This window comes from Conger conger, chromosome 3 (genome assembly GCF_963514075.1).
Source record: "Conger conger chromosome 3, fConCon1.1, whole genome shotgun sequence".
Classification (NCBI taxonomy): domain Eukaryota; kingdom Metazoa; phylum Chordata; class Actinopteri; order Anguilliformes; family Congridae; genus Conger; species Conger conger.
The window spans coordinates 57,289,433-57,361,521 of record NC_083762.1 but is presented as its reverse complement, the minus strand read 5'-3'; the positions used below and the strand labels follow the sequence as shown (position 1 = coordinate 57,361,521).

The following is a 72,089-nucleotide window of genomic DNA, read 5'->3' as shown; positions in this document are numbered from 1 at the left end:
AATTCCTTATAGATGAAATACTATTCATTAACACAAATTAAACTCTGACACTGGCAGTCCCAGCATTGCCACTAAAATGCTCCATCACATTGTAGTGTGAATATTTTAAACATCAATAAGCCTTATATAAATATTGAGCAGGTCAATGGTCCCTCCCATAACATCTCTGTAAAAGAGATGGCTGTTTACAAGTGCACTGTTGAGAGACCATGCAAAGATGGGCCACCACCACTTCTTAGACCTGATTGAGATATGGTATCTTGAAACTTGTTGGTCGTGAAGGTCTACACCACCCATGGACTCATTGTATTTGGTGATGCATTTTGGTTGTTGGACTTTATCAAAGGCATGCCGCTCCTTGTTCCATCTCTTGACAGTGACCTCACTGTATTTCTCCTCCACGTTTGTTGCCACTGTGACAATGTTATTGTCTTTCCACCGGACCAGCAGCTTCTCTCCTTGGGTCAGAACCTCAGCAGTTCCGCGAGGTAACTTCATGAAGTCCATCTGTGGCATGAAAGGGACATCAAACAGGCGATTCTGCCTCATTGTTCCAGAGCTCCCATATCGTATTTTTGTCATCTCATCAAGGAGTGCAAGTGATGTGAAGAGGTTGTCACCTGAGCTTGCTCTGAAAGACCAAGAACAACGCTGGGTCCCTGATCCAGCCCTGTTTCAGGGAGGAGAGTGTGGGATCCACCATATGGTTCCTTGTGATACATGTAACCACTGCATGAAGCGAGGCTCCATAGCTTGTAACCAAACCGGATTGGTTTACCTCTTATAAATTGCTTACATCCATGTCGGCCATAGTATGGGACCATGCTCTCATCCACTGACAGCCATTCCTGAAATGGCATGACTTTGTATGACTGATTCAGTTCAGAGAAGATGGGTCTAACCTTGAAAAATGGGTCATCAGTGATCTTTGTGTTGTCAACCACATGAATTGAGGCCATTATTTTGTCAAAACGATTTCTCTGCATTGCACCTGAAATGCTTTCATTGTGCACATCATTGTCACTTGACCAGTACATGTGTCTTCTTGGAACAGAGTTGTACCCACTTGTGATAAGGATCCCATAAAAGGTAAGGAGCTCATCCATACTCAGATTCAGTTGCTTGCCCTTGGTCTGGGTTGAGTAGAGATTGGGTGGGTGGGTACATTAGTAGGAAAACATCCATTGGGTTGGGGCAGCTTTGTTTTACACATTCTGCAGCATTCGGGCTGTATACTATGTGTTCTGGAATAACAGCAGTGGTTGGCCTCTTTGAACGTTTGAACACTCTATCTTTATTTTTGCCCACCTTCAGCTTTTCCCTTGGCTCTTCTGGCTGGCCCTTCTGGCGGCTAGAGGCTCTTGGGTCTTCTGGCTGGCCCCTCTGGTAGCTAGAGGCTCTTGGCTCTTCTGGATGGCCCCTCTGGTAGCTAGAGGCTCTTGGCTCTTCTGGCTGGCCCCGCTGATGGCTAGAGGCTCTTGGCTCTTCTGGCTGGCCCCGCTGGTGGCTAGAAGCTTGTAGTTCTTCATTGTTATGGAGGAGGGTAGGGGAGCAATGGTGGTGGGTGGGGGAGGGGGGAGGGTGAGGGGTAGGGGGTGTGGTGAAGGGGAGGTCATCTTCATTGGCAATGTTATTCCACTCATGATCTGTGTGCATAACTTCAGCATGCGCATTCAACAGCCTGGCTGGCAAATGGCCTGCATCCCCCCCATAGTCCCCATCTGACCCATCACTATCGCAATCACTGAGGACTGCATCTTTCTCAATCCAACAAATCCAGGATTTCAGACATAGTTAAACTAAGAGAAAGAACACAGTAGAAAGTTGGGTAGTACAATAACTCAATAACTACTGTATGTATATGTATAATTATGTGTATACCAAGAGACACTGTGTTATCCCACCGGTCACTATTGTTGCCGTTGACATTTGTACTCATTCTGTGACCACACTGAACAAAATTGAGCAAATTAAAATACACATATCAATACTAGACACCTCAATCATGATGTCTACCAAAAATCTTATCCCTATCTTGATGTTAACATACTTTACTAACCTTTTCTTTGAGAGGTTTGATGCTGCCATCCTCTTATCATGGTGTAAACAGGAAGTAAACAGCTCTGGTCATGTGACAAATTACAGTGAACATGTGACACTGCACACATTTCATTGTGACCCTTTATTCTTTCAATATTTGTTGGAACTGCATTGATACATCATTCAGTGATATTTTTAGAGTCTTATGACTGACAAAGTTTTTTTCGGTCACACTATTGTGACCGGTGGGATTAAATGGGTTAATCCTCTCTGTTAGCTTTGGCTGCCTCGTCTTCTGCTATCTGTCTCTCACACTCACGCAATTCTTCCTCTGTAAATTCTGAATCAAAACTGTCAGGTTGTATTTCTTCGTCAAAATTAAAAAGCTTGTCCCCAAACTTGGCAAAGTCAGAGCTGTCCGTCATATAGCCCCGGCTAGCCAAGTTAGGCTCCGTGATATTTTTAAGATAACTTTACCATATTTTCATGGGAGTGTTATATGATCGCCTGGACGAGTGGCCATAAACCAGTCTCTGCATTCAAGGGTAAAGTTTGAGCATCCATTACCATCTGGGAAACTGGCTGGATATTCAAGTTTTGCCCCATATTTGGAAACAGCTACACTGACGTTGATTCAAAAAATGCTGACCCACATAATTTAAGAATTTAATCCAAATAAGATCAGTTGAAATAAGTGTGACAGTGCTCCTTTAAGCTTTGATTTAGTTTAATTACTGTTTGGTAATTTTTTAACAAAATTAAATTCCTAATTCCTAATCTTAATGTATGGAGTAAGCTTTTCCATATAAAGGAACACATCTTCTGCATCAACGGACAAGATATTTGGAATGGGAATGCTATGACACAATAGAATGCCAACTGCCCTATCTTGCTTTGGATGGCTCAGGTGGGAGTTATTTATTTGGAAAAGCGTGTCTGTGGTTATCCAATTTTTCTTATAGAATGTTTGCATTCCAAAATGCATCAGTAAAATCATGAATGACATCTCTCCACCACTCCCTGAATGTTTTCTTTATATTTCTTAGGCTCATAATGGCTTCCTTGACTTCAATTGATTGAACTCTGGGCCTCATGTTTACAAATGCCAATAACAGATTCCAATGGCAATCAAAAGCCTATAATCAAGACTACATACTGAAAGCCCATAACATGCAATAAAAAGTGATGCAATTCCTGCACTGATCACCCAATATGGATGTAAATTGTCTGCAGTTTAACTGCAATTTCAAATCCAATGTGCTGAAGTACAGAGCCAAAAGAACATACATTGTACCACTGTCCAAATGCTTATGGACTGCACTGTATGCTTTTTGTACTTTGTATTCAGCCTGCATGAAGCTAAGACATTTTCAAAACTACATTAAAACATATCAGTATGAAAACAGAAGAGGGTATCACAGTATAAGTTAATTAATTTTGCTCATGTCACACATAGCTCTTTCCTTGTGGTTACTGCTGAGTTACCACTTATTTTCATTAACCATTTGAATATATATACATTCACACGCACTTTATAAGGAACATTATTGCTTTATTACACCTACTTATTCATGTGAATATCTCATCAGCCAATCGTGTGGCAGCAGTGCAATGCATAAAATCATGCAGCTACTCGTCAGGAGCTTCAGTTAATGTTCAGGTTAAGATACATGACTGGGACCCGCGGGGTCGGTGGTTCAATCCCCAGTGTAGCCACAATAAGATCTGCACAGCCGTTGGGCCTTTGAGCAAGGCCCTTAACCCTGCATTGCTGAAGCGGAGGATTGTCTCCTGATTAGTGTAATCAACTGTACGTCACTCTGGATAAAAGTGTCTCCGAAATACCATTAATGATTGTTGGTGGCAGACAGGGTGATTTCAATATCTCAAATATTAGTCTCTAGAGAGTATATATATATATATATATATATATATATATATATATATATATATATATATATATATATGTTGCAAGGTGGCATTTAAATAGGAAGAACAAGAAATCCACTGTTCTGTAAGGAAAGTAAAGATTCACATTCTTTTAAAAATACAATAAATGTCTGTGGGGAAAAAGTTATTGGGTTGTGTATCAGTGTAATATGGGACATAATGGCTCAAACAGTGTTTTTTTCCACAACATTCCTTTGCATTAGTGTGATGTGGTAACCATGGAAACAGGTTTCCTTTAGATACTCTGCGAAAACAAATCCAAAAACAAATGCTCTATTTACCTTGAACTTTAATATGGCAAAAAGCATTATTTTAAAAATCTCGAATAACAAATGGTTTCTTTACAGTGGCAGCCGAACACTCCATAATAGTGGTTAATGTAAGCTTGCGGCATGTCATTTGGTTGGACTATGAGACTGTTTTAATATCTACAATTAGAATGAGTCATATCATTGGTCACGGAAGGTCATCTCCTGAGCGTGCTTCGCGGCAGTGCTACCTATCACCTCACAGTCCAGCTCATTGTTAATAGGACAGTAGCTGTGAGACAAACATTACCCTTTTTTTAAGAAGGGCTTTTGTCTCAGCTTGAGCACATAATGACTCAAAATTCCAGCTACATAACAGCCAAAAAGATATGCACTTGCAAAGACACTGTATCTGCTTTCAACAGGGGTTTTATTTCAAATGCTTATGACAGGGAACCACCACCACCATATATTTAATAAAAAAAGGCTTTTGTGTTGGTTTCATAACGGCTTTGCATTTTATTGAAATATGCAAAAGATGCAACAAGCCTATGGAAGTTAATCAAAGGTGAGTCGCTGCAGTAATGCATCTAAGATGGTGGGTGAATTCCATTCACACATGGTGCTTTTTTATTAACCAGAAAACTACAGTGCAGCCACTGGTTCCTGAAGCCACACTCATATATTGGCATTATCTTCTTGAGTGGGATTCACTGTATTATGCAGAGGCTGGGAAAGTCTGTTCTTTTTTCTTTCTTTATTTGACAAGCAGGCTCAACCAACATCGTAAAATACTGTAATGCTGCTGAGAAATTTGTGTCATATGACCCCCGGAAGCTGACTAACTATGCCAGGGTAGTGATGGATACTGTAACCATGCATGGTGGTAAGCATAGCAACAGAATTAAAAAATTGTATTTATTCAGCTTTTGTTCAGACACTGAAGGAAATATCACGGAAATGAAAATCTCTTTTCCAAGAGAGACCTGGCAAATCAGTGGAATAAGATTACACTGTCAAAAAACATCCGTGCAATGCAATCACTTTGAAAACAGAAACATCACAAAGGATTACTCAATGCCAACAGTTCAGATTTAAAATAACATTTGACCAAACAAAACTTGACACATATAATACAATTACGATAATTTATTGTTAACCCCTTAAGTAGTGCCCCTTTTCTTGACACAAACTTGAAAATAACATTCCCAAAATAAAATGGTGACTATCTTATACTAATGAGACACCTGAAGAGATGGACACATAGCAAGAATTGTTAGTTTCCAGCAGCAGTTTATTAAGGTCACAGGAGCAGGGAAGGGAGAGAGAGCAAGAGCGCCTATTGTGGGAAAGAGCACACATTTAACAGCCTGGACTAATGTGTCATGTAGTCCAGGTGTGTGCCTACTTAACCAGTATATGTGGTCCTCGGAATAAAATATTTTGAGAATGTATTTAGATGCTCACTGATGGGGTCATGTCACTGAAAAGACCCTTATTGTGGAGTCAACAGTGTTTTCACTGTCTTCCTCAGAAATATTCTGACTATTTAGATGTAGACATCACAATATATATATATATATATATATATATATATATATATATATATATATATATATATATATATTGTAAAACAGCAACCCTTTTTGGCATAAAATCTTGAGAACTGTTTTTGCTGCAGCAGAGACAAAATGCTCCGGTTTCATTACGCAGGCAGAAAAATTGTGTGTTTTTTATGCAAGCCTAACAAATTATACAACGTAATGCCTTAGCTAAGGTGCTAGTCATCACTTCAATAACATGCCCGTAGTCGGTTCTTTGATGAGTTCAAGTTTATTATACACGGATGCGGGTAACGCATTTTCTCTACCTACAATACCAATACTGCTCAGAGACAGTCGTACTTGGGCTCTTTGTGTTCAAGAGAGCTTATACAAAACATAGATAATAGCAAGTATATAGTATGGAGAAACGGACAACAATGATAATTCCTTTGGAGAAATTCTGACTGAACAATGGACATTCTATCGGCGTTTCTCTGAGTTCACATTTTTAGAATGAGAATTATGCATTTAGTTCGCTGGATCCTTGTCGTGAAAAGGACACTGACATTACCTTATTTTTTGTATTACGTTTCCAAACACTTGTTTTACCATCTACATGTTTCAAAATAAGGAACTGTAGTCAGTAAAGCAATGGCATCTTAAAATAGATTATACAGAACTGTTTTAACGCTTTCAAACGTTATATCCTATTATCTTACTGATTGAAAATTGCACCCTGAAAAAATGTATGCAAAAAACCCCTCTCTTAAGGGGTAAAATAAATAATTTCATTTAAGAGCTCTTTAACAGAACAGCTTGGATACAGAAGCAAAGCAGATTTAAGGCTCATGCATATTTGCCATTCATTTTGTCCCATGAGTGATCATGGTCTATAATAATTATCATGTAAGACCAGTCATGAACAAATAAGGTGGTATTCTAAAAATCGGGATAGTACATTTGCTGAATTTCTGCAGCTGCAAATCACAATGGTAACGTGGGAGATTCTGGAAATAAATTAAACCAGATATGCTTGGCTAATAGATGAGAGACTGATAATTAAGTCTCATCAAGCGGCACAGTAGCCACAGTTCAAATCCTCCCTTAAAAATTTGCATAACATACTCTCTGGAACAGTTTTATCTGAATGTAAAATGTCATAGCATTTGACAGGGTCATTTCAATTAACCATGGACTCTGGAAGTGTCAAAATAATTCACTGCAGTATCGATTGATGCTGTCAAATACATACTCATCATTACTGCCCCTCATTACAATTTATAATTACTTTTATGTCTATATGAAATGGAGGCGCACACACAAATGCACACACACATATACACATGAAATACATATTTAGTCTTTCAACCAGTGTTAAATACTTTATTTTTACTGCTGGTTGGATGTTTTGGTTCCAGAATTATTGGCACCCTTCATATATAAGCTCAAAAAGTGCTGTATACTTAAAATTAATACAGTCAGTGATATTTAGTCCAACATGCGTAAAGTAGTGCGCTTTATTAATAATTCAATGGAATCAATCAAAACCTTACATTTTTTAAATTAAAAATATATTTCCCTCAAAAAATAAATTATTGGCACCCCTGGTTTAATAGATTGTGCAAACACCCCTGGCAAAATGACAAGCATTCTGGCATGTAGAAATTTTCTGAATCATTGATATCCTTGGGAGACAGAGATAGCCATTACAGAATTTAGTTGTTGTTTTTACTTGACCATTTCTGTGATGTATGTTTAGAGATGAATGCTTTGTTCTGCTGGACAATCTACCTACAGCCAAGACTCAGCTTCCTAGCAGAGAAAACCAGATTTTCTGGCAAGATTTCCTTGTGCTTTGTTTAATTCATTGTGCCATTGAATAGTGCCCCTGGACCACTGGCAGTAAAACATTAATGACCCACCGCCATATTTGATATTAGGTATGAGGTGCTTCTCCTTGAATGCATTTCATTTTTCCGCCAAACATATCGATGATGTGTATGGCCAAAAATGTGTTTTGCACCATGCCAATAAGGTCTGGCAAACTCAAAATGCTTGGTTTTGTTTATTGAGCTCAGTAAGGGCTGTCTTGTGCCACACTTCCAAAGAGTTTGCTGATATGGAGGTGTCATTTCATGTTTTAGATTTGGTTGTGTATTATATGCAGCCTTTTTACACCATTTTTACTAAGGGTGCCAATAATTCTGGAGCCCACTGTACAATATTTCTGTTCATGTAGAAAATGGGCTGCTAACTGTACTATTCTTATACAATAGCATGTCTGTTAAGATCATTCTTCTACAAATTAAATACTGTTAATTTTGGTCACAGTCTAAATAAATTATGCATTGGGTGCAGAATCTCCAGATTATGAAATACACTGCTGTGAAAAAGTATATATTCCTGATTTCCTCTATTACTGCATACTGAGATATATAGAAATGCTGTGGCAGGACCTGAAAGAAGCAGTTTACGCTTGAAAACCAAACAATTTTTCTGAATTAAATCAGTTCTGCAACCAAGAGTTGGCTAACATTCCTCCACAGCGAAGTGAAAGACTGACATCAAAGTATAGGAAGCCTTTGGTTACAATTATTGCAGCTCTTGATGGTGTAGCTATTTATTTAATTTAAGTTTAAGGGGGACATTTTTTTATCACACCCGTAATATGGTAGTTTAAATACATAAAAATGTCTTTACTTAGGTTCCATTTGTCGAATATGACATTTTGTCAAAGGATGTGAAAGCAAATATGCAATAATAGAGGAAATAAGGAAGGGGGCGAATACCTTTTTTGTCAGCACTAAACAAAACATTTCTTTCTATCTGGTTATGCTTGCTGACAGAGAAGTTCATGGTGGTCAAACACAAACACTGGACAGCAGATAGTGGGGAAGACATAAGGACTGTGGACTATGTTCCATACAATCCACCTCCTTTACCCTCTGCAAGCACACACAACCATGCACACACACACACAAGCATGCACACATGCACGTACGCACACAAGCACACACACAGACATGCACAGAGTGGTACAGCAAGACAAATGCGAATGTATATACCTAATGGAAATATATTTTCTGAAAAGAAAATGGAAAGCCAAATAGAAACTGACTTGCGACATCAAAGCTGAAAAATGCATGTAAGACAACACTTTTGCACAAACTAGCATGGCGATAAGAATTACAGATAGCTCTGTATATCATATCTGGTGGCAATACGTATCTGAACCAACAGAATGTAAACGGCTTGCCGGAGTAAAGCTGAAAAGATTGGTAGCACTCTCTGGGGAGAATGAGTGCTTGTTTGCACTTTCATAAATTGACAGATGATGTCGTAAGCAATGTAATAGGTTTACAAACACAATTAGTTATTCAAAATTTGGACTAAATAAAAAGGTAAAGATATGAATGCTAAAATTCTGTCTGCATTACTAACAAGGCACCATTTCATTGGTTTGTGTTCATTCATGTTCACCCTTGAAAGAGATAAACACATATACAATTTTACTGAAGTTTTACAAAAACCTGAATTCACAGGAAGCACTACAAATCTGTTAGTAGTTAACTGTATTAGTCGTTGAGTTATGAAACAGATCCATAGCCCATGAATGTAAGCTTTCAGTTTGTGTAAACAAAAAAGTACGTACAAGGTTTTTTTCACAACACCAGTGATTTTTGCAGGTATTGTCATACTTAATGAATACCTCATAAATATTCATCAACCCAAGCATACATAAGATGGGTTTCATGCTTGTATTGTTTGCTTGCTTAGGAAGTCATGTCTTGGGGGTAGCTGATAAATAACATTAATTGTAAAGACTCTGCTTTCATCTCTGGTAATACATTGAAACTACTCCAAAAGTTTAATAGCATGCTGCAGGCTGGGTAGCTTGCCGACAAATATACAGAATGTATGTAAATATACAACTGTGTAGCCCCTCTGGTGGAGCACACTCCATTAGAAAGTAACTGAATTTAAAATGAATAATGTAAAACCATGCTCTTTAGCAAGAAAGCATTAACCTGTAAAGATAAACAAAGATTTACATCCGCATCCTGTAGTCTGTGTATCCAGACTCGGGGGCTGAACTGCACTGCTGAGATATCTATCAGATAAATGGCATTCTGACGTATGATTTGTGTTTTCACGAATGCCTGGAAATCTTGGGTAACACAGACGTGCTAAAATATGAACCCGCACAGACATACAGTAGGCCGACTGTACATACGTCAGAGACGGAGGGGCTTAGCAGCACAAGCGACTGCTCTTTTGTTTATACTACTATCTTAACAAAAACATAGACTGATACACGTCTCTGGGTTTGTATCCTGCTGGCAGCAGTAGCGTGAAAGCCTAGTCTCGATAAGACCCTATTATTTCCTACCTCCCAAGCTGTTAAAGGACAGCTCGCCCTGTCACAAAGTGTAGCTTCTCGAGTTTCTGTTTTGACCGTAATTGAGGTGGACGTGAGCGAGGGGAGTTCTGTTACCAGCCTGGGCGCAGGAAGGAAAGGGGATGAAGACAACCGTTTCCTTGTCAGTTTTCATAAAGTCTGGATGTCCAACAAATGCCAATGCAGGCGGTTGGCATTTGCTGGCTGGTCTCGTTATATTAAGGTAGAATTATGCAGATATTTTCTTTCCCTGACCAATAAATCAACAAATTGATGTTATATGATTTTATACTATTTATCCTGACTGAAGAATCAGAGGAATAGGCTTACCTGAAATAAACTGAATAGGCTTATGTAATTGTATTGCTCTTGTTGACAACAGTAACAATGAATCCCAGATGTTAAGCAGACTCAGTATGAGATTAAGTGGAGCATCTGTGAGATTTTTCAGATCATATTTTCAGGGACAGGTGCATCATACGGTATCGCGTACACAGCAGATGAAGGGTTTTATCGATTAGTTATGAATATGTTCTTCCAATAATCAAAGAATGTGAAATTGGTCCCGTTACAGATTGAGAATTTTTCAATATTCTGCATGCCATAACAGGGAAAACTAAAGTATATATCGGTATATTCAGGGGAGAAAAATAAATACAACATAAGCTAAATGCTTAATGGTCTTGTGCTGTTTGGAGGTAAAGATGATGGAAGGGTTTTTTACAGTCGTTCACAATTGTACGACCATGCCCCATCTCAGGAAAAAATAATTCCATATAAGAATCCATAAAGAACAAAAAGGGTTCTTCTATAGACACAATTTAAATGACCATTTTTTTTGGAGAATGCATGTTGTGGTCCTCCACCATTTCTGAAGTGTACACACAAGCAGGCACTCATTTTCACTCATGCCGAGCTACCCTGTTGCTGTTCTGTGGGACTGCCCAACCAATGCCTCTGGTACAGATCCCTGGTGCCTGACTGATCAGGGAACCAATGAGGTGGGAGATAAAAGTGCAACTCCTCTTTCTTTGATGACATGGTAGCCAAGTATGCACTACTACCCTACAGGACTCCTGGACATATTCAGCCCTGGAGGCATAGTCTGAGCATGCTCCAACTGCTGTCCCACAACCACACAGAATACCTCCACTGGATTCCCCACTCAGGAGACTGCAGCTCTTTAAATATTCCAATATCCTTTCGATGTGTTTATTTATGATTGTTTAAATATTAATTGCTGTAGATGGTAGAAATTGCATTGGTATGTCATCATTTTCCCTCTTATGGGATTTTCCTCTCCATATTTACATTTTTATGTGTTTGGGTTATTCGTGCAATAATGGAGCAATTGTAAAAATAAATAAGAAAAAAATGCTGGAGACCCATTCAAAGAATATGCCACATGTATGATAAGGAATTTAACCAGCTAAGGAATAGTCCTCCTATTGTGGACATTCTGAACAGCCTGTAGCCTAGTGGTTAAGGCCGGTGGTTCGATCCTTGGCCCCTAATCCCACATTGCTCCTGGGGGGATTATCTCCTGCTTACTCTAATCAACTGTAAATTGCTTTGGATAAAAGCATCAGCCAAATTACATTTTATGTAATGTTACATATATAACATATCACTATAAATGTGGGATTTAACATTAGTCATGCCTGAATATCTACCAATGGGGAGAAAAAAAAACTTTACAGTTGAAGGTCTCAGCTATAGACAGTTCGCTGAAACACGTTGCTTAGATACCAATGCACTTTCTCGAACTCGGATGGAAAAGAATTTTCTGAAGATACTCAGTGATTGACAGGAGTAAGATGGATGAAATGTGTGATTAATATTGAGAAAAGTGATGGGGAGTGTAAAGATTCCCAAAGATAAAATTCAAAAGCATAAATTAGAACAAGTTTGACTGAGATGAACCATGACGACACAATTTTTACTTACGGTGTAGACATATTTACACAATATTTTCCTGTGAAATAAATAGCAAAGATAATGGAATACAGAGGCATGTAGGCTACATTTAAATGCTAAATTGTTGGAACCTTAACAGTAAAAGTATAGACTGACAGCTTTAATTTGAGGGCATATACTGTATATCCAAATCGGATGATCAGAGAATTACAGAACAACAAATTTGTCCCAATTCTTTTGGATATAACTGCAGGTTACTTGAGTAAAACAAGCATTACAATGGCACAACACAGAGTTCCTGCAAGGCAAAAATAATTAGAATAAAAAAAATCACCACCATTAGACCCAATTTATTCCTGAAGTCCATTTAAATAATCACACACCCCTTTATATTGATATTTATGTTTAATCTTGGATCATTTTAGGCATCTTTATTTATTTTAAATATACCCACCCGCTCTCGTTGCAGCCTCAAACAGAAAAATTAAAGATTCACCAATCAGTTCAATAAATATATTTAGTTCATGAAATAATGCATGCTGTCCAAATGAAGTCTGCACCGTGGCGTGGAGGAATTGAAAGATAACCGGACAGAAAGAGAGATGGAAAAATAAGGGGAGAGTATTTTCTCAGGAGACAACTAGTATGTGACTTAGTGTTTGATTTTTAAATGAATTTTATTTCCATTGTTAATGAAGTAGAGATTTTTGTCCATTTTTTCAAACACTGTATATGTGACTAGGAGCTAAAATGAAACGCTATCATTTAACAGAGCGTAGAATCACTATAAAACAGAACTTGTGTTATCTATGAATGTCTAGAACATAACTTTTGATTACCAAAATAATTTCTTCAAATTTCTTCATTATCTTGAAGAATTGTGTTATTTATTTATTTATTTATATGTTTATTCATTTTATGATAGATTACTCTGACTGATAGATTTTTCACCAATGCATACTGTATCTTAAAAACGTTTCACCAAAATTAGCATGCATCCTCATATCCTTGCATCCTCATATCTTATCATTGCTGAAGTACAGTATTTTTCTTCTTCAGCTAATTATCTAAATCCTGGTAGCTGTACTGTACTGTTTTCCTTTATTTTTCAGGCTTCAAGACTGGATGATTGCTATCATTTAAAGTGTTTAGGGACCAAACCATTACCTAATCACATTCACATAATACCAATAATTGCCAACATGGTACCTAAACTAATCTAATCTCAGGATATTATTTTATTTACTTTGTCAAACAAAAGTTGGGTGGAAAGTCTACCAAATGACATAAGAAAAAATAAATCACAGACCAGAGACCAGAGACCAGAGAACCATGGTTCCCTCTGGATTGTCATGCTAACCTTTTAGCACAAGAAGAGAGTTGCATATGCTGATGAAATTACCTACATGGGCTCTGTTTATACAGGGAAATCTGATTCCCTGGCCCCCTTGGACAGATGTTTTTGGAATAAAATATTAGGGCCTGTTAATATGCATCAATACACTGAGCTCTCGAATAGTTCATGTTTGCATAATGAACGAGAAAATTAAATGTGAGCCTGCTATTTTCCTTTAGATGGAAGGGGCTTCTCGTTTAAAACAGAATTTATAATGGCTTAACCCAATTTGAGTTTTATACATCTGCTGCTTCTTAGTGAGACGAAAGGTCTAAAAATTGTACAGACATTATGAATTGAAATCATTGTTTTAGCCAGCTTAATGCTAGTTGTTGAGCTTTGGAAAGGAAATCATTTCAGTAGATTTAAAATCACATTGTGCAACCTTTTTGTTATAAGGTCTGCGTTCTGAGTGGTTTTGAAACATTGAGCTTCAAAGATTCCAAAGTCAATGGGCTCCAAGCAGATATGACCTTTTAAATGTAGCATTTTTTAATACTTTTAACCTGTATTTTTATGTAAAACTTCACACATATATTTAGTGCCCTAAGAACCTATTCATGTTACTACAAGAATATCAGTTAGAAGCTTATAATTCTAAGGTCTCATTTTTATAAGTGATTAAGGGTAGCGTATTTTCTCTGAAGATTCAGAAGCGTCCGTTCACACGAGGCTCATTTGACCGCGGGACAGGTTGTTGTCGTCCGCATTATAATTGCGCGCATGCTACGTGCTGCGATTGTGTGCGCGGCCACAGCGTCTAGCGGCCTAGGCCGGATTACCGGCACCGCGGTTCCATTACGGCCTTTTAATTCTGCGGATTCTGTGGGAGCGCTGGAGGGTGGGGTCCGGCTGGGTCCCCGCTGGGTGGTTGGCGGCGGGCTCGGTCCTCATTAGTTTGATGTGATACTTGTGAGAAGGCTGGGGGTCCCACGGTTCCCACTGATCTGGGGGGATAAAGGCTCTCCGCCAAGCCCGGGAGGGAGAGTGAAGTGAGGACAGCGGACAGGACAGGTGCTCTGCCATCGACGGCCTCATCTCAGCCTACGCCGCCCTTAACACACACACACACACTCGCACACACACGGCCCGATCCTAATTAGGTTGAGGAGCTTTGTTCAGTTGCTCTCTGTAATTTATGTGGGCTTTTTTTGGGGGGGGGGGGTGATTTTGCCTGTGAGAGTCAGGAATAAAGGTTGTCTTGCTTTAGGATAGTCTATGGGAAAGGTCTTTGCCAGAAGGCTAATCCCATGTTTGACATCCACTTGTTCTTGGACCGCTTGAAGGACAGTCCACCGCATACAGTATGCTCTGACTTTCTGACTTTTGTACAGTACAATATGTTCTCAAATGTGGTTTGAATTTTGTACGTCATGCTTTGGACTTGTGTGCTTGTGTGCTTTTGTTGTGTGTGTGTGTATGTTTGCGTGTTTTTGCGTCTGTGTGTGTGTGTGTATTATAATTGCACCCATGCTCAAGTGACCATCACGCACGGAGAGAGTACTGCAGTCATATTCTTCCTACTTATTCTTCTGGGTTTGACTTTACATCGGAATGCATTCCAATTTATCTTGGAGAAACATCAACATGTCCCTATAAATTGGGAAGTGGTTCCGTTTTAATGGCCTGCTGCCTTTCATCAAATGCACTTGAAATTGCAAGCTGCAATCAGACTGACTGGGAACTGCTCCAGGTCTATTATACTTTTCTTGACATTTGCTTTATTCATGCACATAAAAAGAACATTGAGGTGGTTAAAAATTAACCGAGGCACACATCAAATCATTCGCACATCGATTTATTGAGCCGTTTCAGAGCGTTTTTGTAAAGCAGTTTCATGGAACTGAAAAATTGAAGGTTAAGGCTTGATGGCTGTTTAGCTGTGCTGAAATGTATTCATTATTGCCGAGAAACAAAAATTAGTATGTGTTAAGCATGAAAATAAGTGTTTTTTTAATTCTCAATTTATTGCTCAACTTGAAAGTACAATAGGAGTTTTATGATGTTGTGCTGGTTTAGCTACTTTAGCTGTCGTACTGCTTTTAATTTACTGACTGAGAATGTCTTTCTTGAATGCTCTGCATTACCCCAGAGACGTGTGTAATTTGTAATCTAATGTATTGGATAAAATGTTATAAAAGACAGGAGATAATTCTTCCTGTTCACATTTTCAATGGTTAAAAATGACTTTTTCAGGTGATCACCTGCTTGATCACCTGCTATCTCTTTGTCAATTATTCACGTAAACAAGAACAATACAGCCAGCGCAATGCACAAAAATTAGCCATAATGAACGTTTAAGACGCTTCTTTTTGACAATCGCACAACTACGCTGGAAATAATACCAGCCACATCTCATATAATCCTATTCAGCCAGATGGTTCAGTGTTGCTGACCACCCTTGTAAATCCTTGACAAACACCGACGCAAAATAAATGCACGGTCCATTGTCACTAAAGGCCACAATTACATTTTTATACAAACAACTGTTTACCCTGCAGCTATTTGGTTATTAGTAGGAAGAATAGCCAGTGCTTAGGCTTATCTGATCGTCACAGAAGTAACATTTTCCATTTCTGTTGCCAAGAACAATATACCAGCTGAATTTAAAATCTTGGTGCATGTCCATTCACAACTAGATGAAAAGGCTAAATTGAGTTGTTCATGCTTAATCGACAGCGATATAAATGAGCATTGAAATTTTTTTTGCTGATTTGCTGATATGCTTAACATATGGAAGAGTGAGCATCTTATTAAAGTCTTCCATTTTCATGAGAATAAGAAGAAGTACTACAAGAAAAAAAATTATAATCAGTGTTAATAACTGTTATGCTAATTTGTCCATTTGCTTGAAGGAATAATTATTATTCATCAAAAAGCCATTTGAATTAATTCTTCCCTCAGATTCAATTTATTGCATACCTTTTGAGTAGAATTGCATTAATATATGGATGACCTGAGAAATAGCCGATTATGGATGAGGAAAAATTTTCTTAAAGAAGTTTGATTGCTCAATTAAGATGCTGAGGGCAAATTTTGAACATTTGAAACTAAGAAACATGATCAACTTCTACAGCATTTATGTGTATGTATACAAACACACACACACACACACACACACATGCACGTGCACACTCACACACATACACACACACACACACACACACATAGGTAGTGTCTGATTTCACCTTTTCTCCTAATTTTCAGAGCTTTGGGTTTTGTCTAGAGGGAGGGAGGGGCTCTGACACCACAGTGGACAAACAGAGAGAGAGAGAGAGACAGAGAGAGAGAGAGAGAGAGACAGAGAGACATAGAGACAGAGAGAGAGAGAGAGAGAGAGAGAGAGAGAGAGAGAGTGAGAGAGAGAGATCATTATTAACATGAATGAGCCGGGCCTAAGAAGCTGGTATAAATATCTGCACGCCACCACAAGTGGCAGACAGGTGGGCTCACTAGCGAGTCCACACGGCCCACCCAGAGCTCAGTCCAGGTGACCCCCCGCCCCCACCCCACCCCCACTTCCACACTTCCACCGAGGGAATGACGTGTCAGACCTTCTCCAGCACTGACTCTTTCACCACCCTGGCGGGCGACTCCTCCACCCTTCCCCTGCTGATGCACCACCCAGGGGCCGGGGACTGCCTGCCCGTCTCCTCCCACGCCGCCAACATGGTGTCCGCAGGTAAGCCTAACTCCCCCGCGCCTCCTACGGTACGTTCGTACGCTCGGTTAGTCGTCAGATTCTCCCGTCGAGAGCCAGCTACAAAAGCGCCCGGCGAAGAGGTTATTCACGAAGCAGAAAATATGCCTCATTATCAGTGTCACAACCGAGTAGGCGTCATTATATAAAGCAGTGAATGTATGAGATATAATGTCATTCAAAACATTGTACTTTTATTTATTATACTTGCATTTATATCCAGATGCCCTGTAAATGTGGATATAAATTTTGTATTGCGTTAAAATTATTCAGGAATTCATTTTATATCACCTTTTGTTCTTTTAATTTGTATGTGTATTTTTGTTGTATGTGTGTTTTTTTTTTTTTTTTGTTCTTGGTTTAGATTGAATGACTGCTACTGTGTGTGCATGTTGGAGATTTATTTTAAAAAAGGTTTTTCAAAGGTTTTTGCCATGTTTTAACCTAAATAGCGGTGTTGGATTAACATTGCTACTGCTCCTATCTCATTTGAAATGTGATTCCAGTAAAGAGAAACAAGCCCTTTACAACCTGACTGTTCAGGCAGAATCAAAATGCCACTCAACTTGCTATGCCAGGCACCCTGCTGTAATTTCATGCATTTATTTATTTGTTTATTTATCTGGCACTTTGGTAAGATGCATTTGGCTATGGGTCTATTTAGAGCACAGAATTTGGCAGTCTTGTTGTAGGAAATGTGCCTGTTGAGGCCTACCTCCTAGCCACAGTCTCATACCAGCTAATTTTGAAATTTTGTATTAAAAATGTCTAATAAATAAATCTTGTGGTATGCAGACATGAAACTTTACTCACTTCACTCACCCTACTGTAACATGCATTTCTCAAAATAGCATTAACCGGTTCAATTGATTATATAGAAACATTTGCATATTCATATATACCAATAATTATTCCAGGTGAATCATTATTATTCCAATAATGACAGGTGACATTGATTGCATCAGCTTACTGTATTCAGTCATCCTTCAGATGTGATAAATGTACACTTACAAGTCTAATGACAAGTGAAATTGCAGTGCTCTGCAAATTAGTAATATGCAAATGAGTAAATAACATTAGCCATTGGTTCCCTTGATATCCAATTTGTGCATATGCCATGGACAAAACCCTGCCTATACGCTGTGAGATTATGTGCCAATAATAAATGCAGACCTTACATTTTCAGTTTCCCCCAATCATAAAATATTCTAAAATAATAACCTATGCACATTATCAAGTTGGTACGCATTAAATACATTTTGCCATACATGTTACATAGAAGTTTGAATTTTCAACGATAATGACATACAGTACAGTAAATAAACAATTTGTTCAAATTTGCAGATACAATGGCAAGTTGTCTTCATAGAAAATCATCTGTCTCTTCACTGGCCCTGTGTTATTTCTAATGGAAAAATACAAACTCAGCTAGTACTTATGTACTTTGTACAAAAGTAGTACTTCTCTAAGATGTCCAATACTGCCACATGAAATCATTGTGAGGCATCTACAGACATTGCAGTGCAATTTATAAGTGATCTGATCGTGTCTAGTGAGTGTCTTGAGATATGTTTGTGCAGCAATGACTTCCACTCAGACAGTTACAGTGGAAGGCCTGTCATCAATTTGACATTTTGATGTAAAAATTGGTAGCTTCTGAAGATTCCAGAAATGTTCATGCTAATGCTATTTCATGCTCCATGGACAAACTACTGCTTTGAAAGAACACACCCGTGTGTGTCCATTGACTGAGAAATGTAGCTGTTTTTTAATTATTATTATTGTTATTATTATTTATCATGGTCAATTTTCATTGAAAGGCTTAAGCAATACTACATTGTTTGTATCAATCCATTGTGAGGACTAGAAAAATAGTTTGCACAATCAATCATGTTTAGAGCTTCTCTGCCCTGTAGCTCATAGCGCGGTATATAAAAAAAACAGAAGAAACCCCAGGCAGATAGTTTCTTGATCTGTGAAGAAAAGAGCAGGAGGCCCTAAAACAAAATCAATGCAGAAGCTTCTATGGAACTGAAAAATAGATACAGAGAATTTAACAAAAATGTGCTTGCCATGACCTCTGTTCCGAAATGTAGCACTTCTGGTCCAGAAAGGAAAGTTACAATATACACTCACTGAACATTTTACATCTAGTTATTCATGCAATTATCTAATCAGCCAATCGTCTGGCAGCAGGGCAATGCATAAAATCATCCAAATACAGTCAGGAGCTTCAGTTAACGTTCAGAAGCCTTAATAAGTCTAATAAATACCTAATAAAGTGCTCACTGAGTGTATTTCTCTTTTTCTAAAATCTCAGGAGTCTGTTTTGGTATTGGGCCATTCCTGTCTGGATTCAGCTCGACTGAGAAATATACTACTTTCTTCCCAATAATAATACTTTTTTATATCATTTACATTACGCATTAGCATAGCAGATGGTGGTGTGATGGTTGGTGGGGGGATAAGAAGAAGAGCTCTGTGTTACAAGGCTGGTGCATGATGGGACTGTGTGGGAGATCTCAGAGTATGTGGGTGTGTGTGTGTTAGTCTGCGTACGTGCGTGTGTGCACACATTATGAGACTGTGTGGGAGATGTGTATTTGTCTGTGTGCGATGGTACATATGCAGTGTATGTTGAGAATGTGTGGGAAATATGTGTGTGTGCATGTGTGTATGTGTATGTGTGTATGCATACATGTATGTGTGCGCGTGTGTGCATACACACACATTATGAGACTGCGTGGGAGATGTTTTATTTGTGTGTGTTGAGGGAAACCTATGCGTGTGCTCATGTTTGCAAGAGTGTGTGTGTGTGAGTGAGTGTGTGTGCTTGTAAGTGTGTAGAGTGCAAGCGTGTCTGTATGTGTATGTGTGTATGTGTGTGTGTATGTATGTTTGTGCGTGTGTGTGTCTGCATGTGTGTATGTGCGCACATGTATGTGTGTGTGTCTGTATGCATGTTTGAGTGTGTGTTTGTGCATGTGCACATGTTTGTGTGTGTCTGTATGCATGTTTGTGCGTGTGTTTGTGCGTGTATGTCTGCACTTGCATGTGTGTATGTATGTATGTTTGTGTGTGTATGTATGTTTGTGTGTATATGTGTGTGTATGTATGTTTGTGCGTGTGTATGTCTGCATGTGTATGTGTGTATGAATGTATGTTTGTGTGTGTGTATATATGTGTATGTGTGTGTATGTATGTTTGTGTGTGTGTATATGTCTGCATGTGTATGTGTGTATGTATGTATGTATGTATGTTTGTGTGTGTCTGTGCATGCATGCACACACATTATGAGTCTGTGTGGGAGATGTGTATGTGTGAGTTTGTATGTATGTTTGTGTGTGTGTATGTGTGTGTATGTATGTTTGTGCGTGTGTATGTCTGCATGTGTATGTGTGTATGAATGTATGTTTGTGTGTGTGTGTGTGTGTGTGTGTGTGTGTGTATGTATGTGTGTGTGTGTCTGTGCATGCATGTGCACACATTATGAGTCTGTGTGGGAGATGTGTATGTGTGAGTTTGTATGTATGTTTGTGTGTGTGTATGTGTGTGTATGTATGTTTGTGCGTGTGTATGTCTGCATGTGTATGTGTGTATGAATGTATGTTTGTGTGTGTGTGTGTGTGTGTGTGTGTGTGTCTGTGCATGCATGCACACACATTATGAGTCTGTGTGGGAGATGTGTATGTGTGAGTTTGTATGTATGTTTGTGTGTGTGTATGTGTGTGTATGTATGTTTGTGCGTGTGTATGTCTGCATGTGTATGTGTGTATGAATGTATGTTTGTGTGTGTGTGTGTGTGTGTGTGTGTGTATGTATGTGTGTGTGTGTCTGTGCATGCATGTGCACACATTATGAGTCTGTGTGGGAGATGTGTATATGTGTGTGTATGTTTGTGTGTGTGTGTATGTGTGTGTGTATGTATGTATGTTTGTGTGTCTGTGCATGCATGTGCACACATTATGAGTCTGTGTGGGAGATGTGTATGTGTGTGTGAGGTGGTGGTGCATCACTATATCATGTTGTCTGCTCTTGCAGTGCCCTCAGGCCTGTCCCTGGTACAGTCATCCAAGCGCTCCCACATGCACCTGTCCACCTCTGCCCTCAGCAATGCCTCAGCCAGCCTGCACTACCCCGTGCCTCCCTGTCACTATGGCAACCAGCAGACTACCTACGGCATGATGGCAGGTGAGCCGAGCTGAACGGGGCTGTAGCTACATGAACTGCTGAGTCAGTAACATACGTCCCCTATATATTTATTTCATCCATACAGCAACACTTGTGTATATATGAGTCTAACAGGGACTATATGTACCCTATTTTATTTTTTTATCTGTTTAAAAATGAAATAATTCTGACACTTTTATCCAAAGCAACACACTGACTAAGGAGGGGACATTCCCCCCCCCCCCGGAGCAACGTGAGGTTAAGGGCCTTGCTCAAGGGCGCAACAGCTGTCCAGACCCTAACTTGGCTATGCCAGGGATTGAACCACTAACTTTTGGGGTCCCAGTCATGTACCTTAGCCACTAGGCTACAGGTTGCATTTTCTTTTAGTTGAAAGTCTTGTGTTATAGTATGATTGTATACTGCATATTTTGCTATGCTAGTAGGGCAGTTTTCTTTTGCAGTAATGACCTGGGGATTCAAAGTCAGTAGGGAATGTATGTGTCAGTCAGATGTAAGGGGAAGGATAACTTCTGTTGGAGGTCAGATGCAAAGAGTATGTTTTTGTGGAGATTTAACCAAAATATCAGGTTAGTAATAATCTTTTGAAAACTTGTCCCTCCTTAACACTTTCAGGAAGGTAGCCGATGGCAGGGTTGGGCTCAAAACCCCTTCATTTCAGGAAATCAATTGAAATTCAGTTTACAAACTGAAAAATGACCATAATTGTCTGAGTATTTTAAAATTAATTCATTGAATTTAAATAAATAATAAATAATAAATGAAATGACCCCAAATGTGGTCCGTGACAATGATGGAGTTTTGTTTTCTCCCAAAGCTCAGGAAATGCTCTCCGCCAGCATATCCCAGACTCGCATCCTACAGACCTGCAGTGTCCCACACCCAAATATGGTCAACGGAGCAAACTCCCTCCAAGGTAGGCACTTAAACAAAGACATAACATGACTCTAAGCTCCCTGTTTTACATCCTGCATTGGTTATATTGCATCTGCAACAATTCAGCAAGACCTAAACTGCAGTCATTTAATTTCATCAATAAGCCAAGGAAGGCAAAATGAAAATGGAACACACTGCAATATATTCCGGGTTTGATTTTGGATTGCAGAGCTCTGCCCAAGAGCGTACACCCAAATTTTGCCACTTAGACAGATGTAAGTGCTTAAGTCAATTGGGGATTTGACAATACACAAAATGTCTGATTTATTAAACTGACTATCGGGTTACTGGAATGGAGGCTCCAGAAATGTTTGAGCACAGAAGGATCCAGATATTTACCACGTCCATAAGCCTAGACATATGGACCATCGGGTAAGCAAAGTTGTTTAATATTTTTTTGCTGCATTCATGTAACATGAAAAAATAACCTTAACCTAACCAATTATAAAGTGTTTAGTGAGTGCAAAAAAAAAAAGAATCCAATAAGGCTACCTCACTCAGACTTTGCAGTGGAGGCATTGCAGCGTTAACCCCATGCTCTGTGTGCCTCTATAGCTGAATGGGGTAAACGGAGAGTATTATATCAGTCTGAAATGAGTGAGTCACTGCGGCCCTCAGTTGTTTCTGTATTCACACTCGGCATAGACGACTGCTGATGTGTGAAAAGGCGAAGCACGGCAGACGATGTAGGAGTTTAAAGGTTATTTTATTTATTTAGCTATCGCTTTACACATACTGTATAAAGGTAAATTCACTTGCTTCCTTTCCAGCCGAAGTCTGTCTCTTTCAGACAGACTTCCCACACGTATTAGCGACTCCTACATCGCAGAGTTGATAAATGCAGATTCCAGTTTGCAGGGCATTTGCTTTTAATCAGTAATGGCAATGGAGGCTAAAAAAGCCAATTTAGTTTAGTGACAAATTAAGCGCAATCCTAGTATTTAAGAAGAATTTCTGAGATTTTTTTGAGAATTTGAGAAGTTTTCAATACAAGTGTAATGCCTTGAGTCCTAAAGAGTGGGCTGAAATTTCTCCACAGCAAAGTGAAACACTGATATGAACTTACAAGAAGTAGTATTGCAATTATTACTTCCTGCAGGTATTTGATATGCAATAATTGAGGAAGGGAGCAAATACATTTTCACAGCACTGTCTAAACATCCAAATATATTTGCATATTATAAGTACTGTAATTAACAGAAATTAACTATATTTTGGTTATGATTTCATTTCTAGTTATATATTGGGGCTCCTTCAAATTTACTGAACATATCCCATGAAAAAATATAATAACAGGGTGCTGTTTTGTGAAGAATATTATTTGAGTTGTATTTTATGCTTGATTGTATTGGATGTGTTTTGGTAATTTCCTCAAATTACCATCTAGAAAAACGTTTTAAACCGTTCCTTGCATATGTGGATTAGGTGAATGATCTGCGGTATCCACTTTTTGTTGTAATGCTGCCCTCTAATGTTAGGTAGAGGGAAAGCGCATGAGTATAAATAACATTCCCGAGGTCGTATGAACATTAGCACCTCTTGTATTACAACTTCGCATCGGCGGATAGTACAGTTTCTCCTGCAGAGGGGGGAAATCAGTGAATTCACAGCCAGTAATTTGTGTGAAATAACTGCCCTATCATAACTGCCAATCAGAGGCTTGGCCACTAAAATTTTGTGAGCTGAAAATTAGAAGGTTCTGTCTGCGTTCTCAGAGTTTTGAGACATTGAGCTTCAAAGATGCCAAAGTGAATAGGCTCAGAGCAGATACAACTTTTACATTTTGCATTTTTTCATACATTTTTGGATAAAACGAGATGTATTTAGTGCCCCATAAACAATATATTTATGACACAAACTCTTTTTTAAAATGTCCCATATGAACCATATAATTATCAGCTCACAATTTACAATGCAGTGTAAACAATTAAACATTGTTAATTAGGCTTGAAATTCAAACAGATATGCTTTTAAGATTATTGTAATTCAGCATTTCAGCCCTCTTAAAATGATTGTCCTGTGGCTGAGAAAAATTATTATTGCTGTAAACTCTTTATGAACACCCACTATGGGTTATAAAACAAAGGTTGCTATAGCTGTTATGGTAATTCCATTACACTATGGATCTAATGAATAGAAAATGTAGCTATTTAGGAAAATACAAACAGTAATTGCAGTGATCACTCTTTTGCCAGGAATGGGTAAATAAGAAAGCCTGAACTCAATACTGGAATAAGCTAAATATGATATTATGCCATCAAGATAATATAGCCCCTGCATTGCAGCCTGAACGGTGCACTCGTTTTTGGCTGCCTGCCTTGTTATTTTTTCAACTCTGAGTTCCGTGTCTCCATTTGCTGTCATGGAAACTCAGTTGAACCTAATTGCTCTGAGCCCCTCTCTTGTTTGGGAGAGTGCTCCTGCACTCTGAACTCTCTACATGCTAACATCAAGAAAATATAAAGGACACAAAATTGACATCGGTACATTCTGCAACATAGAGCATATTATTTGTATTGTGACCATGTGCCGCTGTAGTTTGAAGCTCTTTCTAAAGCAACTGTGTCACTAAAACTCTCGCTCTCTCTCTCTCTCCCTCCCTCCCTCTCCCTCTCCCTTTCCTTTCCTTTCCTTTCGATTTGTGGAAGTTGATGGGTTCCTGTGCCTTGTGCTGTCTTGTTGTAGTGTAGCAATAAAGGTGTGTTAAAACTCTCCCTCTTTCTCTCCCTCTCTTGCAGGTGGGCTGGGGCCGTGCCTGTACAAGTTTCCGGAACACAGCCTGGGGGCCAGTTCCTGCGCCCTGGGCCACAGCTTCCCCCCGCTGCCCCCGGCTGTTCTGACAGAGGAGCACACTGTGGGGGACTTCAAACAGGAGCTGCGCAGGAAGAGCCGCCCCCCCGAGGACCCCCCGGACATGGACTCGCCCCAGATCCGCGAGCTGGAGAAGTTCGCCAACGACTTCAAACTGCGCAGGATCAAATTGGGTGGGTTTCCCCTCTGGGTGACTCCTAGGGTTGTAAAAAACGAACGGCCAGCACTCACAGGATAGATAATTTTATGTGTTTTTAATAGCGGTGCTGTTGTGTACACTGCCATTCCATGATTAAAGGTAATACTTTCTCGCATCCCCATACGGGACAAACATTTAATGGTAAAGGGAGAATTACATGCAAGACCAAATTTATTGTTTATTTGCTGAAATGTCCTTGCGGATTGTGTTGCATTACAAAGTAATTTTTTAGAACACAAAAGCAACATTAGGTGTAAGGATGTAAAATCTCCAGTGGTCAGACATTTTAATATGATGGGACATGACATTTGCACTATAAGGTTCCAAGATCTTAAGGTAGTCAAGAGCCCCGAAAGGGGGAGGTTATAGTGAAAAATTACTCTTCTGGATATGCAACCAAGTATAAAAAAATGACAATTTCATCTATGATTATGTTAATTTATCCAATCATTTTTGAGCCCCAATTTCAACCAAAAATGATATGGCCTCTACGGCATGCTCATTCTTGTATATTTGGGGGCAGCCTACAACATAGCGACTAAGTTGCTTGACTGGGTTGGAGAAGGTTGGTGGTTCAAATGCCAGTGTAACCACAATAAGATCTGTGAAGCTGTGGGCCCTTGAGCAAGGCTCTTAACCCCACACTGCTCAAGGGGGGATTTGCCCCGGCTTAGTCAAATTAACTGTAAGTCACTCTGGATAAAAGTGTAAGCTAAATAGCCCATGTAAATTGACATTTTTTTTTGTACTTAGAATGACACACATTAAACTCAAAAGCCAAAACAAAACTGTCACATTTCTGTGTTAGTCCCTAACATTTGGATATTTATTTGAAGTTTCTTGGGTAATAACGGCATGACTGAGTATGATTAATATAGCGCTGTGATTGACAGGATACACTCAGACCAATGTGGGTGAGGCCCTGGCAGCAGTGCACGGGTCCGAGTTCAGTCAGACGACCATCTGCCGCTTTGAGAACCTGCAGCTCAGCTTCAAGAACGCGTGCAAGCTCAAGTCCATCCTGGCCAAGTGGCTGGAGGAAGCCGAACAGGCCGGGGGTGAGTGACAGAGAGGGAGGGAGGGGATGAGAGATAGAGAGGGTACTCATGAAAATAGCTTATTTTTCTTTCTTCCTTTCCATGCGCACTTGCTCCTAGCTCCACCCACCTATTCTGGGTGAGTCAAGGAAAGGAGGCGAGAAAAGGACAAGAAGATGTGGGAATTGAGAAAATGTGAATTTGGAAAATGGAATGTTCTTGCTCCTTCAAACATGGGTTTGAAGGCATGTCAGTTACAGATGTGGAAGATGCGTGGCAGATGGGGAAAGGTGGCTCCATAGTTCGATCATTTATATGCCACGGATACAAAAATAACTTCTGCAAAGAATGTGCTCATTTTTCCCTGCTCAAGAAATCTTTGGAAGACGCATAGCTCACCAAGGAACATTTAACGAATTGGAATGGTGCTTTCTGTGTCAGCAAAGAACATGGAGCACAGGAAGGATTGGAATGAGCCCCTAGTTTATTGGGTCTGACTCAAGTGTTTATCTTTTGGGGAAAACAAATACAACAAATGCTACAGCCCTTCAGGACTGGGGTTCATTGGGTTACACACTCATTTTAACACAGATATAAAGACACTTTCAACACTAATGTGTCACAACTACTGCTCAAAAACTAGAAAGGGGAATTTGCAGTGTTAATTCACAGAGACTGATAAAGGGTGCTTACACAACAGCTGTTAAAAATCCAATTCGCACAGAGTAAATACCTTGCAACAAATGCCAAGAAATGGGGGAACTTGAAATGTTTCTAAGCATTAGTGGTGAACAAATAGAATAGGTCAGTGGAAGTTGAATCAATATTTCCAAGAATGGAAGTATGTCTAACCAAACCAAACCAATGGTTTGTTATTTTAGTTTGAATTGGAAGCTTGGACGGATCAAGGAAAGGGTAAAAACTTGTGTCCTTGCACTCCACAGCCTTGTTTAATGAAAGAATCGGCATCAATGAGAGGAAGAGGAAGAGAAGAACAACCATCAGGTAAGTGCTCTCTGCCTCTGTACCAAACCTGACCTCAAAATCCAGCTGCATAACCTCACAAAAGAGAAAGACAGTTGAAAGGACAAGAGAAAGAGGAAAAGGTTCATAGAGATAATTAGCTAGCTAGGGAGAGGGTGAGCTGAATAAACATATTGACAGCTACACCGCTAGTTCTGTCAAATTAGATGACAAAGCTCTTTGGATTTACCATGTTGGGCAATTGAGACGGGTGCGTGGGGGGTTTGGACCCAAAATGCAGGACTCAGAAACAATGCCCCGTCAGGGCTTTATTCAGGGAATATCCAGAGAGCGTTGTCAAAAAACAAGCAATGTTCATACACAAAAATATCCAGCCAGAAAACCAAAGTGCAGTAACGAGGGAGAAGGCAGTCTCGTCATCGGTACACCATGCGGGAAGTCCGGTAGCCAGGAAAGCTGTCAGCGGGGCAGAAGTACAGGCGGATGGTAGGCAGGCTCAATGATGGCGCAAGAGTCAAGACCGAAGTCTGCTCCGCAGGGCAAAAGCACAAAAACAGCAGGCAAAGTCATGGTACAGGCAGGCGATGGTCAACAAAACAGAAGTCAATAAACAATGGTCAAAAAAAACCCCAGGCTTGGATCGTAACGGGTAGAAAATGGCTTGGTTTAAGCGCTCAAACAAATGCACTGACAAACAGGAGGCGAACAATTCCACACAGACATGACATGAAACTGAGCTTTTATGCAGGTGTAGACAGGTGTAGACAATTGGCTTGAGAGCAGCAAGAGAATGGAAATCAGGTGTGGAGGATTGACAAGTTAACGAGGTAATTAGTAATTGGTAGTAATAAACCTATCCTGCCCTAGCATTAGTAAATTAGTAAATGACATGCACAAGAAACGTAAGGCAACATGAACACATGATTAGTATGTTAGTATTACCCAATCCTGATCTAGCATTAGTAGATTTAGTAAATAGACAAGGGAAATTGAAACAATTAGGGTGTGAGTGACAGAAAGGGAGAGAGAGAAAGCAGGAATGCAAGGTTTGCAGAAAGACACAAAAAAGTGTATGCTAAATCAATGAACAGTACAACATAACATGGAACATAAATTGTGACATAACATTTGCAAAACAATGACAATAAACTATATAACATGACATGGCAAGACTGAGAAATAAATGGTAACAAGAACTAAACATGAAACATAACATGACATGACAATGAAACATAACAAGAAATAAAACATAAAAACATGGCGAGGCTAGACTAACATAATATGTGACATGACAATAACGTAACTAAGACAATGACTAAACATAAAACGACATGACAAACATGAAACGTGACAGCAGTATTGCTTTGCTGCCACAATATATATCTTCAGTTCTGTGTGCCAGATTAGCTGTGCTGACTCTGTTTACATGACTCGTACAACAAGTCTGGACTACTCGTTGTTCCTACCTAACCCTCATGACCAGTTGGGCTAATTAATTAACTTAGAGCAGAAGCCGAAGTCCCTAAACACACAAACCCTCATCGTGCACCTCTGCAGTAATGTGTAATCTAAAGTCCCCTCTGCTCCTCAGCCTGGGAGCTAAGGAGGCCCTGGAGAGGAACTTCATGGAGAAGAGCAAGCCATCATCGCAGGAGATTGTGCGCATGGCGGAGGGGCTGCACCTGGAGAAGGAGGTGGTGCGGGTGTGGTTCTGTAACCGCAGGCAGAGGGAAAAGAGGGTAAAAACCAGCCTGCACCACAGCTCCTTTCACCACCTGGCCAAGGACAGCGCCACCTGCAGGTAGACCTCCACGAGAGTGTATAGTCATCTTTTTAAATTAAACGTCCTTTTCATGAAGAAATTGCATTTCACGTCTTCTGGAGGACTGTTATATGTATGTTTCTGGGTGTCATCCCAATACCAGGGCTTAATTATTTAATTAGCTCTATCATTTATGTGAACTTACATTTTTGTGTTAAGGTCACGGATGAGAACTGACTGGTCTTGTGTAAAATGTTTTTCTTCTCTCTTATTGATATACACTCACTGAGCACTTTATTAGGAACACCTGTAGACCTACTTATTTATGCGATTATCTCATCAGCCAATCGTGTGGCAGTGCAATGCATAAAATCATGCAGATATGGGTTAGGAGCTTCAGTTAATATTCACATCAACCATCAGAATGTGGAAAAAATGTGATCTAATTTTGACTGTGGCATGATTGGTTGGTTCCAGACGGGCTGGTTTGAGTATTTGTGTAACTGCTAATCTCCTGGGATTTTCATGCTCAACAGTTTCACTCAGAAAGGTGCAAAAACAAAAAAAACATCCAGTGAGCGGCAGTTCTACGGACAGAAACGCCTTGTTAATGAGAGAGGTGCGAGAAGAAGGTCGAAGCTGACAGGAAGGTGACAGTAACGCAAATAACCATGCACTACAACAGTAGTATGCAGAAGAGCATCTCTAAACACACAACACAACAAACCTCTAAGTGGATAGGTTACAGCAAAAAAAATAATCCTAATAAATACCTAATATAGTGCTCACTGAGTGTATGCAGTTAATTGAGGCAAGGAAATTGCCATGGTAATTTGTGGTTTCTGGAAGTCCAGAAACACACGGTGCCTGACTTAACATGAACAGTACTGTATCTCATATGAAATCATTATTTAATCTGACTGCAGTCATAGGAAGTGAATAGAATACATTTATTTTTCATGGCATGCATATCTGTTTATGATATGTTCTGAAGGTGATAAATTGGACCTCAACAGACATTAAACATATTGAGAACAAGTAACTGCTTGTTGCAATTTAGAGGTTGTAATTATGAAAGAAAACCAGCATATACTGTACAGAGGGACACCAGGACCAAACCTCTAACATTGACCACATGGATCGCTCATGATCAATGATGTCCCTTGTCTCTCAGAACACAACATAACGGCACCAGGAACCTGACTTGTTCAACATATTCAGATAAAATGCATGGGTAAATTATGTAATTGTCCTGGATTCAAATACTTTTCTATGCTTTACACTGCTTGTCTGGTGTATTGGAACCAATGAAACACTCTCAAGTAGCACAAAACCGGCCTTAATCGCACATGGCAAGATCAATCCAGCACAGAAAAATATTTGAATCCGAACAATTACATGATTGACTCAGCCTTAACAGATTACAAGGGAAGACCTACTGCAGGAATTTAGCACGCATTCCTCCCTGGATTTCCATCGATTCTGTAAGTGTGTATCTGGTTGTGTTCAAATTTATAGTAATATATTTTACAGGAAAGTTGTTTTTGTAATGGACAGTGTAAAGTATTTTTGACGTTTTCCAAAGTTTTTTTCTTTTTCGAAAATTGTACTATTTTCTCTTTAAATCAGTTTCCAAGTGCCTTTAAAATGTACTTTCATCGATTTTTCTATCTTGTGCACTGTAATTCCATTAGGACCATGCCAATGTAAAATGCATTAGATTAAATTATTTCTCAGGGTCACTGCCAAAGAAAGAATGAATGAAACAACAAAGGTTCCTCTATAATACCTAAGACTAGTAATACCTAAGAATGAATTGCCCTTGCTTGTTGTTTAAAGGCAGAAGTGTACTTGTTCATGTGTAAAGAGAAGTATTAATGTGTATGTTTTTAAATGCATTTTGTAGCATGTCTGTTTTCCTTAATTGTGTGTATTAAGTGTAGTGTTTGGACTGCAATGAATAAAGGCAAGGGGGTGTCAAAATACACTTAATGACTCAAGGTGTACACTCAAAATGAACAAGCCAAGCTCATTATGCTAAGCACATGGTCCAATTGTAACCTTGTGAAGATGGCAAATGTGTACAATCAAGCAATGCTCTGGGGTCTGAGGTCACGTAAGGGTCATCACACGGGACATTGTTATAGCGGCTTGCTAAAGAAATCAGGGATTAAAAAGTTATAAGTATATGGAGATATCACTCAGTGAGTCAAATGTCAATCATTAACCCTGATTAGGGTCTCACTAGATCACCCTATGTACAAAAATCCATATGCAGGCCATTTTGTGGAGTTTTGCCCTCTGAATGTATCATCACTGCATTGTCATGTACACACAGCCTGCAGTTTAAGGGTTTTGTGTCCAAGATCCAGAGGCTCTTGGCAAAATCCAGAGGTTCTTGAGGCAATTGAAAATATTCTACCTCTTTCCTGGAACACTGTGCTCTTTCTTTTTTAAAAATACATACATTTTTGTTGTTCAGAGCTGGAGGGAAAAAAATGCATTAGAAATTGCTTTGAAGAATAAGGATATTGCTGATTCCATAAAAATGTACTTTCTGTCTTCAGAGTTGTTCCAGAGAATGCCTGATGGCATATCCCATGTCTTAGTGCATATTGAGATAAGGGATGGAAAGTACTAAAAATGACAAAACTGTCATACGAAAACCTGAAGATAAAAAAGGCAGCAGGTCCCAATGACATATTGGAGAGTGCCCAAAGCACTAGGGATTGCCTATAAAACACAGACTGCATTATGTACTAAAATAAAATGGAGAATACCAGATGACTGGAAGCATAGTAATATAGCAGCAATATATTAAAATAAGTGTGACTGTGCTGATCAATGAAACTACAGGCCTGTCACTTTAACTTGTATCTGATGGAAGATACTGCAATCTACCACTACAGTACAGTCATTTTAATAATTGCTTGAAAAAAAAACTATATGTTAAACCGGTGGTTTACAAACTCGGTCCTGGGGGCCCCCTGTGTATGCTGGTTTTTGTTCCAACCACAATTTTCAACAAGCTGCTACTTTTTTCCTCAGTTAGGTACTTCATGTTTTGAGGTATTATTTGCTCTCTTAAACCACATTATGTTTGAAATTGCTATGCATGCGATGAGGAATAAAAGGCAGACGTTCATATTCTGCTTATTGAGCTAAACATTCATAAAATGAGTAGGCATATATTTCTTAACTGATCAAATTAAAGACTGAGATGAATCAAAAGGTTCCTAATTAGGTTGATGAATACAGGTGTTTAAGTTCTTTCATTATTTTTCCCATCAACATATTAACACAAGACAGGCTTGACTCATTAGCATTTTCTTTGTAGTTAAATGATCTACCACATGGTTAGTAACCTGTTGATTCACCTCCATCATTTGTTCAGTTACTCTCTTTATGTAATTATTTGCAATATAGCACAAGGTGAAAAGGGACTTGTATTCTCCATTGCATGCATAGCCATTTCTGACATGGCTTAAGATGGTAAATAATCTCTCTAAACATGACAGCTACCTAATTTAGAAAAAAGAACAGCTTGTTAAAATTCTGGGATTGTGATTGTGCTAGGAACCAAAAACCAGCATACCCAGGGGACCCCAGGACCGAGTTTGGTAATTACTGTCTTCTCTGATAGCCAATATGGCTTTTGCAGGGGAGGGCTATGCCTAGCAATTTATTTGAAATATTTTGATTCCAATAAGACTTATGGTATTGTATATTTGGATTAGCAAAAGGTATTTGATAAACCATATTACAGACTCAACGTGAAATTTAAGTCCTGGGTAAGGGTCAGTGAGTTAGTGAGTTGGAAAGTGGTTCTATGTACAACACAAACAGTAATGGTAGGAGGGATCTTGGGAGTGCCACAGACTGGTGTTTTCTTTAGATTAATACATATCTTGGCTAGGGACAGTAGTATCACATTCAATTAAAAGATTACACAGAACTGGGAAGACACTTTATTGCCCACTAAATTAATTAAATAATAATTCAACATAATCAAGAAATTAGTGGAATCCTTTAAATGAAATTCCGTGAATATAGATGAATATAAAGTCCTGCATATGGGAAATTAAAAGAAATATATGACAAAGGTATCTATGGGAAAATTTGAATGTGAGATCATTTGGAAAATAATTGTGGTAGCCATTGATTAAACCCTTTCTGCATGCAGACATTGTGCTGTAGCAATAAATATGGGACCAAGATGCCAGTGAAAAGTACTTAATACAAACCTAATGAATTATTAATTGTGTAAATGTTTTACAATAGCTTTGCCAGGCCACACAGAGTAGTGTGCAGTTCTGGGCACCACACTGAAAGAACGTTCTGGATAAAGCACAAAGAAAGCCACTAAAATAGATATTTAATCTCTTTATACTTAATAAAATGACAGTTTTACTGAGGATTTAATAAAAAACAGAACTAGAGTTCTAAAGTGAACTAGAATAGATATTCCAGGTGGAGGTCCATCAGTAGAACAAGAGGGTATCTCAAACCTGTAGGTGGCTGAACGGCATGTTCTTGTAATTTATTTATCTGACGCTTTTATCAAAAGTGAATTGCAGTTGATTTGACTCAGCAGGAGCAATGCAGGAATGAGGGCCTTGCTCAAGGGCCCAATGGCTGTGTGGATCTTATTGTAGCTACAGTACTGTGCAAAAGTCTTATGCACCTGTATAACATTCTGTACAGATAAGATTATTTAAAAAAAGAATTCAATGAAAGGACCTAAATAAACATACTATACATTTTACATTTTAGTAATCAATATTTTTTGAGATATAGAACTGCAGGACAGCGTTGGCTAAGACAATCAGCAGGGAGGTTGTTCCAAGCATGTTGGAGTACTTGCCACAGTTTGTCTGTAGACTTTGGTTGGCTCCTTGCTTCTGATCTCAGACAGCCTTGAAGTTTTTATGTAAAAAGTAGTAAATTGCTTACAGTAATATGTTACTTTCTTAAAATTAAATACAAATCTTTTGGAAAATAAATATTTGGAAATCTCAAATGTGTTATTTTATGCTAACACACCAAAAAATAAACATATATATAATAAAGTCTAGGGTGCCTAAGACTTCTGCACAGTACTGTACATCACCAACCAACCATATGGGCACCAGCCTCTAGGCTACAGGCTGCTCCCTATCATCAACATGTTTTATGATAGATTAATGGAGTTGTACAGAATGCTTTTCTTAATCACGTTGGATACAGTAATCACATGACTATCAGCATGACACAGCAGCCAATCATAAAACTGATCTGCAGTAAATCCTCAAATTGTGTCCGGGATTCTATTTGAAGCCGGGCCTCGGATAATAGCGTGGTCGATTCGAACAAATAAAGGCCGGCCCCCAAATACAAGCCGGGGTAATATTGCCTACCAGTAGGGCTATCAGTCCATGAGCACTAGAAGACATTGTTTCGATTTAACTCAATGAAATAAAACAGCTCTTCTTAATATTTTATATTGTTGGTTGGTTTAATACTGTTGCCAATGAAAAGTCGTTGTCCTACAACATGGGTCTCCAACACGTTGCTCTCAAGCTACCAGTCGCTCGCCGCCCCTGCCTCGAATACAAATAAAGGCCTGTGCTTTGTGCAGCCTAAGTAAATAAAAGACCCCGGCCACAATTTGAGGATTTACGGTACGTGTAATGCATGGGAGTCATCAGCCTGGCCAAATAGTATTTCTATTTTAGTTTTCACCCTAAAAATTTAAACAGATTTTGTGATTTAAACAAGTAATCATTTGATGCAACATTGACAGTCTGCTCAGTGGAGCAGTGTAATTGCTGTATGGATTTTGTGTTAGTTCATCACGTTTTAACAACAAAACCAGCAGACCCCTGTGGTTTTCCAGGACCTCTCATGTAGAGAATATTGACTTGTAATTGCATGGTTGCTTTTGATATTAATTTAGAATATCCCATAAAGCAAAGTGATACACAATGTGTACTCTGCAGTGGCCGATCATATGAAGTGTGAAAAAACGCAAACTGTCCATTCTATCGGGAACCCTGTATAATCATACCCACAGTGCACTGGCCCCAGTCAATACCTTCTGTAAACCGTAAACAGAAACACAAGTGCCAGCTTATAGTTTGTACAGTGGATGTCATTTATGCTTGAAAGATTTCCTGTAATGGCACTGGAATGTGTAATTCCTTTAGCTTTTCTGTGGAAAAGCCTGGTGGTGCAGTGTGAACACTCAGCTCGAATCTCAAGATGGAGGGTGCTGTCCAACGTATTCCACTGCAATTCCATCTGACGAACAAGAAGTACGCTGCAAGCTGTTCTTATAGCAAATAAATATGTATTTATTTGTAAAAGATCCATATGTTTACAAACCACCTAAAATGCAAACTCAAGACTGATCTGTAAATACTGCAATGAATAATCATTGTACAGTATATATTGGCATCCTGTAACCATTTAATCCCCAAAAATATGCGAGCTTCACACCACTGTTGCACTATTGTTATTTTTATAACCATTAGCATTAAATTAAATTATATGCATTAATTTTGGCTGGAGGTCAGATTCGGCTGATGCTAGGCTGATTTCATGCTAGTGTTAGTTAAATCGAAAGACAAACGCCTTCACTTCACCTCTTTGTGTTCAGAGAAGACTTGTCTGTGTGTTACAATGTCAACATTGCCAGAACAAAATGACAAAATCAGTGACTGATCACACTTGCACTTGGTGTGAGCTTCATTTCCTTAGTTTTCTATTTACCATGCACAAAAAAAAACTCTGTACTGCCAAATTATGGAGTGCAACAGGACAGCCAACATTTTTAATCATTACAAAGGCCAAGTGTTCCCAAGTGTTGGTTGTGCGTTCATTTAGTAAAAAACCAAGCACCTCTCCTATTGTCTGATTATTCTGTCACGCTTCCAGTGTCTCAGGTATTCCCCAGAAACAACAAACACACAAGCCAAAAGGACTGGCTCCATGGGGGAAAAAAATGCATATTTTCATACAGTTCTGTACAACAAACATCCCTCTCCCGGCCCGACGGCTACCCAAAGCATATACCTAAGGGAAAGAAAAGGAGAGGTTGCATCGGTTTGTAGAAGGAGCTCTTAAATCTCCCCACGATTCCCAGTGTCCAGGCAGAGGGAGCGGAGGGGTTCAGTCCACCCCCAGAGCCTTCAGCTGCCTCTCGATCTCCTCGTCCGAGATGCCAGCTGCTTTGGAGGTGGAGGCACTTGGAAGGCTCCTGCCAGCCGACGGAGCGCCCACCATCTGCAAAGCATCGTTAGCATCGGTTACTACTGCTCTCTGTATTCATCGTTAGCGTCAGTTACTACTGCTCTCTGTGTTCATCGTTAGCGTCAGTTACTACTGCTCTCTGTGTTCATCGTTAGCGTCGGTTACTACTGCTCTCTGTGTTCATCGTTAGCGTCGGTTACTACTGCTCTCTGTGTTCATCGTTAACACTGGTTACCACTGCTGTGTTTATTGTTAGCATTGGTTATTACTGGTCTCAATGCTCATCGTTAGCATTGGTTATTACTGGTCTCGATGCTCATCGTTAGCATTGGTTATTACTGGTCTCGATGCTCATCGTTAGCATCGGCTATTACTGCTCACTGTGCTCATCATTCGCTTTGGTTAGTACTGCTGTGTTTAGTTAGCATTGGTTATTAGTGCTCTCATTGCTCATTGTTGGCGTTGGTTACTACTGCTCTCTTGAGTACATTAGTGTTAGTTATGAGTGCTCTCCATGTTAATTGTTAGCATTAGTTAACATTTCCCTCTGTGCTCATCATTAGCATTGGTTATTACGGCTCTAGTGCTCGCTGTTAGCCTTGGTTACTACTGCTCTCTGTGCCCATCATTAGCATTGAATATTACTGCTCTCTGTGCTCATCATTAGCGTTGAATATTACGACTCATTGTGCTCATTGAAAATGTGAAATACAATTATTATTAAATCATGCTGTTTCTTGTGCACTATTTGGTAGTTATTATTTGAGGGGAAACAAATCGAAATGTTTTCGATACACTTTATGAAGAGCATTAACAAATTCATCCAATCCGTGTCAGAGAGACAAACAGCTTCCGTATTGCAGGCCCCAGTCCGTTTCCACTAGCAACTACATCTCATACTCAGGCCTAATATCACAGCTGGGTAAAGAGATAAAGGAATGAAAATCACCCATGGCCCCCGACTGCCATGGCAACAGCGGCCAGCCACGGCGACGGCAGTTCGTTTCCGCTCACCTTTCCCGAGATCTCGATGCCGATCTCATCCAGAACCTGGTTCACGATGCCCTCGGATTCTTCCTCGTCATCGGACCCCTCGAAGAGCTCGTCCAAGGTGTCGTTGACTGGGCGAGGAAGGAGAAATGCGTTGTAAAAGCCCATAAATCTGAAAATGGCTGCGAGCCCTTCGTTTCCGAACAGACATCTATCACTTTCATTATCTGCTATTCAGAATACCCAGCCACAGCTGCCGACATTGATTTAGCCCAGGGATCTCAAATTCTCCACCTGGACCATTCATTTATTTAAGTCAGGGATTGACTGAAAAATACATCCATCTTGTTTCCTATGCCAAAATTGACTGATGAAACCACAAAGCCCAGCACGCACTGCAGCCCGCCTTGGATAACCTGCCAGGAGCCTCATTTTCACCATCAACCCTTCTCAAACTCTTCACAGGAGGAGCCATCAGTGGAGGGGGGATTTACAACCAGGGCACGTCAATAAATCTGCTTTTACTGGAATACATTTGTTCACAGGTAGTAATTGGTAGCGGAAAGAGGCTGTGCGGTGTCAAAAACCGGGCGGTGGGGATGAGGAAGATGAGTTCCTGTTCCAATTCCCCCATGGCATATTTTACATTTAAATGCAGAACTTCACTTTGGAGTGTTAATTTATTTAAATGATACAATATTCATAACGTGCTGAATAATTCATTTACATATTCATGTTCACATTCCGAACAAATCTTTGGGAATCTTACTCATGTCCTCCGTCATGCCCATCTTCATGTTCTCCTTCTGGAAGTTCTGCATGGTCTGCAGGGTCTTCTGGGGGTCCATCTTCTTATTCACAGCCTGCATAGTCTGGAAAGGAAATGTAAACCGAGTCACCTTATGAGGGCCACACTAGTCAATGTATCTTTCTCAGGAGTACCAGGGCAGCACCCTACCTGGAACTATTTGTGCATACTGTATAGAAATGAGCAGATTGTTCGGCCTATGTTCTCTGCTGCATATATATAGAGTGGAGCACACCCACAAATTTCAGAGATGCAGACTAGCGGAACATAAACATTAAAAAGCAAGGAAGTCGCTCACTCAGGTATTCTCCTTTGCTATGTTTACACTTCATTGTTTTTAAATAATTTATCTGTTTCATAGGTTTCCTTGACTTTCATTGGCACAACTCTGACCCTGACATTGAGAATTACCAATAACACACTCCAAAGGCAATAAAAGGTCAAGAAGTATCAAAGCACAGTCTTCAAATAAATCCACACAATCTGTATGAAGAAAATTGAATTTAAATGAGCCATTTGACATCACAACAGGCTCATTTGCTTCAGCGTGGCCCACCTTGCAGCCAGAATAAATCCAAGTGCTCAGCACAGATGGTGTTCAGCTCATTTGAGCTAGCCAGCCAATCAGACCAGAGGTTCATTGATATCAATGAGCCTTAAAGTCACAGTCAGTAAAACAGCCTGTTCTTGGTAAAGCCCAAGAGAGGCTTTGGAGAATGGACATTGGATAGAGATAGTTTTTGGTGCTTAAAACCACACAAGTATCATCTTATGGATATCAGGATCCAAAATAAAACACTGGTAAGGTGTGCAATATGGGACCATTAACAAATGAGTGTTAAGGGGTAATTTCACAAATTAGAAGTTCCTGGCTGAATAAGTATGCTAATGAGCAAATCAAGGTGAAAACAATGGGGAGGACTTTCACTATCTGAAATTGGATATTCCAAAGACATGGAATGGAATTAGACATGGAGACATGGAGGTTAGGGACCACAGATGAAAATGAGCTCATTAGCTAACTCATTTAGCGCTTTTACATTGATGTGGAAACTGAAAAATGTGCACTGTCCCTGATAAATACTAATAAATTTAAATTCCACCTCTGGGTCTTTGGTCTGAGTTGGAAAATGGGCAGCAATTCAGCTATAGACAGTGGTGGGGACCTCAGCACACAGCCACTCGGAGAAGTGGAGGAGAGGTAAAAACGGTGCGGTGTGATTGATGTCTTACTTTGGTCGTGGTGGCCATGGCGCCAGCCATCTTCATCTGAGAGTTCATGACCTTCGTCTGCGTGGACATGGAGGTGACCTTCGAACTCACGGCATACGTGCGGGTTTTCTGTTTCCTCAGCTGCACTAGCTGCTTAGCCAGAATCTTGCAAGCTTCCTTGTTCCCTGACTTAGCCATTTTCTTGATTTCTAGCTCCTGTAAGAGAAAAGGGAAACAGAGATTATAACAGATGCCGGTTCTTCATGGAAGACCATCAGAGCCTGTATCTACACTGCCTGGCTTTTGCAAGAAGAAATGCTCCAAGGTTTGCTTGTTTGTTTGTTTGTTTGTTTCATTCATTCAAATACATAATTGCTTTGGATTCAAATACTTTCCTATGCTTTAATTACTTTCCTGAGCTTGTCCGGTGTATTGGAACCTAAGAAATCCTCTCAAAAAGTGCAAATCCTGCCTTCCGGTCCTCTTGGCTGGCTTAATTGCACTAAGCAAGATCAATTGAGCACAGAAAAGTATTTGAATCCAAAACAATTATGTATTTGACCCGGGTCTGGTTTCAGTCACAATTAGGCCTAATCTATCTGAAGGTCCTCTACAACACTGAGTAGACAGAACTAAGGCTACCACGATGAGTAAGAATCCCCTGGAAAATAAATAAGTAAATTCCATCTCAAATGATTTATTTTTCCTTTAACAGCTCTGTAAATGGTATTATGCAAAGCACACGGAAGACACTGTAATTAAATTCGATGACAGGTCTATTCAGAATGATACGGCTGCACAGACAGCATCAGGCAGACAGGATGTCTAGAGACGCGAGTAGAATTTTTATCAGCAGCTCAGAGCGTCTGTTCCACGTAGGCTGCGGTTATTGTGCCTAATCCACTCATACACTGCGAAAAACACAATGCGTACAGACAGAAACGGAGGAAAAGGGGGCACTGAAAATCGGTCCACTGAGAGGATCTCTTATATAAGCAGAGAACGGGGCTTCCGTGATTTCGCACCAGGCAAGGGCTCAGCATAATTTTTAAATCATGCAGAGTGACGCATGAAACAATACCCAGCCGATTCACCTTCTCGTGATGAGGGGACCGAACCCATGCACTTTACAGAAACGGTAAGTTTATCCCAGAGAACTTCCTGGACTGTGGTCTACTCTAGTCTAGCAAAGCAACCTGCTCCATTTCTAAGCGATCAGTAGACAGCAAATAGGGTATCTGAAAATTCCCCCAACCTTGCTGAAGGTAAGCCTGGCTATAGTATTTTACTCAGTGTAAACATACTCCTTTTTGACATGTTCGGGGCCCAGGCAGGTTTATCCTTGTATCACTCTTCCCATAAGAACACATACTGCCCTGGCCAGCTGTGGTAGGTGAACTGAAGAGGTACCAGATCTGGGCCAATAAATCAAAGTTCACCACTTTACTGAGCTTGTCTGGTGTATTAGAACCTGTGAAACACTCACAAAAAGCGCAAATCCCACCTTCTGGTCTTCACGGTCGGCTCAATTCCAGCAAGGAAGATCAATCGAGCACAGAAAGGTATTTTGTTTTCAGACAATTATGTACAGTTGGACTTTTAACTGAATCATTTTGGGATGAGCACCTTAGCTCTAGGGAACCACAGCAGTGGCCCACCATGGAATCAACATGGCATCCCAGCCAGTGCCTTACAATGGCAGTTGCCAAATATAATTTCTCCGTTTATCAAAAGATGTCAAGATCCGACAGACCGACAGCAGGGCTTTTATTTTAACCAAGTCTTTTAAACCCTATGATGCTAAGTCATAACGACATCAGCTTAATCACTTTCTTCAACCACACACAATCTGCGAAGGTTAAGAACTCTTTGTGACAATAAAGGAGAACAAGAACATTCAACCACTATTACTTACAGCAGCAAAGAGGTCAAACTGCCATTACTGGAACCTACAGCACTATGTGAAGCCAACATCACCAACGCTGACAGATCCCTTCTGCACAGGCTCCCATTATTTAATTGGCAGCCTTGCTGAAAAGGCGTAATATACAGTATACTCAAATAGACCTGCTGTATTTGAGTCCATAAAAATGGAATTTGATATCAAGAACAGCATGCAACCATTTAAATGATAGGAATGAATAAAGCAGAAAAAGAGCCTCAGAGACAATATTAATGCATACTCCAAAAACTGAACAATGACAGACATTCATTCAGCGAATGAATACAACCGTTACTCCTTCAAAATGGAAACTATTACCGTGCTTTTGTGCTGTTCTCCACACGATCACTGACTATTACCCAAAGCTGTCGGCTGAAAACAAATTAACCACTTAACCTTATCCTCAAAAGGGGAGTCGGCATATCAAACCTTGCTGAATTTTCCCAATGTGTCTAGACTGCCGACCGTACAGAAATTAAAATGAAATGCATTTAGGAAGCATTTAGCGAGGTGTGACTTCAGCCGCAGAACCTTCCTTGCATTTTCATAAGGGATGACCTCAAATATGATGCGCTGTGATTATCATTCATTTTTTTATTCGACAATGAGGTAAAATTATGTGAAGGTTAAGCTTTCTATCACAAAATAATTATTCAATAAAGTTTATTTAAAAAAATCATTACTTTGGATAAGATTGTTCATGCCAGTGTAGGAAGACAGTAAGAATGCTGGAGGACAGCCGCTAGCTCCTCATTACAATGACTCGATGACTCATCATGTAGGCGTTGATGGACAGGTCATCAACACCTACAGGATAAACAATCTTTAAGGCCCCCGAGCCACACGTCAGATGCATCTTCTGAAACTGCATTAAAGAGAGCCAGGGTCCTCACTGCCATGGTAATAAGGTGGGCAGGGCCAGGCATTCAAAACTTGACCTCTGTATACAGTAACCACAGTTCTGTAAGACCTTTTGAAGAATTTACATCACAATTACCAAAATTGATTTGGTATTGCTTGTGAGCAATTGTAGGCCATTTAAATAGGTGTGTCAGAGCGACGCTAGCATCGCTCCGTCCCCGTTTGTGATGTTATGTTTCACCCCATCCTAGTCTGCTCTCTCCCTCGAAGACACCCCCTGCGACGTGGGCCTCCACGGCGTCGGAACCCCTCAAACCTCAGCTATCCCCCGCTGACCCCCTGTGAGGACTTTGCTGTCACAGGGGAACTATGGAACTGCCAGTCTGCCACTCGGAAGGCTGACTTCATCCCTGCGTATGCCTCCCTCCAGTCCCTACAATTCCTTGCCCTAACTGAGACCTGGATCACACCTGACAACACCGCCACTCCCGCTGCCCTCTCATCCTCCTTCTCCTTCTCGCACACTCCCCGGCCTTCTGGCCGTGGCGGTGGTACTGGTCTTTTAATTTCCCCCTCGTGGAAATTCTCTGTTCTCCCCCTCTCTGACCTGTCCATATCCACTTTTGAATTCCATTCTGTTGCAGTATCCTACCCTACTAACCTTTTCATTGCAGTTATCTACCGTCCTCCAGGGCCCCTGGGAAACTTCCTTGATGAGCTAGACACCCTTCTCAGCTCCTTCCCTGAGGATGGCACCCCACTGATTCTCCTTGGAGACTTCAACATCCACCTAGAAGCCTCCCAGTCTGCTGCCTTCCTACCGCTAATCCACTCCTTCGGCCTCTCCCTGCAACACTCTCCTCCAACCCACAAGGCGGGCAATGTCCTAGACCTTGTCTTTGTAAGGAACTGCTCATGCTCCGATTTCACGGTTACCCCTCTGCATACATCTGATCACCACTTCATCTCATTCTCCCTCCCTCTTCTTCCCCATCCTCCTCCCCCTCCTCCCACCCACACTTCCTCAGCCCGCCGAAACCTCCGCTCCCTCTCACCCTCTTTCTTTGCCAGCACCGTCACCGCCTCACTCCCCCCTCTCGAATCCTTCTCCAAACCCCCTGGTGGCAGATGCTGACTCTGCATCTGCCACCCTCCTTTCATCTCTCTCCTCCGCCTTTGACTCTCTCTGTCCCCCTGTCTCAAAGCCACCTCGCACATCCCCTCCCAGTCCTTGGATATCTAACACCCTCCGTACCTCCAGGGCCAGCCTCCGCGCAGCGGAGAGGAAGTGGGGGAAATCCAGAGACGCTTCCGACCTCATGACTTACCAGTCTCTCCTGGCGGCATTCTCTTCCGATGTCACTGCCGCCAAAGCAAAATACTATCAAAAACAAATTCAGAACTCCGCTTCTAACCCCCAGAAACTTTTCTCCATTTTCTCCTCTCTCCTCAACGCACCGCCTCCTCCTCCTCAGTCCTCCTTCGCTGCTGATGACTTTGCTGATTTCTTCGATGAGAAGGTCACAGTCATCCGCAGATCCTTTACAACCACCGCCCCCCTCACTGTGCCCTTCCCCCCCTCTAGGCCCATCCCTTCCTTTTCCACTTTCTCCCCCCTTACAGACTCTGATGTTTCTCAACTCCTGCTCTGCCACCGCCCTACAACCTGTGCCCTTGACCCTATCCCCTCTTCTCTTCTCCAAACTATCACACCTGACATTCTCCCATTTGTCACCTCCCTTGTCAACTCCTCCCTGTCTTCTGGCTGTTTTCCGGCATCCTCCAAGAGGGCCCACATCACTCCGCTGCTAAAAAAGCCTACCCTGGATCCCTCCATCATCCAGAACTACCGCCCGGTATCTCTTCTTCCTTTCCTTTCTAAAACTATAGAACGAGCCGCTTCTACTCAACTTTCTTCCTTCTTTTCTAACAACAACCTGCCAGATCCCCATCAGTCTGGCTTCAGATCGGGCCACTCGACAGAGACTGCGCTCCTCTCCGTCAGTGAGTCACTTCATGCCGCACGAGCAGCCTCCCTCTCCTCTGTCCTCATTCTTCTAGATCTCTCTGCTGCCTTCGACACTGTGGATCACTCCATCCTCCTGTCTGCCCTGTCAGCAACGGGCATCTGTGGCACAGCCCTGGACTGGATTGAGTCCTACCTCTCTGGTCGCTCCTTCCAGGTTGCCTGGGCTGGTTCGGTATCGACACCTCGGCCCCTCGCCACAGGAGTTCCCCAGGGCTCAGTCCTTGGCCCACTTCTTTTTTCTCTTTACACTCGCTCCCTTGGCCCTGTGATCACTGCACATGGGCTATCCTACCACTGCTACGCGGACGATACCCAACTCTTCGTCTCGTTCCCGCCGTCTGATACGCAGGTTTCAGCCCGTATCTCTGCTTGCCTGAGGGACATCCAGAGCTGGATGGACAACCACCATCTAAAGCTCAACCCAGGTAAAACTGAAATGATATTCATCCCTGCTAATACCTCTCCCCATCTGGATCTCTCCATTTCCCTCGGGGATACCACACTCACGCCGTCACCCAGTGCAAGGAACCTCGGCGTGGTGATGGACAGCAGACTGTCCCTTTCCGAGAACATTGCAGCGGTGACCCGGTCTTGCAGGTTCTTCCTATACAACATACGGAGAATCCGCCCCTTTCTCACCCCCTACTCGACCCAGCTCCTGGTCCAAGAGATGGTTCTGTCCCACCTGGACTACTGCAATTCCCTCTTGGCTGGCCTCCCAGCGTCCGCCATCAGACCCCTCCAACTCATCCAGAATGCAGCAGCTCGTCTGGTCTTCAACCTTCCCAAATAATCACACGTCACCCCCCTGCTTACTTCCCTCCACTGGCTGCCTGTCATGGCTCGCATCAAATTCAAACATTGGTGCTAGCCTTCCAAGCAGTTAAAGGGTCTTCCCCAGCTTATCTGCAAAAAATCATCAGACCCTACACCCCTGCCAGACCTCTTCGTTCAGCCTCCACAGGCCGCTTGGCACCTCCCCCTCTCAGAACCTCCACCTCACGCTCACGACTACTGTCTGTTCTGGCTCCACGGTGGTGGAACGAACTCCCCGTTGAGGTCAGAACTATAGAATCTCTCCCCACCTTCAAGCGCAAGCTGAAGACACACCTCTTCAAGCAGCACCTCTCCCCATCCCTCCCTACCTCCCTGTGAACCTTAATTGTTGTCTCTGTGACTTGCTTTGTGTATCGGTATTTTTAGTTGGCTAGGTAAGCAGTGTTTGGATAGTTAACTTTGGTGACTTTTGCTCTGTTTGTTTGTTTGTTTGTTCAAAAAAAAAAAAAAAAAAAAAAAAAAATTGCCCTTGTCCTTATCTTTGTTGTACAGGTAGCAGTTGAAATTGTACTTACCTCTAGGGTCTTTCAGCGAACTTATCCCTGGTTATGGGTATGCACTTTGTTGTACGTCGCTCTGGATAAGAGCGTCTGCCAAATGCCAATAATGTAATGTAAACAATTACTGGCTTTTTGGCTGAACAAAACCAAGTCAGAAACAACTTTAAATTTTCTTATGCCCACCTGTTGATGCGTTAGGAAAGCTTGGCTACTGCTTGTTTTGACAGTAAAGAGACTGAACAGGGAGAAGCAGCAACCAGTGTTGGCAGCCTGTAGCCTAGTGGCTGGGCCTGGAAGGTTGGTGGTTCAAGTCACTTAGACAGGATGTTCGATTTAATTTGCATTTTTGTGCATTCACTGGCTTGGTTTCCATCTTAGCATAACGTGTTAGCTTAGCACAAAGCCTAGAAACCTATTGGAGTCAGTAGCCTACCTCCTTCAAAGTGAAGAAATACACTTTTCAGGAACTCCGAAGCCGTCTTATTTACACAAGGTATCATGTATTTGAAACACACGTGTGGGGAAAAAAATTGTAAAAACGAGAGACATTGTTTTCGGAGAACTTAGATGTTTGGAACTATAACCGCTGAACACACATGTATCTGTGCACCTTCTGAAGGTATAGCTAGATCCAGCACAAGAGCTAGATTCCTTCAGAAGGTGCACGGATCACTGCACTCAACCAGCAGAAGATGGAAGGATACATGTGTGTTCAGTGGTTATAGTACCTATATAATATAATACCTATGATACCTGGTGTAAATATGACAGCTTCAGAGTTGCTGTAAGGTGTATTTCTTTGAAGGAGGTAGGCTGCTAACCCCAAAAGGCTTCAAGTATTTATGCTAAGCTAACACGTTATGCTAACATGGAAACTGAATCGAACTTCTCGTCTAAGTCTGGGTAAATCGGAAAAAAGGTGTATTTCCCAAAACGTCTTCCTTTAATAAACTGTAAGTCGCTTTGGATAAAAGTGTCATCTAAACAACTACGATGTTGACGTGATGATGATGGTAACTTCAAAACAGACTAATCCCAGAATGAACACAACACATAGACATCCTATTCTTCCCTTTGCCTTTGCCTGTCTCAGAGCTGACAGCACATATGACATCCTTCTGACTCTTGGGAAAACACAGACATCAAAATTTCAGCCTTGTCCTTCCTGTCTATGAAATGTTCCAGACTGCGGAAAGGCTCTGGATCAGTTGTTCTCACTCCACGTCCTGGAGAGTTGCAGGGTGTGCCGGTTTTTGTTTTTGCCTTAATATCAGCAACCTATTCAGACCCAAGAAAACCAATCCAGCGCACCCAGCAGCTCTCCAGGACCAGGAATGAACACCACTGCTGTGGGTTGTAGGAACTATAACTCCCACAATCCCACAGGACAATTCCGTGACGTCAACCCCGCATGACATCTAGCTTGGTTCAGCCAATCCTGTAATGGCGGCAGCAATAAACTTTCCCGTATAAGAGCAAGACATGTTCTCGGGATCCCTCTTCCCTTGCCTTTCTTCATTCTCGTCCTCGACGCACCCTTTTTGGCCATTCGCTTCAGCTCATCTGCTCCGAGACTCGGACAGAGGCTGAATGCTGCACAGCGCACTACCAGGCCTACGGACACACCTAGTTACCTTGCGGTAACTTCGTGGCCTATAGCGAGTGGAAACTGGTGTACACGGAATGCTACATCAGCTTTCCCCTGCAAAGCTCACCAACATCAACGAACCTTTCCACCCGGAAAAAGGACCAGCGAACATCCTTCCAGCAACCGAGCGGACCAGACAGCAACGCGTATAAGACATGTATAAGAAGCCCCAGCTTTGCGCACCTCTCCAGGACACGCATTCACAGCACCATCGCAGCTCCTATAAGGACAGCACGTCTTTTGGATCCAATGCATATGGACTCAGTAAGAGAACAAACATTCAGGCATAGCCAGTGTTTAGTTTAGTTTTGACTGATATTATATACTGACAAGTAGCTAACTCTATCACTGACACGCCCAATTTCCCTTTCCTTTGTCCAAGGGACGCACGCACGCACGCACGCACGCACGCACGCACGCACACACGCACGCACACACGCACGCACACACACACACACACCCCCTACTAACTTCCCGTTAGTTTATCTGTTCTGTGTTTGTATGTTTGTTTAATAAATATATTTTATTAAACCCGGTGTCTGTTTTGGCGTCACAACCATCGGTATGTTTAATCATTAATATTAGTTGTTTTAATTATTAATTAAAATACAAAATTTGTGGTTAGATATTTCTGATAACAGTAATTTTGAGACTGATTACTTTTTGCAGTTATACTGCTACATAACATTAACTGGCGCCCCGGTTTCGTAGAGTAAAATCCCTACGTTATTCGACGGTCCGTGCGAGGACCCTACATTTATTTGGCGGCCCGTGCGAGGACCCTACAGTTTATTTGGTGCCCTGTGCGAGGACCCTACACGGTGTTGCAGCATCATAGCCTGCATGTGGACAGTGACACACACAGGGGGGATGAACAGGCCTCCAGAGGCAGTGAGGGGAGGTAGCCACAGCCTGAGTGGGGAGCAGGTTCACACTCTGGCAACCCTATAAAGAAGAGGGAGGGAGAGGCCTCCATTTTCTGCTCTGCTTACAATCTGCTTTTCCTGTTTCTCCAGCGCAGCTCGCTCTCGGGTAATCTGTCTCTGCGTCCCCCTGAGCTCCTTGTTCTGCTCCTTTATGACATCTGTAGCAGAAGAAAGGGAGGATATGGTCACTGGGTGCAGTCACAGCAATGAATAGGGAAAAGCAGGGTGTTATATGTGAGATGATGTGACTGGTTTTATCATAATCAGCCATATGTCACAACAATTTCACATAAATCAATGTTTATGTAAAAAAAAAAAAAAAAAAAAAATTTGGGCTGTTTTAGGCTTTCATCTTCATTTTGTATAACAATATCTTGGCTTTCATAAGCAGCATGTCTTAAAGGAGTAACATGGTGGTTGGTCACACATTCTAGGTTTTTCTATTTAATTTTCACAAGAGGGCATTGAAGAAACACAATGAAAGTATTAAATATGTTCGTTCTTTAGTTTTGGAGAAGTAAGCGTTTGAAATTTATTGTCGTATTTTCAACCGGTTGAAAATGTTCTCCTAGTAGTACGTCACACGAGGATAACCACTCCCCTTATCCCTCCCCTATAATTTGTGACCCAGAGTTTGTGCTGCTGGCCTACAGGAACGTCATAGCTAATTAATTCCCATTACCACACCCAAACATTTCAGGTGAACTTTTATAGTGGGAAATTTAAGCTTTGGAAAAAAAAGTTTGAAAATATATTTAAATGACTGAATAATAGAAAGATTATGGACATTTGTTTTATTGTTGCCTAAAGACAACTGGCAAGTATCACATTCAACCACCATGTTACTCCTTTAATGCCAAACAGTTTTTAACACAAGATGTCAAAGTGAAAGTAACACAAAAGTTGTGCATTGTTTGGAGGCTAGCCAGCTTGTCACCGTTCACCAGTCATAAACAACCACATCAGCTGTGTTCGTGGCTGGCTACATGTTAATGTACTTGTCATGGTCTGTATGTCTTAATGTCAAGAGGTGTCACTCGCTGAAACGGGACAGAGCGATAACTTTGGTATCATTAGAAAAATTTAATTCTCCTCTATCAATTAGTTTCTCAAACTCAAAATACTTTTTGGGGTCAATACGACTGATTTTGATAGATTCCTCAACTGAGGATGTGAAAGGTTAGTTGATTACAAAACAATAGGCTACAGAAACACCTTTCTTATGTATCAGAAACATGATGATAATTTTTGATGTGTACTTGTCTAAATACTCAGGCCAGGTTAAAAGAGCAATTTTGTTTTCCTTCTCAAAAACGACAGTCTGATGTTATTCATAATGGATCCAGTGGCTCACTGCGGACAGACAATACCACTATTCCAGATTCAAGCTGAGTACTTGTGTCTCTAAATGTACAATTTATGATTAATGCAATGCGATTATTTTAACAATTGTGTTTAAATAATCGCTTTCATGCCCATGGTAACAGAAATCAAAACATAGGCCTGATGAACAGAACTGATTAATGTTGATGAAAATGTCAAATAGTGCCACCACCACAGACACTATGTAAACTGCAGACATTTAATTAAGCAAAGTTGCAGGGTAAAATCCAATGCCCAGCATTCTACAAATTCATAAATTGTCACAATGGTCACATTCATTTCTAATCATGGCTCTGAGCCTGTATCACAATTCTGCAGCTGCTGTTTCCTCTGCTCAGGGGCCAGCACTATTAAATACACATACTAATAAAAAGCAACATGACGCAAATGTTGCCATTAATGGAAGTCACCCCAAATGTTCACAGTTGCATTCCTTATGGGGCCTGTACTGTACTGTATTTCTAGTGGCATTGCTACTTGGTCAGTTTATCTGATTATTCAACAAGGGTTCAAGTTTGTATCTTTGTGATCACTCTAGCACTTGGAACCATACTACCCCCTTGGGTTTTCAGCGCACTTGTCCCTGGCAATGATTTGCACTTTATTGTACGTCACTCTGGATAAGAGCGTCTGCCAAATTACTGTAATGTAGCTTAATGTAATGTCATTTGAAATAATTTCACATTGAATTTCAAGAGAACTGATCAATTGCAGAACTGGAAAAAGGAAAATCCTCAAATGGATTTCAGAAACAAATTTCCATCTGTCAGAAAGATAGACAAGGAAGCTCCCTTTCCCCGTGGAATGTGTACATTTGCTATACAACACAATGATGACCGTTTTTCTATAAAATACGACGAGTGAATGAACCAGAATATGGCAAGTCTAAAACTGTCACTACTAATAGTGTGCTACATTTTACCTTTCCGACTGGTTCCATTTTTAATTGTGCGTAAGAAAGGAAGGAAGGAAGGAAACGATAATATCATCAAGAGTTGGCTTGCCGGCGGGTTAAACATTCAAGTTATTGCATATTGATAGCAATGTTACCTTGGTTAAAGTCTTGAATTTGCAGCGTTAATGGACAATCAACGCTTTGCTAGCATCTGTAAAATAGCTTAGCTAAAGGGCTAAAGGGCCCAAAAGGCATTCGACTATCATAACAGCGAACGGTTGCTAGACAGCTACCAACGACATATCATTGCTGAGTTACTAGCCTAATGTCGGCCGCAAACAGGTAATTTAACTTGGTTAATTAGAATGTAAACTGACTAGCGGTAACGTTATTTAACTAAAGTTAGCTAGTTAAAACGAGAGAAGCTCAGCTAACAGCAGTCTAGTAAGCGTTACCTAGACGAGTTCAGTAGCTAAACGTGCACTGTATTAAGCATGCTAGCTCAGTTCATTATACTGTCTGGCTAAAGTTAGCTAGCATAAACGCGAGCTGGATTGTAAACAAAGCCGGTGAAAATAAACTCACCATCAACCGTCTTCTTTTTGAAGAAATGCGCCATATTTAATGTTTATTCTTGGAGAAATATATGTATATTAATAAATGTGAAAGGACAATGTGTTCATAAAAAGTATGTCAACAACTCTACTGTCAGGCTAACGTTATTTACATGACTTTACTTCCTGGTTGGTTCCTGAGCAGAAACTGCTGCAAGTTTCACGTGATAATTACTTTATCTGACGTCACTAAAGGTTCTTTCCACATTTCTCGGGTGGGTGGTTTCGCTCTGGGCGGAGTCGCTCGGAAATCACGCGTTTGTGACGGGTATCGCACTGGTTTGTCTAAAAAATGATACACTACGCTACAACTCTTCTTTTTCCAATGGTGAGCGAATGAGAGTCCTGCCGCCTAAATAGATTTTTAAACTGAGACACCGCAATTATTTAGATTGAAAGACTGCCTTGTATCAACAGGTGCTAACGTTAGTTGTCATTGTTTACTTAGCAATCAACCCGAATAGGGCCCAGTATTTCAAAACTTCCTTTGGATAGGATTTCAGCAATCGGATAGGATTCAATCTCAAAATTGGGTATTTCAAAACTAGAAGCTGCGATCCTGATCCTAAAAATTGTGATACATATTTTGTAATCCAATCCAATCCAGAGCTGGTTGGTACCTTGCATGGCAGCCAATCGCTGTTGGGGTGTAAGTGCATGTATGATTGGGTGAATAAGAAGCATCAATTAAAGACGCTATATAAATGCCAACCATTTACGATTTGCTTAGAATTTAGATCAAATGTTGGTTTTGAGTGTTTCTAAATTATAAAGTGGAGATTAGGATAGTTTTGATACTGAAAATCAGGATAATCTTGATCCCACTGAAAGGGTAGATTCAGGATGGATTCAAGGTAGATGTAGGGACACATGGCACATCTTAAAAAAAAAAAAAGTTTTATCCAGTGATTGCACATTAATTAACACTAACCCTTCCAAAACAATGTCCATTCTAAATTGACAATAACATATTTTCGAGAAGAACCCACAACACTAAATAGTAAATGCTTTGGGATGTTATTTGAAAATATATTCTGTTATATATTCTAAAATAATTGCCTAGTGGGTATGCGCAAAAACAAAAATATCATAGTTCTTCATCAGAAAATTCTATGCCAGAATCCAGATGGACCTGTTGGACAGTGAAAGAGACAAAAAGAGCTTTTTGTGATTTAATCCTATCCGATTACTGAAATCCTATCCAAAAAAGTTTTGAAATACTGGGCCCTGGGAATCATAAAAATTACGTGAGGTTGTTGATTGGCTATGTATGTGTAACAGCAACGTCCTCGGTAATTTCGCACCAATCAAATTTCTGCCTGCACTTAGCAGGGTGACTGTGTTAACAGTGGAATCTTGATGCGAGGCAGAGACAATGAAGTTGTGATCGTAAGCATCACCCCCGATACTTTTTATCTACAATTTAGGGTAGCTGATCATGTCCAGGTGAATATGCTCTTGAAAATAATAAGTGGCAGTACCACAGTACAAGCAAGAAAACCAATAATGATAATTGAAGTGCCTGGCTCTGCTTGACTTATGATGACTGTGTTTTGAAGAATACCCAAATATTTTGTTTTGCATGATTTTTAAACAGGTGGCATGGATGGTGCAGTGGGTAGCACTGCCGCCTCACAGCAAGGAGGTCCTGGGTTCGAATCCCCGTCGGCCAGGGCCTCTCTGTGTGGCGTTTGCGTAACTTATTTTTTCAAAAATGTCAGTTGGAACCTTATAATTCTCAGTTCACGAACTGCCAACGAAGACCGGTAAGAACCTGAAACGAAGAGGTGAGAAGTGATGAGGGAATAGATTGAGGCGAAGATGAGGAAGAGAGAGCGGACTGGAGAACGTCTTAGGTATCCAAACGCAGCAGAAGATTTCTTAAAGAATCTTATCATTGTTGTACTAATCATGCAACATAAACAATTACAGTGGGCTCAATAAAAATGAAGAAAAAAAATAAATAATTGGGTGGCCTGTAGCTAGTGGTTAAGATGCATGACTGGGAACTGCAAGGTCGCTGGTTCGATTCCCGGTGTAGCTACAATAAGATCTGCACAGCCATTGGGTCCTTGAGCAAGGCCCTTAACCCTGCATTGCTCCAGGGGAGGATTGTCTCCAGCTTAAGTCTATAATCAACTGTAAGTCGCTATGGATAAGAGTGTCTGCCAAATGCCATTAAGGATTAATGAAACAACACAGATAATTTTATACATGTTTTGTTCAAACATATGGGAAAACTATATATTGTACACTCTATTAGGACAGTGTAGTCTCTGTTCAACATTTCACTATTAATTCCTTTCTATCATTTTAATAATTAATGTATTTGACTTTTGTCACATTTGTATCATCATATTACTACAGTTCCTGGGGCCTGTATCATGAAACAGAATTCCTGAGTTAGTTGGATAAAAACCCGGAACCTTCCCAAATCTGCAACATGGACCTAAATAACAATAGCTGTTCTGGGTTTTCATGTGTAATCATGTGTTGTGATACAGGCCTCTATTAATGTAATGTTTGCCTTTTTCTATCACCTGTTGTTCTATTGCATTAGACATTAGATTCATTAAGCTGATACTCTTACCCAAATCAATTTACAGAAAACATCATTACTGCTTTCAGAAATGGGACATTCCGTGCCAACTCAAATGAAGTGCACCACACTTCAATTTCTTTCTTTTTTTGTGTGGTGGTAGGCAATTATGAGAAATGGAATACATACACTTTTTTACAGGTTCATACACTGCTTTGTTTTTGTGCTAGAGCAAGTACCAAGTTGCATGAAATTTGGCAAGCTGTATCTTGATAGTACTCAGCCTGTGCTCATCTTAAAATTGGACCTTAAAAGTGATAATAATTAATAAAATGCATTAATTTGGCATTGTGATTAAATGTTTTAGCATAAGTTTATTTCATTGCTAGTTTCTGGTTATGATTTGCTGTGCAATAGACTTGTTGACTTGTTGTTTCTGACTTTAGTGTAGTGAATACATCATCAACTGGCAAGAACAAATGGAAAATGGTTGGCATTTATATAGCGCCTTTATCCAAAGCGCTGTACAATTGATGCTTCCCATTCACCCATTCATACACACACTCACACACCGACAGCGATTGGCTGCCATGCAAGGCGCCGACCAGCTCGTCAGGAGCATTTGGGGGTTAGGTGTCTTGCTCAGGGACACTTCGACACAGCCCGGGCGGGGGATTGAACCAGCAACCCTCCGACTGCCAGACGACTGTTCTTACTGCCTGAGTCATGTCACCCTTAGCCAACATAGCCAAAACACTTGGAAAGGAAAAATTGCAATCTTTGATAAAACATCTCCACCTCTGACGTGCATTGACAGAGCCGTTTAAATCCAAAAACTTTAAAAGCACTGTCTTATGTTCACTAACAAGAACAGTTTTGAAGAAAAACACAGTTTTTCCATGTCACCCATTTTGCCGATTTGCTGCATCTTGTATCAGGTCCAGGGAAAGTACATTGAGCAAAAAAAGAAAACTGAGTACTTTGCAGTAAATGTATTTTCAGGACATCTTCACTTAATATCCTTCTGCCTTGCCCACTCCATCAAATCATCGGACATTGTAAAATGTAATCTTCTGGTACAGAAGTAGACTGTAGTTTTACTGCAATATTTCAGTAATGCTGGCACTTGACAAATGCATCCTTGTCTGCATTTCCACCAGGTCCTACCGGGTCTTAAGGTTGTCATGGTGCGGTGTGCATACAAACAACAAGCCTCTCACCAAATAATGCTCCAGCCTAGGTTTATAAATAGACAGTCATAATAAGTTAAATTACTGAGAGGTTTATATCTCTCTCTCAAATAGGAAAAAGTCAGCTACTGATTACATATAATTGATATAGATGTATTATTTTGTTTATTTAAAAAATGAATGTTGCCCAATGTGGGGATGATGTACATCCAATCCTCATTCATTTAAGGCACCAGACTGAGGTGATCTCAGATCGAATCCGGACCGTGGCAGTGCTGACTTACCCGGTAGCTTTCATGTGCAAATAGCAATGGCCTCACTGAGGGTATGGGACAATACAGTCAAACTGCATTTCATTGGTATTCGCTGGTCAATTGTGGGCCCATGGACTGCATGTTAAAACCATGGTCTTCCTCCAACTCCACTCTAGCTGTACTCTGCAATGTGAAAAGAAGGATTGGATATGTACATTACCACATTGGGCATCAAATGTATAAAAAAATAGATGAAATATATATATCAGTTATATGTAATCAATTAAACATCCATGCAATGTGGCCATGTTTAAAAATTCTTCTTTCATTCATTCATTATGCTAACCCACTTATCTTGAACAGGGTCGCTGGAGCCTATCCCGGCATACATTGGGCGAAAGGCAGGAATACACCCTGGACAGGTCGCCAGTCCATTGCAGGGCACACACACCATTCACTGACACACTCACACCTATGGGAAATTTAGACTCTCCAATCAACCTAACCTGCATGTCTTTGGACTGTGGGAGGAAACAGGAGTACCCAGAGGAAACCCACGCAAACACGGGGAGAACATGCAAACTCCGCACAGAGAGGCCCCAGCCGACAGGGATTCGAACCCCCTCCTTGCTGTGAGGCGGCAGTGCTACCCACTGCACCATCCATGCCGCCTGTTTAAAAATTATGCAAAACTAAATATTTGGGTATTCTTCAAAACACAGTCATCATAAGTCAAGCAGAGCCAGGCACTTCAATTATCATTATTGGTTTTCTTGCTTGTACTGTGGTACTGCCACTTATTATTTTCAAGAGCATATTCTTCAAAACATGGAAATTTGGTGGCTTAAGGGCTGTAAAATCTTTTGTTTCTCATAGGGAACACAACAGTTTAATGTGAAATCCTGCCAGATACAGACTGTTGTGCCATTGTCCAGAACCAATGAGCAAGGTAGAGCTTTAGTAAGAACATTTAAAAGATGGTGATGAAAGGCAGCCATGTTTTGCATGTCTGGGCATACATGTTTGTTTCTATCCTGTAGATGTTTTACTGGTCTTTGAGGCAACATGCAAAACCGGCACATACTCAGTGAGCAATTTATTAGGTAAACCTGTACACCAGCTTGTTAATGCAAATATTTAATCAGCCAATCATATAGCAGCAACTAAATGCAGGCAGACACGGTCAAGAGGTTCAGCTGTTGTTGGCATATCCTAGCACACCATACTTTCTTTATTCCCATCTGGTATCCAAAAAAATGATCATGTTAAATGAGTTATTTCTTTCTATCGGACCCAATGGGCAGCAGACACAGGGAAAGCAGATTCCTGCCCACCGAGCTGTTGGTCCCTGCTACACTCCAGCACTACGCTGATTGAGTTTAAGATACATTCTCAGGGTTTCTGGAGGCAGACAATGTGTGCCCACAGCCTGATGGTGTCTGTAGGCTTTCATTCCCTTGGCAATTTCAATTGTTTCCGAACACAAAACAAAATCGAGGATATTATGCCATAGAGTTTGCAATTGCATTCAACATACACGATGACTTAAAATGCATGAAGCCCAAGAAAAATCACTGCCAATGTATGACTCATAAAACTATTTCACACAAGCCGACAGATTAAAGTCTGGTTCGTAGGAGTTACATGTCTAAGAAAATTCAACCAAACAACATCAGAAATGCAGGCAAGTGAGCCACATCATTAACATCTATTCATTTTTCACTCATTTGGATCCAATCCTTGTGTCCAAAAACGAGATCTGTGAATGCGAATGCGCCAGGACGTTGAACATGTCTGAGCAGAGTGACACAATGCTACATGTCCTGCTTATGACATTACAGCCAGCAGGTTTACAAGGGCAAAATGCACTTGAGATTCTGCTACGGCAAGTGTAGTACGATGCATTCAAGTGTGTTAGATGTCTTGTTGATCTTGTGAGTTTCAACATTTTACGTGTGAATTAAAGGCGATACTATGAACAGTAATGTCAGTGCATCTCATTAATAGTTAGTGATGTTGTGATTGTTTTGAGGAGTACCATGCAATGGCATCAAAAATAATTTATGCATAGATAGAAATACATAGACACACACACACACACACACACACACACACACACACACATTTTGCCTCACAAATGAATGCGAATGTCACTTTTATTGCAAACATATTTTCTCATTACTTTGAGGATTGTGCAACTGCATTTGTGAAGAAACAAAGAAAGTGTATATTCACCTGAGGACAACCATTGATTGAATCCAGGCTAATGACTCCAATCTAAGAGTTTTGAAATGATGTTACACTTGCCTTTAGCCTAGAGTCATTGCCTCCATAACAGTAGATGGCACCAAAATCACTCAGCATTCATATAATTTCTATACCAACAAAAAGACCTATCAATCTTTGTGTTTAAGTCTGTTAATATTTTTCATTACAGCTGGACAAACAGGCATACAATCTGTACAAAACATAAATAAAATATAACACAAAACAAATATTTACAACAGCAGCATAAAAATCACTTGCATTCTTCACAGTTTTGTGGTGTTATTAATTTCTTACTTAATTAATTTCTGTCCATGCTTGCACAGTGACTGGATGTGCTTTGTTGAGTATAGCTGAAGTTTGCAACAATATCATGAAACGTAAGGAGCCACTGTCTCGACAAATTAATCTTCAGGAGGATAACGTGACTTAATGCTTTATGCCTTTGTGTGTGTGTGTGTGTGTGTGTGGCGGGGGTGGGATGGGGACATGGTGGTGGCAGCTTAAGAAATCAACAAAATTACTCAATTTTCATAGAGAGAAAAAACTATTACAATTATAAATATGTTTCATAATACTTTTGTACTTTTGCCATTTTCATGTAAAAAAAGAAGAAATGGCTTAACTGAATGGCAACCCTATTCACAGTAATATACTATCATGTACTGTATACCTAAATATATACAAGGATTACCTTGTTGAAGAATCAAACTAAATAGTGCACTTAGAGGCTACAGCTAACAACATGCTATACATTTAGAAGTTATAGACAGATTACCAACCAGACCATTTTAATCATTGTATTTAAGAGTTCTAAAAAACAGTCGGTCCTAAAGATTCTAGTTGATCCTACATAGGCCATATCTTCAAAGCTCACTATGTCACTGGTTGTATTTGGATGTTTACATTTGCATTTTGGTGTTTTATTTCATTTATATTTTGAAATTATGAATCAGTTTGCAAACACAACTGTCAAACTGTCTCTTGCTTCTCCACACATTCTTCTTTCCATCACAGGTTAATCCTCGTCTCATCTGTCCATAATACTTTTTTCCCAAACAAACTTGGCAATTCTGTTCTTCAGGTTTAGCAGTGGTTTGCATCTTGTGATGAACCCTCTTAGGATATGCGGGTGTAGTAATCAATTAATTTATGATAGTCTTGGTCTTGAACAAATCTATGCCTACTTCCTGAATAGTGTTGTTGAAATGGGGGGTTTTCTTTGGTCATCCACTACAATGGTCTTCGGTGGTCACCCAGATAATTTACAGTTGCTGGGCTCACACCAGTGCATTATTGCTTCCTTGCATTCTTGTCTGTTTACAGTCTTTATTTGGATTTCATTTTAATAATATGTTGATAATTAGTCTTAATTTTCCCCACATGTCACTGTGAGTTTGGCGTTCATAATAAATGCGTAAGAGTTTAAATATGTAGGCTAATTATAAAATTATACATTTAAGTCAACTTGACAAATGGGACCTCCGTACGTACAAATTCGGAGGCTACTACCAAGCTGCTCTATAAAATATTGGCGTTTTGTTTATGGCACATATCGACATTTGGCACTATGCACCAGCAAAACAATAATGTTTTTATAAAAAGTGAATGCTTCCGTCGACCCTTCTCCATTGAGGGATTTCGCCGAGAACGAGTAAGTGGGCGTGTGACTGTTCTACTGAAACTCCCCCATCTGCGTTAACTACTTTTAGAACTCCCCTCCAATCAGAGATGCCCCGAAACTTTGGAGAGTTGCGGGGGCTAGGCTCCGTTTAAATCTGTTTCGATGGTTAATATTCTACTCGATGCTAATAGTCCCTTTTACTTGGTAATGTAGCTGTCAGCGGTCAGGTTTATATAGCCTTGTGAGAATGCCGTTTACCAGATCTGTCCCAGATTGAGGTAGCCTACGCACGTCCATCGTTTCACAAAACGCCCGCAGACCTCGGTGACCTGCAATGAGTTGTTTGGATGTTATGTATCATCAGGGTTATGGAACCCACCGTTACTTGCCGGAGACATCGGCGGCAGCAGCAGCGTATTACCATCATCAACAACAACAGCAGGTAGGCTCCACACCCCCTGTCTTGTTAAGTTTGAAGCCTAGTCTGAATTGACCGAAGCAGATCTTGTTTTCTTCCAAGTGTCCGCAACTGATCAATTAGCCATCATCTTTACGCAGCGAATTTATTCATTCTATTGAAACATTCCCAGTCTTGTCTTTAAAGTTTTCTGTCTCGTTATTTGCAAGCTGGGCGCGTTGATCAACATAAAGCTGCGTTTTATTTTATTGTATGTTTTCTTTAATGCAGATACAGTGCAGACACAGTAGGCAGATTCATTATCCAAATTATACCGTTTCGATGTATTCCCTGAAGGATGTCTTTCAATACGCAGTTTGCACATAGTCAAATAGTTCCGCGGGGAAAGCATGTTAGCCACCCCCTCTGCAAAGTTAGGATAATAGCCTCTTCTGCATACATGGTGTGTCTTACATGGTTTCAAGCTTAGAAATGTGCAGTCAGTGGAATAGTCCTGTCGATGATTAGTGAAAATTATATGTAACACTTTCCTGTACAGTTTATTTAGTAACAAGACAATGTTCCTGACTTAATTCATTGCATTTTTCTGTATATTACTCAGCACAGACATATGTATTGGCTGAGGTAACCTGAATGATTTTTCTAATGTCAGATTTTGGAATGCCATTACAAGTTATTAATTATACACATCACTTTGTTTGTAGCAGTTGCGTAAACCTCAAAGACATTTTTCATATGCCTCCAACATGAATTTACTGGCATTCTTCTGTCCCACAAGGGCAATGTGTAAACCATTAACTACTGAGATATATTTGAAAAGATAACGACTTGAATAGTCTTTTGCTTGTAAATGTTTTCTTTGCAGTATTTGGAATATTTTTGCTTGCTGTAAGAACAACTAAAATGGAACTGAGGCAACCAAGCTAGAATTACCATCAGTTACTTATCCTTAGTGGCACACGACAGTGAATACAAAATGTCTGACAAAGAACAGAGACCATCTGGGTTATCAGGGTCACACCAGAAAGTAGGAGTCATTCCATAAAACTTAATGTTACGATTGAGGATATAGCCAAGTGTCTTTAGTGGCGCTATATAAATGCAATGCAATGTAATGTAAGGGTGCAGAATTTGCGTCGCGGTGGTATTTGAAGTCTGTGGAGAAACATGCACAGTATGGTTTTTCTGGCTGGTGGGAAACTGCTTCCACCACTGAAGCCAATATCATTTTCAGCTACAGTACTGGCCCTGTGCTAGAGGTCTTCACATAGGAAGCACAACAAAAATGCTCAGTGTTAAATCACCCCTGTGACATTTTACTTGGGTGTAGTAAATTTCTTTTGAATTTGCATAAACATTGCTAGTTCTATTGACATAGTCTAATTGAACAATTAGCCATGCATGTGTACCGTAGATGGAAATCTGTCACAGCTCTGCTACGGAGTCCAGTTCATGTAAATGGCCGTGCTAGGATATGACGTAACTCACGGAGAGAAGCAGAAAGAGTGATTAATTCACTTGGCTGGGGAACTTGGCCTTTAGATAGGCAGGCTAATCGAAGAGTAAACGGAAGAGGAGTGGAGAGCTCCTCGATGGTGTAACCTCATTACTTCTGTGCCATGTGAGACCAGTGTGGTCCCTCCAGACCTGGTTCAGATACATACCTGTTTTGTATTCAAATAATTTCCTATGCTTTACTGAGCTTGTCTGGTGTATTGGAACCTATGAAATACTCTCACAAAGAGCAAACCCCACCTTGTGGTCCTCTTGGTTGGCTGACCTTGCACCCGACAAGATCAATCTAAACTATTTGAATCCAAAACAATTACGTATTTGACCCAGGTCTGTTTCTGTCCCCGTCCTCTTCTTTCTGACTCCACCCCGTCCTTTCCTTTTCTCCGCAGAAGCTCTGCTTCCCAGGAAAGATGGAGAACTCCGTGGAGGTGTCCACACACCCTGTGCAGGGAAAGCAGCCAAAGCCACGGGCAGGGGAACAGGAGCAGTGCCCGGAGGAGCAGAAGGGCAGAGTAGGGGACAGGGCAGCGGAGAAGGAGGCGCAGCCGGCTGAGGCAGAGTACCTGAGCTCCAGGTGTGTCCTCTTCACCTATTTCCAGGGTGACATCGGGGACGTGGTGGACGAGCACTTCTCACGCGCACTCAGCCAGGCCAGCGGCCTCCCAGGAAACAGCCACAGCAACCAAAACCCTGCAGGCAGTCTGCAGAGAGGTGAGGACACACCCTTATAGGAGCACGCTCCATCTTTCTGCTTGCTTAAGGGATTGATTTATTTTCTTCTTGAATGAGTGATTGAGTAAATGACTGCCTGACTGACTGACTGACCGATAGATTGATTGATTTGGCCATTTTTATTTTATTTGGCCAATCTTTATTAAGATTTTTGTGTTAAAACATTGTTACAAGGCCATTATCATTGAAAAAGGCTCATAGTTGACATGTTGACTCACCTTCTGCCTGTCCTTATATTCGGGTTTCAAAATATGCAGTTGATGGGCCGGCACTCTATACCAAAACATTGTATAGCTGTACAATAATTCAAGCTCATTGGTTGAAAATTGGTTGTAATTTCTACAGCCAATGGCATTTCAACATCAGTGAAATGAGATAAAGTCTTGTGGTTTGAAGGTGTAGTGAAGAAGTACCTATTGTACCTTTAAAATATGGTAGACGCACAGCCCTGAGGACATGCCATTTAGAAATTTCCATATGCAGTACAATATGCACAAGAAAGTGTATATGTTTCATGCAAGAAAATTGCATAGTGTGAAGCTGATGAACATTTCTGATCGGGTCTATGTTACACTTGGGCTTGATATTTTGTTGGCTGATGGTATAAAGATCACACTTAAAAATGATCACAGATTGCATAGTAAATAGCATACTGTAAAATTAGTGAATCCCAAACAATGGCCTGTAAAATTATCTCTAATTTATTTTGCCCATCTCACTAGTGAAATAATAAGTAGTGGACATAATAGGTACAGACAGCCTGTCAAGTGTGCTGTGTGTTTTAGTCCTCATGTAGAACTAATGTTGTCAGAGCATTCATAAACAACTGTAGCAACCCTAATAATAAGGTTAATGATTCTCTGTATTTGAAATATTTATGTGAGTCAGCTTGTGTATTGACGGTCGTCTCACATCTGATACGGTATTAATGAGGATACTATAAAAGACACGCTACTTATTTCTATTTAGTCTATTGAGTTAATATACTCTAGGAAAGATTTAATCCTTGCATTACATAAAATTAATTCCATATGTGCTCTTATCCTGAGCAACTTGCAACTCCCAGACTTCTTAGTTTTAGTAATTCATTATATTTATCTCATATTGCAAAATATTTCTGTTAATATTAATTTCTGTTTATTCTGTTTAGTGTTTGGAAACCATGTTGGGAATTGAACTGAGTCTCAGCGACTGACCTTCTTGTTTGTGTGTTGCAGCAGGTGGCATCTTATCGTCAGGCCAGTGTGCTGATTTCCCATCATCCCTCTGGAGCAGCGGCTACCCGTCGCAGAGCAGCCCCTGCCTCCCCTCCGTCCACCCCGTCTTTCATTCGGTGGAGCACCGAGCGTGGGCGGGGCACGGCCTGCCGGCTCCGCCCCCTCCCTCCGACTGCTGGCCGTACAGCCTGGGAGCCCAGGGCAATCCCGGCTACACCCGCGTCCATGAGGACTACCCCCACGTTCTCCCCCGCCACGTCCCTCCCATGGTGCACCACGCTTTCGGCTCCGCCCTAGACCCCCAGCTGCCCGGCGCATGCCCACCCTGTAGCCCTGGCACCCACGGTGACGTCAGCAAGACAGAGACCGGGACCGTCTCTACTCATACCTGGCACATCTCGCACCAGGGGTCGGTGGAAAATGCCTATGAGCTGAGCGAGTGATCGGCCAGTCTCTCTCTCCCTTTCTCGCTTGAGCGATTGGCTAAAGATGTCACATACTTTGTCCCCGAGCCCTAAATTAATGGCAAGTGACTGAAAAGAAAAGAAAAGAAACCACATAAACCACAGACACTCTAGCCATCCTTGACTATCCTTTCCAGTGCAGTACTAATCCTGTACAGTAGCATCAGACTCTCTCACGCTTACATTAAAACCTGAAGAGAAGTATGCATGCAATTATGGCTTTTAATGTCCAAGAATGTACGTTTCCTTTCATCAGCAGAAAGTTTCATTCCATTTTTAAGCTATGTCTGCCCTGTCCACTACCCTCAGCCAGCACAAACAGAAGACATGTGTCTGATTCAGACTCATTGGAGGTCCATGGAGAAATTAATGCTGTGGCGTTTCCAGTCCGGTTATGGAAAAGCTTTCACTTTCCTGGGAATTCAGAAATACAGAAAACAAACATGTTTTAGTGAAACTCAGGAAGAAAGGTCTCCAGATTCTGTTTCAGTGGCGTAGCACTAACAAAAACAAGACAAAAGGAAGCCACTTTCACCTGAAAGATTGTTTCATACTTTTTAACGATGTTTTATTTATATTTTTATTGTTATATTTCATAGAAAATTGTTGTTTATTTACTGTTATTTTTCTGTGTAAGGCAGATTAATTATTTCATTTTTTATTTTGTGTGAAAAGCCAACTGTGTTTATTGCGATTGTGCAGTGGTTTTGTCATGTTTTCCAGGTGTTTAGATATATTTTCTTTTTGGAGAAAGTGGCAGTGCAGTTGTTGACATGACTAAAACATTGCTAAGTTCTATTGGCAAAAATAAATTATTTACTTTTGTTTCATTGAAATGTGATATTAAATATTCTGCTGTATATCTGATGTTTGCCTCATAAATTATTCATTGCAACTCAAGTTTGAATTTTATCTCTTGATGTGCACTGACAATTATTGATGTATATAGTAATAAAATCCAAGCAGCAATTTAAAAAATGTTTTTCACACATTTCTCTTGTTTACAGTGGTCTCCACTTCATTCGTTAGCTTCCATAGTGCGAGTTATTGCATCAACAGGGATACTGAACGTACTTCAAGAGTATATTATGGGTATATTATGAAAAGTCTTCAGGCATAGTCAAAGGCAGCTGTCATGTATACATTTCTATAAAAGTGATTTCACTATGCCCTGTCGCATAACATGTAAGTCTCAAGTACTAAAGGCTGTGCACTGAAATGAGGAGTTGTTAACACTTAAAACGCTATCGATCCATGTGTGGCACACATAAATAAGGCACTACAGGAAATCCTTAAAATAGTTTCTGTCATTTTCTATCATTTGTATGCCTGTGCTTCTCAAATATAATAGGTCATGGGCTCTTAAAATCATAGGAATGTATTTCCTTACAAAGCAGGAAGTGATCCTATTAGAGGGGGTTGTAAACATACCAAAACTAGAAGCAGACAGCTTCCATTAATCACAGTTCTGTCTTAATGATGTAGCAGATAAATGCCAGGAATGTTAGGGAGAGCTCTTCAGATGAAGGTCTACTCAAATCTGTTCTAGTTTAAAGAATGCAAAAGAGCGCATACCACATGTTCTGGTGTGAAATTGAACGTTTGCTAAGCCATTTGGGAAAACGCCATTTTTAAATATTTTAGCGAGCGCCCTGTGCCAGAATCTGCATTACTTCTCAGTGAACAGCTGTATGGTTTGAATCCCATGCATTACGAGGCAGCTCTCATTGAGCCCCAGGATGAGATCTTTGGCCAGGTGGTCAGAATGGGCTCACATTCCTGCTGAGATCATTGGATGGCAGATTTTCAGCCAGGGAAAAGAACGCGTTTGACTTGGCGCTTTTGTTTTCGAGGGAGCATCCAGACCGGAATGTTGATTTCCTGTCTGTTGTTCCTGTCCATATCTTGTACGTGTCTGTTAGTAATTTCGGGATCCCTGGAATGGTCCTGAAGAGGCGCATAATCTGCTGGTTTCTGTTTTCAAACGATTGGGGTGAAGATGTGTAATTAACTGCTTTAGTTGATCAATTTGGTGCTGAGTAATATTGTGAAAACCAGCAGTCTCAGTATCCAGACTAGGGTTTGGGTCTCATGGTACAACTCTCCAGTATGGTTTAAATTCATTTTTTGTAAAGTTGCTTGTAAATTTCAGTTATCATTCAAATTAATTATATATATTCTGTTTCAGAGATCCAAGGATATAACCTTTTTAAACACTAATAAATTGCAGATTCTTGCTTCTCAGTCAAAGTCACTTGCATTTCATAATAATAATCTGCGGCATCATTGCTCTTCCAGTTGTTGCAGACTTAAGAGTTTACATCCTAAGATCCTCTGAACGGGGTATGTCAGCTAAATCTGGCAGTACTTCTTTTGTGGACTTCGGAGATAGTCACAATGCTCTTTTGGGTAACAAACAGTCCCTGCCTTTTGCTTTAGTGATTTACTTGGACCAGCACTCACTACAAGTGTAAATGGGCAACAGATGCCCATTTGGAGTAGTTGGTGCTTTGATCCACTGTGGTAGAATGTGCCTGTTTGGAGATCTTCTACAATGTATGTTCATTATATTTAGCGCTGAACTTGAGTGTTGTTGAACATGTGAAAACAAGCTGGGATCAGCACATTCTTGTGAACCGTGGTGATCTGTGCATGTGTGGGGATACGCAAATGAATCAGATTGTAAGTACTGAACTTGACATTTGTTTGATCCTGGGTGCCGTATGGCATTCGTATTCATAAACACAATGCTGTATAAACACTACCAATGCTGTATCCTTCAGAGGTGTGGGTAGGGAAACTATACATTTCTGAAGGAAGAGATATATAGAAGAAAACAAAATTGTGCACTCTAGTCGGAATTATTACAAGCCAAGATGTACAAACAAAATACCAAAAAAACACATGCAAAAGATGAACAAAGGGAACAAGTATGCAGTCCTAATTAGTTAGGGTCTCCAAAAACTATTATTTACAAATAATTACTGAATTTAATTGATATTCACGGGCATGTCTTCCATATTAGTGTCTCCAAAACATTATATAGGCTTCAAATTGAAAATATAGGCATTTTAAATGCAAAATCTGCCTATATTAATTTAACAGCATGTGTACAGCACAGGTGAAGGACTAGCATTCAGATTGCTTCTCCGCAAAGAAGTGGTTTATTCTAGGGAGCAGCAGTCCCTTCTTCCACTAAAGATTTCATCTCTTTTGAAAAGCAATGAAAATGAAAAGAGTTATGTTGTGTGTTTATAGAAAGCCCATGGGTAGAATCCACCTGGAGGAGAGCACAGTGTGTTCTGGGACTTTGCCATTTTGAATGAATGACCCTGTTTCATTATTGTTACATTGCATTTCTTATTACCTGACTGAAGTAAATAAACTCAAGGGGATCTGCAAAGTACTAGTTCATTTCCACAGTGTGAGTGGCATGCTTGTTTGTATTTAGCAGGTCAAGACCATAAAATTATACAGTTCTAACTGACATGAATTAGAGTCATAAATATGTTGTTTATAGGGCAATTAGATATGGTTTTCATATTGTCCATTCAGAGTACCTTTAGCGTGTCCTTAATTTTGATCTATGAAGAGCTGCCTTATATGTCAGTGTTGTTGTATTAGGATGTGAAAGCTTTGAAGCTCAATATCTCGAAACTACTCTGAACACCGGTAGAACCTTATAACCTTATAATTCCAGGTAGTAAATTCCCAGAAAAAAAGTTTAAACTGTAGCCAACTTTGAATAACCATTTCATAATAGAATATGCATTCTGTCTGCAGCATACAATTTAGGGTCATGTTTCTTTAGTAACACAAATGTGTTTGCTTTTGCTTGATTTAATCCTCATAAGTTTTGCCATTTTCTGTGTTAAGAGTAGGAGCTGAAATGGAAAGAAGGGGGTTTTCATATTTATCCTTTATTACCAGCAGACCTGGGTCAGATATGTAATTGTTTGTAAATATTTTTCTATCTAGATTGATCTTGCAATTGAGCGAACCAAGAGGACACCAGACAAGTAAAGCAGAGAAAAGTATTTGAATGCCCAAAAAAATATGTATGAGCGAGGTCTGATTACCGGTACAAGTACTGTTGCTGGCACCAGGCTAGAGCAGCTAGGACAGTCCCTCCACTTTCTGAAAACCGCACTGGTCAAAACAGACACGGGACCACACCAAGAGTTCAAGTAGCTTTTTAGCTAAACTGTTTGCTCAGGTTTCTGGTGCCACAAATATTATGTCATGCTTTGTGTCTCCACATAATAATACGCTTATTTTATGTTTCTGCTTACCTGCATAATAATGTCAAATCAACAACCACAATTGCATGGGTCTACATACAGTACATTTCAGTCATTAACAAAACAGCTTGCTGGAAATGAAACCAGCTTGCTTGAAGCTATAAAACTAGCAATAAAATAAATACAAATCTTTATCGAACATATTGGAAGAAACAATGTGAAGTTGACTTATATGTAATTGATGGAGTCATTTTTATGTAAGTAAATAAAACACAATCAACTAACTTATTTTAACTTACCAGGATAGTAGAAAGCAAACTGTGAGGAATGGGGGGGATGTGTGTCAGAACATACAAAGGTATTTATTTTATATAAAATAACTAGCAAAATTCAGCATTTCCCAGTTTGTATTGTGTTTAAAGCTAGGTCTGGTCCTCTAGTTAATTGTGTTGTGATTACGTATTGTGCATTGATTATACCCCTAGAAATGCCCAGACATCGGGCCCTTAGGGTCCCGAAATAAACAAGCAGGCAAGGCAATCATCTTCAGCAATTGAGGCATGTACAAATCAATATTGCTATTTTAATGAAACTGGTACACATGAAGCAAATAGTAAGTGGGCTGTTCTGTCTGTAATGGGATTTCATGGTTTATACTGCTACCATGGTTCAACACTATTTTCCAGTGCTGTTGGTGCAGTGTTTGTTCCCAGACATATGCAAATACAAGGGACACAGACACAACGATTACACAGATGTAGAAAGCCTGAAAATAGTTCATGCTTTATTATCATGTGTCTCGTCTTATGTAAACAGCACATTTTAATTAGTGCTCCTTGATAATTGCTATGAAATTGGTTGAAATTACTAACCTCAGTCTTCATCATTTCCATAACATGATTAATGTTTGTAAAAAAAAAAAAAAAAAAAGCGATGTAATTGAAGCTTAAAGGGATAGTCCACTTCCTGTTTTTTGTTTTAATTTTAGATTTAGTGTACATTTTTGATTGACACAAGCAGTATTTATGTCCAACGTAGGATATTTTAATACAACGGGTCCTCATGACCTTTAATACAACGGGTGCTCATGAAGCCTCCTGGCTTCACAATGGCTGGTGTATGGGCATCAATGGCTTTGTGGTTTAAAACATGAAAATACACTTCAACTAACTTTGATACACCTTGTACAGCAACAGGATACTATACCTGAAGAGGTTCATGTGAACATACATTGCCTAATTATTATTTACTTTTTAAATTACATTTAATCTCATCTTCATTTGGAAAGAAGTGTCACTCACAGCTTCCTCTATCAACAGTACCACAAAAAGATGAGAGAAACACCTCAAAGCAGTAACAAATCCACAGAACCAAAAATGGTTTCTGCCCGTGCAATTCCATTTGAATAAACTGTGATATTTTACTCTGATTGACTACATATTCTCCATATTGGGATTATATAATATCTCTTAAATTAATACTTGGATCATTTTACTGTGTCCATGTTGGGTGAGGCAGCACCTCAACCTCTGATCTGTGTGTGAGTCGAGGATGCAGTCTATTCCATTCTGTTGAATTTCATTTAGATTTTGATTTCAATTCACGTTATTCGTTTTGTTGTAATGCAGACACTCTTATCATTTAATTAGAAAAATGCCTTTAATTTTATCTCGGTTGTCATCTTAATTGCTATCGTTCCCAGAGGAAATGGGCCTCGGTGCACCTTAACCAAAACGCCATCAGCAGTTTTTTACAGCTGCAGCAGTGGAGTTTAACAGCTCCTACGGATATTGAGCCAGCTATACACAGTGCCAGTTACAGATCAGCAGATGGATTCTGAAAAGTTACATAATCACACGTTAATGAAAAATTATGTACCTCTTCAGTTATTGCTATTCAGCTGTCTCCCCTCATTTCTCCATTCACATATCAAGGAGTAATAATTATAAAATGGATTAAATGTCCTGCATATGAAGGCAAGGAAATTAGGATTCATATTTTTAGCTATGCTTTGACTGCCAACAAGGAAATAGGTGTCAACGTTCACATTACTCTGAAACTATATTTTAAAGCATTCAACTGATATCGTTAGATGGTTATTTGCATCAGTTCACGCCCAACTCACCATCAACTTCCGCAAAGTAGGATTCAAGGAGCAGGATTAATTGATGACGTGTATACAAAATGTAAACGCAATAACCGAGAATCAATAGCGTCAAAGTAAATAATTTTCCCGTTTGCCTGCATCTCCGCGCTGTCGACCCCCCGGAGGGAGAAGACCTCTAAAAAAGATCAAAGGCCGGAACATCAGAGCGGCATGACGCATGACCAAAATGGCTCCCAGGTTTAATGAGCGATTAGCAGCAGCCACCCTCCGCTTCTTCGCCAGGCCGAGGCTACGGCGGTGGGCACCGCAGCACCACTCGACAGCCCCTGCATCTGTTTGGCACGCTGCGCTTCTCAGCCCACAAAGAGGTCAGTGTGTTCTGGAGGGTTGGGAATCCGTTCAGGGGTCTAGCCCCCTATTTTCCAACCGGAGAAGGCAAACAACCCGGGAATGTCTATCCACAACACTGCCATTTATTTAATGTCTGCGAGAGGGCCAATTAATCCGGGGGGGTGTCGGGTGGGCGGTTGTGAACGAGCCCCGTCGGGGCAGTGGGCCTGGTGAAGATCCTGAGAGAGGTGGAGAGACAGACCTGGGTCAAATACGTACTTGTTTTAGATTCAAATACTTGTCTACACTTGTCCAGTGTATTGGAACCTATGAAATACTCTCAAAAAGAGCAAAGCCAGCCTTCTCGTCCTCTTGATTGGCTCAATTGCATCAGGCGAGATCAATCAACCACTATGCAGGATTTTTACCTTGAAAATATCATAAAGAAAACATACTCAGTCATTACTATGATACAATGTCAACCTGTGTCTGTGTTCACTCCTGGCCAAAACCTTGCTTGTTGACTTGTATTTGTTATTCTAAAAACTCCACCAGCTGTTTCTGGGCTTGGGCCTTTCTTATCTGTGCTGTATCTGAAAAGCATGTGTTCAATAGACTGAACGCATTTGCTTTATGATCCAATTGAAGGAGGGCAAGAGGAGCATGACATGTATGGATTGGCTACTACAGTGGTGGGCTGGGTTGGCAAGAGATTAATTTTGGTGTCTAACCATTAATCAAGTGGCTGGCCAGCATTTGATAACATTAATTAGCTGACGCTTTATAAGCTAACTAAATTTGGTTTTGTACGCTAGCTGGCTGACCATGGTAGCTCGGCCCCACTGCATAGTACTAAAGCTCATATTTTTGGAAGAATCTATCAGCTTATTTTCTCTTCTGGGCAGGGAGCTCATGCCTAAATCCAAAAAACTCCCAGACATTCAGAAGATTTAAAAGTAAAATAAAAGTAAAAGCGATAATGAAGTGATGCGTTTCTGCATGCTTATGTTACAGAATTTATTTTAGGCAGGATACAACATACTGAAATCTAGTGGTGTTAGCAGCAGTGGCTTGTGCTGGTTAGCTATAGACTAGCTACTAAATATATCTAAATACAAACACGAGTCAGTTAACTTGCTAGCTAAATGGCTTGTGTGGAAAGGGACTACTACAGCAGATCTTTTGCAAATCATCACAGCTAGCTAGAGAACTACCAATGGTTAGCCAGAAAATGAGCCAGAATGATCTTGGTAGTGTAGGTGGGGTTGAGAATGGGACATATATGTCTTCTTGTATGTAAACACAAGGGCAAAGAAGGGGGGAAATCCGGCATAGTAAGCTTTTAATTCAGAAATAAGACTGGCCATTCTGAATAAGGAAAAGCTTAGTTTAATACAAACATAGATCCTAACAGAGCATAAATGACCTATTTACGTCTATATTTTTCCACTGAGAAGCACAATGAAGATGGCACTGATATTATAGCACAGTATGACGGACAGCGTGGAGATGGCCCGTGCCCAGCCCGTGCCAGGCCCCGCCAGCGCAGATGCAGACGGCAGACTCACATATGCAAGCACTCTGTTCAGCTATGGTTCAGTGCACGGGAGGCTGAGGCACACCAAAACACTATCTCATACTCTCACTCCATAAGAGAATCAAACGGTTAGAGACATCGTCCAAACCTTCAACTGTTTAGAATATAATTAACAAGAAAGAGAACACTGGTGAGCTTATTAATCGCAAAGGGACTGGCAGGCCAAGGAATACCTCCACAGCTGATGACACTCTTCAGGAGTCAGATATGGAGTTGTCAATGACCACTGTCTGCAGAAGACTTCATGAACAGAAATACAGAGGCTAAGCTGCAAGAAGCAAACCACTGGTTAGCCTCAAAAACAGGATGGTCTGGTTACAGTTTGCCAAGAAGTACTTAAAAGAGCAACCACAGTTCTGGCTCACTTATCTTCATTGATAACTGCTGAGGGTAGTAGCAAAATGAATTCTGAAGTGCACAGACACATGCTATCTGCTCAAGTTCAAGTGAATGCCTCAAAACTTGGCCGGAGGTTCATTCTACAGCAAAAAAATTATCCCAAACAAAGTAACAAAGGAGTTTTTAAAAGCTAGAAAATGGTCAATTCAATCACCCGATCTGAACCCAATTGAGCATGCCATTCATATGCTGAAGAGAAAACTAATGA

The 72,089-nt window shown here is 40.5% G+C and overlaps 3 protein-coding genes across 3 annotated transcripts; 2 read left to right on the top strand and 1 right to left on the bottom strand.

Moving 5' to 3' along the window:
- Window positions 1-17,034: 17,034 nt before the first annotated feature.
- Window positions 17,035-31,097, top strand: pou1f1 (POU class 1 homeobox 1). Its single transcript, XM_061236028.1, has 6 exons — window positions 17,035-17,176; window positions 21,236-21,385; window positions 25,060-25,305; window positions 26,225-26,389; window positions 27,313-27,373; window positions 28,944-31,097. Exons 1-6 carry the CDS (start codon window positions 17,035-17,037, stop codon window positions 29,155-29,157), a joined length of 978 nt encoding a protein of 325 aa, XP_061092012.1. The 3' UTR covers window positions 29,158-31,097.
- Window positions 31,098-35,422: 4,325 nt separating this feature from the next.
- On the bottom strand, window positions 35,423-51,160 carry LOC133124085 (charged multivesicular body protein 2b-like). Its single transcript, XM_061234968.1, has 6 exons — window positions 50,961-51,160; window positions 48,164-48,255; window positions 39,376-39,570; window positions 38,104-38,206; window positions 37,359-37,465; window positions 35,423-36,377 (listed from the first exon to the last, which is right to left on the bottom strand). The coding sequence occupies exons 1-6, from the start codon at window positions 50,992-50,994 to the stop codon at window positions 36,264-36,266; spliced, it is 645 nt and encodes a 214-aa protein (XP_061090952.1). The 5' UTR covers window positions 50,995-51,160; the 3' UTR covers window positions 35,423-36,263.
- Window positions 51,161-58,881: 7,721 nt separating this feature from the next.
- Window positions 58,882-64,185, top strand: LOC133125062 (transcription cofactor vestigial-like protein 3). The gene is made up of 4 exons (XM_061236760.1): window positions 58,882-58,891; window positions 59,226-59,303; window positions 61,184-61,505; window positions 62,744-64,185. The coding sequence occupies exons 3-4, from the start codon at window positions 61,205-61,207 to the stop codon at window positions 63,184-63,186; spliced, it is 744 nt and encodes a 247-aa protein (XP_061092744.1). The 5' UTR covers window positions 58,882-58,891; window positions 59,226-59,303; window positions 61,184-61,204; the 3' UTR covers window positions 63,187-64,185.
- The last annotated feature ends 7,904 nt before the right edge of the window (window positions 64,186-72,089 follow it).

What these genes read in the sequence shown, in the direction of transcription:
- pou1f1 (XM_061236028.1), top strand. Translation starts at nt 17,035, where the DNA reads ATGACGTGTCAGACCTTCTCCAGCACTGACTCTTTCACCACCCTGGCG. An exon ending in CGCCAACATGGTGTCCGCAG is followed by an intron (nt 17,177 to 21,235) that starts GTAAGCCTAACT and finishes CTGCTCTTGCAG; the next exon opens with TGCCCTCAGGCCTGTCCCTG. An exon ending in AAGAGAAGAACAACCATCAG is followed by an intron (nt 27,374 to 28,943) that starts GTAAGTGCTCTC and finishes TCTGCTCCTCAG; the next exon opens with CCTGGGAGCTAAGGAGGCCC.
- LOC133124085 (XM_061234968.1), bottom strand. Translation starts at nt 50,994, where the DNA reads ATGGCGCATTTCTTCAAAAAGAAGACGGTTGATG. An exon ending in CCATGGCCACCACGACCAAA is followed by an intron (nt 38,207 to 39,375) that starts GTAAGACATCAA and finishes TTTCCTTTCCAG; the next exon opens with ACTATGCAGGCTGTGAATAA. An exon ending in GCATCGAGATCTCGGGAAAG is followed by an intron (nt 36,378 to 37,358) that starts GTGAGCGGAAAC and finishes GATGCTTTGCAG; the next exon opens with ATGGTGGGCGCTCCGTCGGC.
- LOC133125062 (XM_061236760.1), top strand. Translation starts at nt 61,205, where the DNA reads ATGGAGAACTCCGTGGAGGTGTCCACACACCCTGTGCAGGGAAAGCAG. An exon ending in TGCAGGCAGTCTGCAGAGAG is followed by an intron (nt 61,506 to 62,743) that starts GTGAGGACACAC and finishes TGTGTGTTGCAG; the next exon opens with CAGGTGGCATCTTATCGTCA.